Source organism: Manis javanica, chromosome 9 (assembly GCF_040802235.1).
Source record: "Manis javanica isolate MJ-LG chromosome 9, MJ_LKY, whole genome shotgun sequence".
Classification (NCBI taxonomy): domain Eukaryota; kingdom Metazoa; phylum Chordata; class Mammalia; order Pholidota; family Manidae; genus Manis; species Manis javanica.
The window spans coordinates 30,251,100-30,323,188 of record NC_133164.1 but is presented as its reverse complement, the minus strand read 5'-3'; positions in this window follow the sequence as shown (position 1 = coordinate 30,323,188).

The following is a 72,089-nucleotide window of genomic DNA, read 5'->3' as shown; positions in this document are numbered from 1 at the left end:
AGAAGAGTGCCTGGCACCTAGTGAACACTCAGTCAGTTTTGGCTTGAATTCTGAAGGCCCGCATTCTTCAGATAGGCACCTGGCTTCAGGAATCATCCAGACTTTTCTATCTGTTCCTTTCCTGGTGCCTCTTCTCTATGTCAATGAAAAGGACACATTACCCAGGGCTGGAAGCAAAGAATAAAAGTAAGAAGTTAAAGGGCAGTGAAGAGAAGAAGGAACAAGACTGATGTGTGTTGGTGACGGAACAGGGAAGTAAGAGGAAGCCTTCTATGAAAGTGTTTGGGGGAAATCAGGTAGAATAAACTATTGGATGATTTGAATTTAAAGCATATTTTTCTTGTCTTATCTTTGTCCTCTTAACATTTTAATGGGCAATATATAGACTTGGTAACACTTCTCATTTTTGCTACAAAATTATGGGTGTTCATATGTGTGTGCAAGGTCATAATTATTTCATTTTTAAGGTCAGTTATCTTTAGCCATAATGATTCAAACATCAAATACCCCCAGGGATATGGACTACAACAAAGATTTGGACTTGCAAGAGTAAGAAAATTAAGCCTCTGGGGAAAATTAGCATACTGAGTCACTGTTTTATCCTACTTTGCCTTATGAAAGTATTTTTCATCTCTGTTATATATCAAGTTACTGTTTAGAATTCTTAAATACTTTCAAATGGTTTCTGGTTAATATTGAGACATTAGCACTTCCAATAAATTCTTCCCTCTTAGTTTCTAAAACAAGTTTCTCTTTCACAGAAATACTTAATGCCTATTAGTCTGGCAAAATCTTTGTACCTCAAGGGAATCTGTAAAACAAAACTTTTTGAGCCACTACAAAATGATCTATTCTAAAACAAAAATGTTCCCATGTGCTTGAATGTTAGTCAACCGCCAAGAATTCTCAGAACTCTCAACTTAGCTGGGCACCATTAATGACTTCCTTTGCTTCTCCAGGGTCACTATCCTGCCTTCCATGTCTTTCTTGAACTGAGTATAATTGATCTGTTCTTCGCCCCTAACTAGAGGGAGAGTATATGAAGTTGTTATTAGGGAGACAAAGGAAATACACAGAAATGGATTCATAATACAGCATAAACATGTAAGTTCTAGAGCCAGAACTCATTAAACCCACTGCAGGTAAGTGAACATCTTTAGCAAAGGGAATGGAGAACTTAAAATGCATCTATACCTTTGAGACAGAGGAAGATCTTAAATCTCTTAATTGAAAAATAGAGCCTGAAATTTGAAGCTTTAGTGGCTGTATCTTAGCCCAATACTTTTGTTTAACTGTACTGGAGATGTGGCAACCTAGAGAAGTTACCCTTTATTCTCTTTATAATTTTCATAAAAATGACAGTGTGTCTATTAAAAATTAAATTTGTTATATTGATAGGTGTGTGATGTGTTTATAATCAAATAATAGGGATAAGTGTTAGCTCTGTATTTTTAGTAACAAGATACTGAAACTCCAAGGCAGCCTGAGCTGAGCAGCAGCTGCAGGTCAGAGGTCGCTGTATTTCAGGAGCTCCGACATACCCACAATGCACATATGCCGAAGAGGAAGAGGAAAACTTACTGTGGCCATGGTGTGACTTTTAGGGTAAACAATGCAAGAACATGGGATTTGGTGGCCCACTGAAGAGATGCCTTCGTCAGAGTTGTATAGTAAGGACTTGATGGGAGAATTTGATGCTGTTTTGTCCATCAGTCAAGGACCAAGTTCTTGCCTCTTAAGTAAATAATGTTTGCACCCATAAAAGAAATGAGCATATATTTATAAATGAGATTCCATAGGCAAAAACTGGTCAAAGTTCTATTTTTGTATATGGTATGCCTTTTAACATCAATCCAAAAAGTATAAATTTGAGATTTTAGTAGCCACAGTAAACACTGTGTAGCTGCATAGACAGGAAGCAGAAAGGTGAGCATCACCAAGTGGAAGGCTGGTAGACGGGGCTTTCTGTTCTTTCTCTGTGGCCTCTCTTCATGCTCATTAATACCTCTGCTCCACCTTAAAAAGAAAGACACAGGCCCCACATGGTGTCCCTCCTGCCAGGCCAGTCACCAAATTAGGAGGGGCTTAATGCCTCTCCTAATTGTAGTTTCAACTTCTACTAGAAATGCAGTCAGTCAGGAGTTTTCTGGTCAGCATGGATAAAATCACATATGCCCTCTCTGTGCTCAAAGGAAGATGAGGTCATCCATCTAACGATACCCTGATCCTTGCCTCCCCTCACACACACAGATAGCATCAGAATGTGCATAGCATGAAGTTTTATGACACTAACTAGATGCATCCATTCCATCCTGCTTGATGTATTGATAAATGGGACCTCTTTCCTGCACATGTCCCCAGCTGCAGAGAAAGTAATGTAAGATGTCTCCAAATGCAGGGCCTTCATCAGAGCACACAGATGGGCTGCTCTTGGGCCATGGTCCTCAGTGAGACTATGAATAAACTCTATCTTTCTTACATGTTAACAGTTGTGCTGATTTGAGTGGACATCTGGTGTCCAGGGAGATGTTAGCTCAAGGGTTTCTGTTGCAGTAAGTGAGAATTCTCCATAGTCATCTGTCTGTCTCTCCAGTACTGGGGCTGGTGATTTCTCCTGTTACCTCACATCTTTTACCAAACTAAGAGTTGTTGCTTCTCAGTGTGTTCAGCTTGTTACTTATTGTTAGGACAGAGTGGCAACTTTCAGGCTTCTCACATTGTGGGCTGGAAACTGCTCTTCATGCTAATAGGCAAGGGGACTTTTAACATAAGTCTGAGCTGTGGGCTCATGGCTCTATGTTAACAGGAGAAGCTTGGTTTGATTGGCAGAGTCACATTTGTGAGGAATCTGAAAGATGTTCATCTGTGAGTAAAGTGGCCTGCATAGGGATCTCCACCTCACCCTCCTGGGATTAAGGGCTCTCTGGGCCCTCCTCAAACATGAAGAGACACTTGGGGATATTGTCAGAGGTAGAAAAGGAAAGCGAATCTGAGAGAGGGCACTTTGGGGTCTGTGCTGTGTCGGGCATGCACTGAAAGGGCTCAGGGAACAAAAACAAGGAAAGGTGTGTCTGAGGGTTGTTCATTAATATTTTCTTTCTGGAAATTGTGTTGCATCTCTATACCCTTTGGCAAATTACACTAGAGAGGAGCACAAAATGAAGTCTGAAGTGTTTTTCAAATGTGAATTTACTTGGGTTTTATTTGTACTATTTCTCCTTGTCAAAACAAATTTCAAAAGGGGAAAGTCTATTTAAAAATCTTGTATCCCACTGTATTAAACTGTAAACAATTTTATTTAGATGCATAGACTCCATTCTACTCCCACTTTGCTAGAAATCTTGTTAAAGGAAGAGAATATTATGGACTTGGCCCGAACCCTGTGACTTGGGGTGGAGCCCAGAAACAGCTGCTCCCGTACTTGTTCCCCTGCCTGCTGCTTTTCCCTCATTCACACTCCTGGGGTTTTGCTAAATGCCACCCATGGAACAAAATTATCTCGGTGTTGGTTGCCAACTGAAGAAACGCAGTTAGCTGATTAAACAAAGCAGAAGATGTCTTCCTTCCTTCCTAAAGGTGCTAAATCAATAGCTTTTTTGAAAAGCATAACAAATGGTAGAGGACATATAGCAGGTGGCAAGTAGGAACCACAAATTCTAACTCAAAGGCTTTGGTGTAAAGCGGCCACGAATGTGGCCCATAGAGATGCCTGGGGTCCAGCTGTTCATCACCTTATGTGCTCCAATTCCTCTCTAATCAAACTTACCTGTTGCCCTTGTTTACTTACTACCATCCCCATCATAAATATATTTCTCTCTCCCTCTCCTGTTAAATATGGTCCAAATTGAACTTGTCATTTTTACTCTTGGAGTCCTACTTTACATTAAACAAAAATTTCTACTGGCAATAGGGGCCTTCCCCGGGGCTGCCCAGCTGCTACTGGGGTGAGTAGGGTGTTTCCTGCAGCTGAAATCTCTTGTAATTAGCAAGTCCTTCAGGCAGTCTGGACTCTGAATTCAGCTGCCATCTGGTATCATCTGTACATGACAATGGCGCTGTGTCTTCTCTGTTGACTCAGCCCTGCCTGGGCCTCCACCCCCACCCCAAGCTACCCTGGAAGAGATTTCATTTCTTAACTTCTACTCTCAACCCATAACTACCAAGGCACTGCAGGCCCTGGTTAACTTGCCAGGAGTTTCCAGAGCCATCGAGAGCCTAAAGCAAAGGGCTACAATGGGCCAAGTAACCTCTTCTGTTGCTCCATACCAGTGTTTCTCAAAGGACAGCTCCAGGAAGGGCGGCAATGATATTATCTAAGAACTTAACAGAAACATAAATTCTCAGGCCTCACCCTAAATTTGTGACCAGAAACTCTGGGGATGGGCCCAGCAACCTGTGCTTAAGCAAGCCTTCTAGGTCATTGTGATGCGTGTTGCAGGTTGTGAACCACGGCCTTTGGCTTCTCAGCAGTGCTCCACAGACATTTGGAGCCGGACAATTCTTTGTTGTGGCGACTGTCCTGTGAATTACCGGACGTTTAACAGTATCCTGGTCTCTACCCACCAGATGTCAGCAGCATCCCCTCAGCTGTGTCCGTCCAAAGAGTTTCCAGACACGGGGCAAAATCTGCCTCCCCTACTCCCCCAGTTAAGAACCGTTGCTGTCAATGTTCTCTATAAGTTCTACCTGACTGATTGTCGACTTGGAAAACTCTAGGCACGTTGTATACTGAGTGCTGTATATCCAGTACTTCTCGAGCTCTAATGTGCACACAAGTCACCTGGGGATTTGTTCAAAAGAGTTCTGATTCAGGATCGTAAATTGGTGCATTTTTACCAAGCTGCAAGTGATGCCCGTGTGCTGCCCTGCAGATACACTGTGATTAACAAGATTCTATGGGATATTGAAAGATTTACTGAATGAAAGAATAAACACTTAAAAGATGAGGATGCCTTTTTCAGAATGTGGAAGCATTGTTTCCCTTTGTCATTGAACTCTTCATTTCTGGAATTTCTTTCCTCCCATTACTTCTATGTTTTAATATTAAGAAAGATCAACTTTATTTTAGTAAATATTGTTCACATATACAAAAAAGTACCAAAGATCTTTGGATATGAATTATACTACATATAGAGATACATAGCAGTAAATGCCCCAGATCTATTTACTAGCCAGTGAAAGATAGACCATGCTGCTCGAAGTCCCAATTAGCTCAACTAATATCTCTTCAGCACTTTCCCTGGGCAAGGAATGCTAGTCACTTGCTCATCCAAAAATATATTATGCCACTTGCAACAAACACATACCAACAGCTAGCTGTATGTTTTCACCACATATATTTCCAAAATGATGTAAAAGTCATGTTTACTGGGAAAGGTTAATGCCTCATGGCCAAAAATGCACATAAAAAAGAGAATCAGCCAGCAGGAATAACTTGTTTCATTGTCATCTCCGTTAGTGAGAAACTGGTTTCAAATGATCTTCTATCACCATAGGAGAATGATGGTATTTGCAATTGCAGAAGTGGCAGGGTGATTTCCTCCTAGAGCTAATGAATACCTAGTGCTTTCTTTGTTTCGCAGTTAATCCTTTGACAGATGTGGCTCTGAGGTGTAAAGAAGTCTGAAACCTTGGGAATTCGAGAACAGTTTTTTAAAGAGGTTCAAGGGCTTTTTTTTGTTGGCTCGAAATTGAGAAACCCATGAAGAAAGGCATACTAAATATTCCTGTTATACACAGCAGTACTGTGTGATGGGTAGCAGGGAAAATATCCAGACTTGACATGTTGTTTTGTATCAAGGCTTGAAATAGAACTATGTGGGGTGCTACCATTTCAGGAAGATATGAATGGGTTCAATGGACTCATTTTCATTGTAGCATTCCACACACCACTATGCTTCAATTCAAATCATGCTTGTGTTGCAAATAAGTCACTGGCCACTGATGAACACATAATATTTCAAGTGCACTCCTTTTAGAAGTATATGCATTCTCACTTACAATGCATGTCAGAGACTTACTACTGTTCAGAAAGCCTGTTTCCTCTCCATCCTGGGAGACAGCAAACTATATTTCCCAGTCTTCCTTGCAGCTAGGTACTGCCATGTAACTGACATCTGGTCATTGAAATGTGGGTGGATCAGATGTGTTCCACTAACACACCTGGCCCATGAAATCTGCCCATGGCATGATCCTTCATGTTCTTATGTCTTCTGCTGGCTTTATGCTGGTGAGCACAATGAACTTGGAAGCCATGTTTTAAAGATAGAGAAACCAATGCATGAAGAAGCTGGGGTCCCTGTTCAGATGGAGCTGTCTGCTAGTCAGGAACAATTGCTTTTGTTCCCCAGCAGCTGTGTCTGGGAGGTCTATTCCTGTGCACTAGCTGAAAGCAGGGAAGGATTCTTGACTCTGAGAAAATTCTTGAGCAGGTTGAAAGAGTGTGGGTAAGAAAGGAAATCATTAAAGTGAGAGTAGAAATGAGTGGCAGTGGCCTTGCAGGCAGCTGAGAGCAGGAAAATGCAGAGGTGCAGAGGGAAAGTTTGCTAAACATTTTCTTGGTATAGAGCAGATTCCCTTGCTATCTCTTAAAGCCAGGGTCACTGGGCGTTATGTGTCTGCTTGGATCTGTGCTTTGTGGGAACTAGCCCCTACACCCCAGGATTAGGGGAGCCACAGAGCATGGATGGAGTGAGATTATGTGCTAAGAACTTCCAAAAGAAAGGAGATTTTCAGGCAGGCTCCTGCAGCTGCAGTTCTGTCTGGGTCACCCTGAGCTCTCAGCAGCTCCTCCTTATATATCAGGGGTAAAATGAAGAGTTGAAAGTAGAATGAAATAGTGAAAAGACAAAATGCAGTAAGTTGAGCAGTGAGAAAGCTTTATCTAAAGTTATGGACTTAAAGAGAGAAAAAGTGTGGGTGTCTTCAGAGAGGAGGTGACCTAAAGGCCTAGGGGTTCCCTCTTCTAAGGATTTTTCAAAGGGCCAGGCGGTGGTATAGACGTGTCAAGTGGTCTCAAAATGCTTATCTCTGGTGAGAGACATAAAGTGTTTTCTATTATCAGTCCTCCAGGTAATTCTGCAAAATTAACTTAACACAAGAAAATTGGTCAGTTCCTCTCCAGGATAGAATCTTCCCTTTGGGAACATATCAGTCAGGACTGCCTGCCCCCAAGGTGGGCAGAATTATTTTCTGTTTGCTAAAGAATATGTTAGGAATCTCACCTTCTCACTTCCTTGCTTTTAAAATGGAACCTTAGCTTTAATATGGAATCTTTCCTGTTCTTACTATACTGTTTATGTCTCAGCTTTTTTCATTGTAGACAGGAAAAGTAAACCAGGATGCTTGTCCCAGGTCCCTGCCCTCCATCATTTTGGTCATTACAAAAGTGAGAAACAAATTTCTTTTGTGCATGAGCCATCATACATTTTTCAGTCATTTGTTCCAACTGCTGGCATGGCGCTAATTAGCACACAGTGTATTTCTCATATATAATTGTTCACTCTGGCAGAGATTCCCTTTTTTCTGTCATAGATGCCGCTGCTGCAAGTTAATTTGGGCTCCTTCCTTTTTTGGAGAACCTAGACCACATCACCCTCCTTCAGGTCCTTATCACTGTTGTATACTTACCTAGCCTACCTATTTCTGGTCCCTGTCTTGAATTACCTTCTCATTTTAGAGTTCATTGGTGGCAAGGTGTGTGACATAGCAAGACGGAGGGGAGGGCAACAGAGAGCACTCTTCACTCCTGTTCCCATGTTCTCTGACAATCTTTCCTTCTCTGCCTTTAGCTCCTACCCTTTGTCCACCTTGGATAGGTCTTAGATAGCCTTCTATTGTCTTTGGTTCATAAAATTTTTATTATTATTTCCCACCCTGATAGGGCTTTATTACTGCTTTTGGCTTTCTAATTTTAACTCCCTCTGCTCAACCAGCCTCTGGCTATAGCATTTTCCCTCCTTCATGGGACACCTCATCACGTGAACACATAACTTTAGATGTAACAGAAGACACGGATGTGGGAAGATTACATAGAGAGAGAGGTAATGAGAAGAGAAGAATCCTGAGGCACTTCAGTCAGGGCAAAGTTGAATCATAGGAGCCAGGGGAAGAGATGGGGTCAAAGAAGGGAACGACAGATTATGCTGGATGTGACCAAGATGTCAGCCACCCTAGGAACTGGAAAATGTCCCTTACACTGACGACGGAGGTCACCAATGACTGCCATGTGAGCTATTCTGATGAGGTAACCAGAAAGAAGGTCGACTTGAAAGCTATTAGAGAGTTAGTGGGAGGAGCAGAAATAAACACATGCACAACTCTTTTGAGAATTTTTGTGAAGGATAAAACAATTAAGAACTTTAAAAAATGGAGCAGAGAATAAATACATTTTTTTGGAGAATATGGAATGATGAAGGGAAAGGTCAAGAAAAACATAGATATACAGAGTTATAGACCCACGTTGAAGGTGATGAATGGCCACAGGGAATGAGATGGTGTTGAACAAATGAATTAGAGGAAGCAACATAATGGAAAGTGAAAATTGAGAGAACAAAACAAACTTCTCTAGTAAACAGCTATGTCTATAGATGAGCCTAATAGCATTTCTTTCTCTAAGGAAATCATATTCCTGATGCCGGGGTTCTTGTTCATGGAGCCGAATATGAACTTCATGAACAGTCGAGGTAGGAAGCAGAGGCTTTTGTAGGAAGCAGAGGCTTTTATTTAGAGAGAAAGCAGGAGGACAGAGCTCCTGGCTCAGGCCAGGACTGGACGAGAGAGCCCCAGGGTGCTGCGTTGTCTAGGGGTTTTATAGGCAGTTAAGAGACAAAGAGCTAGGGATGCACACCTGCCAAGTGGTCTCAAAGGCTTTTGAAGAAACACTAAGTTTCTTATTAGTCTTCCTGGTTATTTACAAGAATTTTACTGCTCTGATTTCCTCCCAGAATAGCAGCTTTCTGGTCTGAGAGCCTATCACTCAAGACTGCCTGCTTTGCTCCCAAGGTGGGCTGAGTTATTGCCTTACTTTTTAACTAATTGGGTTTTAAGACGGAATCCTTCCCATTTTTACTATGTTGTTTTGGGCTTGCTTGCTACATTGCCTAAATTGCAACAAATCATTTGTTTAGGGTTGGAGGAAGAAAAGCAGCACTTGGGTGAAGTTAGAAAAATAAACTGCCCCACCCCGCTCAGTAAACCAAAGCAAATCTCACAATGGATTATATTGCTTTGTTTTTTTCAGAGGCCCTCACCCTATTCTGTCTAGGTCCATGGTCCCGGTCTCATTCCCATAGCTAAGAAAACATTATTAATGATCAGAGATAGGAGGAAGATGAGAATTATAACCAACACTTAAATTTACATGCATACATATTTACATATATTTATTTATAATGTAGAGAGATTTACTATTAAAAGCCAACCAAAATGTAGCTGAAATACTGAAAAGATGAGTTGGTCTCCCAGCTTCATCAGAATTCATAATGAGATAAAAAAAATCACTCATTTGTTCTTTGCCTAAGTGAGCATTCTGCTTCTAGTACAGACTGTCTGGTATGCTCTGATCTTGTTTGAAGATTATAGGACATTGACATAATCTATGCTTGAAAGCCCAGAAAGGCTATATAACTTGAATTCAACTGCACAAAAATGGAGAACACAAAATACCCAAGAACACTGACCTTCATTCTAATGAACAGGCTGCCTAAGATGTATCACTTCAATTTCATTCTCTAATGTAATGAATCACCAGAGAATAAAATAATAAATTTGTTTCTAACTGCTAGGATTCTAATAGAGTACAATGATGAAGTATTAGGACAGTTGATTATTTAATAATAACAGTGTGCCCAGGATAAAAACAGAATATTTTTTAAAGTTACAATTTTTATTCTATTTTACAGTTACCCTATACTAAATAAGTGAAACATAGTTTCACAATTCAGTTTGATTCTATTTGATTTGATTCAGTTCAATTCAGCTCTATTCAACTCAACTCAAGAAATATATATTATTTATATATTTAACCAATGTCATATTAAATCTTGGGTTTTGAAAAGAATTGATTTTTTGTCTCAGAGTATAAATATATATAAACTACATCATTATAGTATGAAAACATTATTTTGAATTTGGAAATTTCAGTGGGACAGAGAAAATAAAACAGATTTGAGTGCTGAATAATATAAATTGCAAGCTAAGTTTCTGTAACAAAGAAAACCCAATTGCACAGTCTTAAAATAAAACAGAAGTTCAGTTCTCTCTCATCTTACAATCATGTGTAGGTCACCAGTTCAAGTCAGGCAGGCAATTCTGCACAAAGCCAAGAAGGGACCCAAGTGAGTGAGCATTTATGGGTTGACTATTCCATTGCTATCATTTCTCACCCTCAAATTCTCTTATAGTTCCTCACAATCTCAATTAAAATCTCAGTAAGTCATTTATGAAAAATGATAACAGAAAGTAACAAAGAGAATGTACAGGCAAACAGCTTTCTCTTTGAAGGACGTGAGTCATATGTTGCAAACTTGTTTCTTCTTAAATATCACTAGGTGGAACTTAGTCAAATGGGCACATCAAGGTGCAAAAGAGGCTGGGAAATGTACTGTCTACCTAAAAGGAAAGGTATGCCTTGCTAAAACCTGATAGGAGGGAAATTCTACTTTAAATCATCACAGAGAAATTGAATCTTGGGGGACAATTGGCAATCTCTGCCAATGGTAACAATAACAGGATTAAGACTGAGAGTTTACTGAGAATAAGAAATTGTAGTTAGAAGTAACCAAGTTAAGCCCACATGTATATTGAGAGATTGCCAAAAGATAGCATGCCAATTTAAAGTGTATGGGGAAGGTAAGTGTGCTGTTTGGCAAAAGGCCTAAGTAACATATTTTACTTTCAAGGTATTCAGTGAACATAGCTGATAAATAGGTTTTATATAGAAGAAGAGGAAGCCTTGTGTTGGAATCTTAGCACTGAAAAAGTAAAACAGAGGGAAGTACTGTAAAACCATGCTAAAGAAGTGTCGCAAATTTATTTTTAAAAAGGGGAGGAAGAGGATTCAGAGTTGATTTTTAATCAGTTAACAAATTTTTATTGAAAAACAAACAACTAAAGAGCTTCAGAGAGAAAATATAGGAAATTAAGGGGTAAAAAATAACAAAGTCACCTTCATTTTGAGATTTAAAACAAGGCATTAGATTTATTAACAATAATGCTGTTATATTTGCTAATATATGTTATTATGTATCTCATATATATCTTATAAAGTTCTAGTAGCAAGCCCCAAGGTAAAGACCAAAATATTCTGAGTACTGACTTTAATGTATTGTTTCCTAAATCACTTAGAAAATAGACATTCCTTTGGAAGCATACTTGTTTTAAAAACATCAATTTAATAAAAAACTAAAACATTAACACTTATTGGTGAAATATCCAAAGCTTTTTCTCAGCTTGAGAATAGCCAAAGATAATCACTATTACGCTGTGTTGGAATTACTAGCCAATTCAATAAGGCAAACAAAGAAACAAACACACTTTTCCCAGTACGCGCAAACACAAAAGGCAAAATAATTGAGAAATGGGACAATATTGCTGTCTTTTTTCCTGACATACCACACAATTGAGTATGTAGAAAATGAAAAAGAATTTACATGCAAACTATTAAAACTTAGTAACATTGCTGAATAAAAGGTTAATATAAAAAATCAATTTTATTTTACATACATGTAACAAATAGAAAATAAAATTTAAAAATATGACACATAATAGCACCAAAAAGCATCAGGTTTTTAGGAATAAATCTGAGAAAAATATTCAAGACTTCTATGCTGAAAATAACATTATTAAGTTACTAAGGACTAAAATAAACAGTATATCATGCTTGCAGCTTGGAAGACAAAATTATTTAGATGTCAATCACCCTCAAATTCTCTTATAGTTCCTCACAATCTCAATTAAAATCTCAGTAAGTCATTTATGAAAAATGATAATCTTTAATACATTTATGTATGGAAATTGGAAGGCAAAGAATAGATGTGAAGTCATTTTGAATTTGAAAAAGAGAGCAGGGGGATTTATTCTACCAAATATTAAGACCTATTGAAAGCTAATTTAGACAACTGGTATTGGCTCATGGGTAGACAACTAGATCAATATAACAGAAGAAAGACCAACCATTTCCACCAAAAAACAATCCACACAAATAGAGATGCCAGATTTATGTCAAAGTGATACTGCTATAGAGAGGTCTTTTCAATAAGTGGTGCTGGGTTGATTGATAACCACTTGGAAAAAAATCTTTACCTCACACCATACACAAAAATCAATTCCAGATGTACTTCAGTTCTAAATTTAAAAGGTAAACAAAAGAGTTGTAGAAAAAATATCATAGGAAATTCCTGCTGTGGTGTGACTTGTGGGATGTAGAAACAATAATTACAAGAAAAATAATATGCCACAAATTAAATGAGGGGGCTAAATTTAAGGAAAAGAAAATGGGATTAAAAAATATCATAGGAGCTTGAAGTAGGTGTGGATTTATTAAATAGACTATAAAGGCACTAATTCTAAAAGAAAACATTTATAAATTTAACCATATTAACATCATGAATTTCACTTTATTATGACACACCTTAATGGAATGCAAAGGAAAGCCTTGCCATGGAATATGACATTTCCAGTTCACATATCTAAAAAGACTCTAGAATATATGAAAGATACCTACTAGTCAGTAAGAGCTAAACATGTCAAAAGAAATATGGGCAGAATTCTTGAAGGCATATAACAAAAGAGCACATCAAAATAGCCAATGAACATATATGAAATAATATATGAACATATATGAAATAATAACACATGAAAGAGCAATAAGCATATGAAAGGTTATTGAGGAAAACACAAATTCAAAGCACAATGCTACAGCACTATACATGCACATGAATGATTAAGATGGAAAAGACAGACAAATCCAAGTGTTGACAAGGATGTGGAGCAATCTGAACCCTTAAATACTTTTGTGGGGGTGTAAACTGGTTGCAACCACATAGGAAACTCTTTGGCAATATTTATTAAGCTGAAAACATACATAGCCTATGGCTCAGAAATTCCACTCCTAGATAATTATCCCACTGAAATGAGTATATATTTTTACTGAAAGACATGTACAATGATGTTCATGGCAGCACTATGTATAATAAATAGCCAAAAGCTGGAATTTGTCAAATACCAATCAAGAGCAGAAGGGATAAGTAAATTATATATTCCCTCAAAAGAATCTTATATAGAGAAGAATTAGTGATGAGAAACTATATACAGCACAATGGATGAATCTCACAAACATAATAAGAAACAACAACAAAAAAGCCAGACACAAGTGTTATTAGTATTCCAAATCAGGCAAATTAATCTGTGATGTTACGAAGTCAAGACAGTGGTTACCTTTGGCTGAGGAAAAGTGACAGGAATATGAAGAGAACTTCTGGGGATGCTGACAATGTTCTGTTTCTTGACTTGATAGGTGGTTACATGACTGTATTTAATTCATCAGAATTCAGAGCACTGTGTACTTATGATTTGTGTGCATTTCTGCACATAGGTTATGCTTTCATACAATTAAAACCATCAATTCTATTACCTTATCATTATATACCATAAAAAATAATTAGAAGGCACAGTTTCCGATTTTAAGGGACTTCACAAATCCTAGTGAGAAAAATGAAATTCCTGCTGTGGTGTGACTTGTGGGATGTAGAAACAATAATTACAAGAAAAATAATATGCCACAAATTAAATGAGGGGGCTAAATTTAAGGAAAAGAAAATGGGATTAAAAAAGATTTCAAGGATAAAACTTTTCTTCAGTTTTGTTTTGAATAGCATACAATGTTTGGAAAAGCCATGCAGTGTTGTATTTTATTTAAATGTGTACATTTTTAAATTTTTAAACTGTGATTTTTTTTCAAATTAAAACTTATAATAAAGGACTCTAGGAGATAAAACAGGAAATAGGAAATACTGAAGCCCAGTAACCAGCAGACAATAACACAGACTTAAAAAACGGAAGTATATGTGTCTGTCCAGCAAAGGGCTCATGAAGAAGAAAAACAAGCCCATGACTCTTCAGTACTTCTACAGCTGTTCATCTCCGATGCATGGTAAAATTTGTCATTCCTTTATGGCTTTTTCCAGTCTACTCTTTTACATTCTTTTCTTTTCTTAGCCCAGTTTGGTAGTCCTGTGTTTGAGGACTTGAAAGGACTATTTTGCAATCTCAAATACTGGTTAATTATTATAATTGTCTTGGCTTCCACAGAAATCTTTGGGGAAAATGATCCTAAAATACAAATAACATCATCCTTTTCAACAAGAACTTATAGCACTTCCGTGTGATCTGACATTTTAACTGCCCAGTAACATGAGGACTACAAAATGCAGACACCAACCATAACTTGTATGATATACTCTAATTTCAAGGCAGTTGTTTGCAACTCATAGTCTCTTTTAGGGGAGATATATTTCTCAAAACAGAAATCGAGTCTCTTCCTGTGAAGATCTGAAGCCTTGAAATTCTCTTCATATCCTATCTCTGTAAAAACTCACTTTTGTGGGGTGTAAGGCCATAATGATTCTCTTAGCAGGTCTCATTCAGGCCACTTGAGAAAATTCTAATGAACTGGAAGGATCTGTACAATAATTTCTCAGAATTAAGATTCCTTGCTTATTTTGTACATGTTCCCAGAGGCTCTGAGATGAGTTCATTTTTATAATTCTCATAGATTTCCAGAATACTGCCCATTCTTTCTTCTATGCTAATGGACAGAGGCTATTATGAAGGGAGCAATTTTAGAAAATTATGAATAAAAACAAACAAAACATCCCTGCCAATTTGTGAATCAGCCAAAATATCCAATTGTCTTCTTTATTTTATTTATTTATATTTTTTTGGCTTGTTTGGTCTGTCTGGTATATTGATAAATAACAGCAATGACCTTCAGTTTATTTCCTTTAGTTTGTACAGCCCATCTTTAACAGACAGTCAATACCTACTAAGATTCAGGTGTCACCATTATGGAAGTCATACTGTGAAAAAAATTAAGACGGAACCAGAAAAAACATAACTGAGACATTAGGAACATAGAACCGTCTTCAAAATGCAGTGGAAGAACATTATTTTGGGGTGTGGTTCTTTCTTTCTGCTGTCTCAGGCACTCAGTCTTATATTTGAGTGCCATTCCTTCCCAGTAGAGAACAGAAAAGCAGCAGTTATATTGCTAAGTGTGGGGAAAAAATACAGTGAGAGGAAATGAGCAAACTTCATGTCCTGTCTTCATCACTGTGTACTTGAGAAATTCCTCAAATCAATAATTGGTTTTAGAGAGAAAAGTCTCTTTTGTTTCATGGCCATTGCTAACTCATGTGAGATTCTTAAACCCATTCAACTCAAGTTGCTTGTTTTAAATCTCCTCTTACCCTTGTGTTTTCAGGGTGCATTACACATGCACGTAGACACAGTCCAGAATAATGCATGGTGTTTTCTTTTCCTCAGGTTTCAACCTTGGTAAATAAAATAATGGTGTTATTTTGTCCTGCAGAGAGTACAAAGACTGAAGCTTTATTTTGAATGGCCATTTTTAGTTCTTCTTATTAACACATCACCACCTCCACCCTCAATTTCCGTCTCCTACAAATTCTCCACGTTAACTTAATTTTTGTTCCTCATTTTTACCAGAGTTATTTGAGTTTCTTCTCTCATTTTATTCTGAAAATTGCAACACTTATTTTTTATTTAAAATCATTTGTTTCTTTTTTTCTGTCCTTTAGCTGAGTCTATTTGTATATGTTTTAATATATATACATATGTATTTATTTCACAATTAAACTACTTAAAGCTAAGTGAAAAAAGTATATTTTGGTCTGGTGAGAGCCAGTATTTCTGAATATGAATGTCAAATGAAGCTTTGTCAATTCTTAGAGCAGGAATTCTTTTTGGCTGTTTACTCTTTCTCCTTCCCTCTTGTTGCCTGCAATGTAGTATAACTGTTGAGACAACACAGACAACAACAGAGGTAGTCACAGCTTTTAAAAGAGAACTATTATCTAAGAGGCCTTAGATCTTTCTTTCATTATGGAAACTTCCGCCCAGAGAAGTGAAATGAGTTGCTCAAGGAAAGTAATTGGTGAAATAGACACTGAAACACACTGACTGAAGCCCCTGGGTTTTTCAGTACTCCACTACAGGGCCAGTCAGTTACAGATGACCACACTTACTGCCAGTGTCTATGATCCTCATCGCATGGGGGGAAGACCAAAGAGGTTTCTATAACAAAATATGTTGAGACAGCTGTAAGCTGGCTCCTCCTGTCATTTCTAGCTGGCTGTAAAGAGGGAGCTACGTGTTGGCGCTGAGGAGCACATGTCAGCCAGCATTCTCAGACCGGGCACCAAGGCCAGGGGAAAACGATGCACTAGAAGGTATAACATATGGACTGCAGTTTTGATGTCTGGGTAACCTCTGGTGAGAATAGGTAAAGAACTGGATAAGGTGGGAATGAAGTTAAGAGCAGTTTCTTACTGCTCGATACGGTAGTGAAAGTTATCTGGGAGTCTTATGCCAAAGAATCTTCACAATCTTGTCTCAAGCCTCATCCCTACAGATTCTGCATGAATCCCATTTCCTTCGTACAACCTTGCTTCCAGCTAGACTCCCAGTCATCTGGTATGCACTGTGCTCTTATTAATTAATTTTTTAAATTCTCCATGTTTTTATATATGGGCAGCCCTTGACTTTCCTCATTCCATCATGCATGAATTCAGTTACCATGGTTTAGTTAAGTAACACCAGTCCCTCCACAACACTGTTCAAATTTTAGTTACCACATTATATAAACTATGAGTGATTATATAAAGTATAAACTTTTCTGCTAGCTCTTCAATGCACAAACCACGAGTTAAATAACATCATGATCAGTGACCAATCATGTTGCTTCTTTTAAAATCTGCTGGGATTGATCATTACACATCTGTCATTCAGTCCATGCATACACTACAAAACATAGAGTTTCATGTCTCCCAGAGATTAATCCACACGGTATTTTACAAAGTGGATAATGAAAAAGGAGTTGGCCGTCAGTGATGAAAGTGTGGCAAAGAAATGAAAAGTGATAATGTTGGAAGTGAAACTGGAATTGCACATAAATAGAATTGTAGGAGAAATAGCTCAGGGAAGGCTGAACACTGCCACTGTTTGAGACACTCTGGATGTGATGCCAGGGAATCTAGTGAAGGTGAATTTATCAACATGAAAGAGGACTATGTTGTGTTGAAAGGATGAAGATGTCTTAGAAGAAGTGACAATGGAAAAAAAAAACCTTCACATTTAAGGAATTCTTGAAAAAATTTCATGACATTGAAAACATAAAGGATAAAGTTTTGGAAGCTGACTAGCACTTCCAAGGAAATATGGCAACTGACCAGGGCAGAAAAAGAAGCTCTCTCCATGCAGTGAGAAGAAGGAAAGCTTTGCTAAAAGTACTTGGACAAATTTTTGTTTTTTACAATGAGATGAAACACTTCAGTTCTCAAGGTTTCTAATACTTAAAAATTAGTGTGCTAAGTAAATATTGATTTTACTACTTTTTCATGTATCTGCATGTTTATAACCAACAGTAAGTAAGACAGCTGTAATGTTTTGAGAAAAAAAATTTAAAGGTCACAGAACAATTGTGATTTTTCCTGTTGATTATTAAGATTGCTTTGCACAATTTCACCTTGCACAGTCATTTTTACAGTATATGTGATTGTGCAAAGCAAGAACTGCCAATAGGTAGCATTTTGTACCCATTTCCATCATTACACCTGTCATGTTGGGTTGTCATTATTTATAAGTATCTGCTTCCCACATGGGACCATCAAGCTTTAGCAAAACAGGAACATCTTCTGTATATTTTCCCCAAGGCTGTCTATAGCAACTGCCACACAGCAGACCTTCATCAATTTCATTGATTAAATGGAAGAAGCACCTTCTATTTAATTTCAGACATTCTACATGGAAAGCATATATGAACAATATATACTTTCCACATTTGTGTGTTCTTCTACCTAAGATCATTGAAGAACATGAGAACTCAATGATTACTCTGAGAAATTTTCCTTTATAAGAACAAAGATATTTGGAACTTGTCTCTCAAAAGAAGTTGACAAACACTATAAATAGTTAATTCCTATCACTGCCTGAGTCAAGAATGTCTTGATAACAATTCTTAGACAAAACCTTTGGCTTCAAACCAAATGTAAGGGGAAATATATATAAATGATTACTATACATAAACATAAGCACATTCATAGACCTAGAGTGTTTTTAAAGCACACTGTATCTAAAGTAGATTTTTGGTTTTGGTTATTATTTTGTCAATTTTGTTAGAAAGTTGTAGAGGGCCAGAAGTGAAATTACCAGACCCAGGAAAGATATGACCGGGGCTGGGATCGCTGGATATCAGATCAGCCTGGAAGGTCCGGAGAAGAGATCAGCCCAAAAGTGGTACCATTGTGAGCCTGTATATAAGCTGTGTTCAAAAATAAAACTGCGCCACTGTTCCTCCACCAGTAATCAGTGAACTTCCTGACCCTAACTTTGGTTTCTGTGTCTTTCTTGTATCTATTTCTGTGTTTTCTTAATCTCCCATATACCCCTTTCAGGTTCAAGTTCAGCTAGATTGTGGAGCTGGCCTCTGCAGAAAGTTGTAATGATAATGGATCTAGAAGGCTATGCCAACTTGCCTGATATTGGCAAAAAGGCAAAAATCTTAAGTGTGTTGTCTTCTAGGTAGTGTGCTTAGTTTTTTCCAGATCTCTAAAGATCAGAACAGTTGTTAAAAGTCATTATGGAAAGTGGATGAATTGAGAGGACAAGAGATTTTGTAGTCTGGGGGTTTCATGTTTCTTATAGAACAGTGCTTTTCCACTTCTCCTCTGCAAGACCATTGAGGGCTTACATGCAGTCTTCCCATGTACACACTCATGCCACAGGTGACTAACCAAACGAATTCAACCATACCAAACTGCTCTATGCTTTGCTCAACAAGAAGAGTCCACTCATCCCATCTGAGCCATGTCAAATTACTATACGATTTCCTAAGAATTGCTTTCAAATTCTGTATCTATCTTATTTTGGACCACTTCTGTGGTCCCTGTTTTGAGTGACCAATTTGTAGCCCGGTCTGTGTTCCGTAAGTTCAACATTTTACACTTTTTGATACTAGTCCTGCATCAACCTCTACCCTCGTCAACCAAAGTGGATGTTCAAGAAATGTTCATTAGATGAATAAATAAGCTAACAAACTAGTAAATGATGGAGAAATCATAGAACAAAAGAAGATTTTCTATGAAGTAAATAGAAATTCAAAAGTAAGAAGTGAGATGCCATGAGGTGAATCTATGCTTAGATCAAGGCATTACTTGATTATTGCTGGAGGTGGGATTTAACATTTGGGTGGATTCTCAGGCCACAGTGCTATTCAAAATGGGTCAAGTTTAATATATGATTTGTGATCCAGCTAGAAAAATGGGGGCTGGGATTGACAGGGGTGGGGGTTCCTCAATGATTTCTCAAAATCTTTCCTCTAAAATAAGATTAAGAGACTGATTTCTCATATCTGGAAACCAGAAGGATTCTTCTGACTGCATTTCATGTCATATATAGTCTCTAGATCTCTGAGGATTAGAATGGTATACATTACATTGTATGCAAGACTTAAGCTTCTCATAATCGAACTCTGCTATTATAAAAAATACAAAATAGGAGAACTTCCTAAAGCAGAAATTAATAGCTCTCATGTTCAGAGAATAGTGATACTTAAAGCCTAATTTGGAATAGATTATTTTCTAACAGATACTTTTCTTTTTGACATGCCCCTGGTGTCAGTTTTTTCCATAGGCAATATAGAAAAATAAGAAACAAATATTTATTTTGTAATGGAAATATTTTCCTTTCAGGGGTAAAATTATAAATGCTGGAATTAAAAGCAAATAATCTTTCTCAAAAATATATTATGTATATATATGTATATAGACACACACACAGACAAAAGAGTGAAGGTGGATTAATAACAATAAAGAAGTAAATATTTTAACCAGCATTCAGTAATTTTCACATACAACTAGGACAATGAATTATAGGATAATGAACAAAGGAAACATAAAACGCTTAATGGCCCTGGTACTCAGTTCAGGCTGTAAAAACCTACTTTGAGTCACATTTAATTGAAACATATGCTTTCCAACAGTTTGCACATTTGTTTTGAAAAGTTAACCTGCCTCATTTTTTACCTAAAAAAAAAAGATCGATTGAGACACACAAAACATGTGTATAGAGTCTTTTAAAAATACAAAATACTGCAATAGAGGAATGTAAAATAGCCAGAATTCTGGTTTTAAAAAAACTCTTAATTTTTCATTTAAAGAATGCTTTGTTGGTAACATCTTTGCCAAACTCTCTTTTCAGTATTCAAGTCAAATTTATGTTACTCCTACTAGTCTTCCATCCCTTCCAAAAGTAATTGAAAAGCAGGCCCCCATTGATGGGCTAGTTTATATAATGGTGACTACATTCCCAGAGTGTTCCAGCTCCAAATGAACATGAATCAAGTTACACTTGGGGTAAAGAAAAGAGGTAAAGAGAAACAGTTTTATCTTTCTATAGGAATAGATTCTGATAATGTAGGACATCCACATGATTTCAACCTTGGCAGCCAATTTAAAATTAAGATGCTGTAGTGCATGATCATTTTTGATAAAGTGAAGATTCAGTGTTGAGATGAAAATAGGAAAGAAATAATATCAAGTACTTATAAACTCTTAAGTACCCAAACTACCAACATCCTTCATTTCATACAATAGAGTGTCCTGGAAAAGTTGGACATACATACAAAGTAGCTAAAATTCTGCTTTAAAGGAAGTAGGGGACTGTGATCTTTAAAGGAATCTTGCTCCAAAAGAATTCTTCCGTAAACTGAGTAACAATGCCCCAGTTCATCCACTCTATACTACAATTTACATGAATTTCTACTGGTTTATATGACAGCATGTCTTAAATATAGTTGGAATAACTTTGATTGTCTGACTCCACAAATATATATTAGGTGCTGACAAACAAAAATAATGAGAAACTAAAATAAGAAGAAAAAAAATCTATAATCAAAATGCCTAAAAATATAATATGTGCAAACTACTGTAAGTACGAATTTTCTTTTTCAAAAAAGGAAGAAGTTATTTCACTTTTTGGTTTCTTCATTCAACCACAGCAAAAATAGTTTGATAGGTAGTTGCAGCCATTTGATAAGTTTCAGAAGTCTTTATTATTTTGAAAAACAGTTAAGCATTTATCATGTAATTTTATAATTACAGCTTATACATTTTAAAAAAGATACAATTTAAAGTTTTGGAAGCTATCAGCTAATATTTGTCTTTTAGTGTCGCTGATTATGTACAATTGTGATTAAAATCTGATTTTGCACAAGTAGTTGATGGTCATATAATGAGGAGCTATTAATTCTTTAAGCCCATAAATACAACTTAAGAATAGTGTAATAATTAATGCCTTTTTGAAACACAAAGATAATTGAATCCTGTTATATGCCAATAAATGTGTAAAGCATGGAGAACCTCTGAACAGTGTCACGTATTTTGAGAATTAAAAATGACAGGGCTAATGTTGGAAGTTTCTGTACCTAATTAATCACTCAATTTAGCAGTGAGATATTAATCTTATGCTAGATCAGGATCACTGGTTACAATGAGAAAATCGATTGAGGGTTTCTAAATTCTAAGGATACTTTAAGAATTATAGAATTACTTTTAAATATCAAAGTGGCATCAATTCCAGGGGAATTATTCCCAACATTAATGGTCTTCTCTTTATAAAATCCTGCCTACTTACCCAGTCTCTGCTCATGCTCCTCAGGAGAGGGAACACTCTGTTCCTGAAGCTCAGATCAGTTTTGAGGCACTTGAGTGGTTAATTTTCTGATTAATTTGAAATCTCTTTTTCTAAGCTTCTTCCCAATGTGTCAGCACAGCCAAGCAACAGCCCTCATTCTTCAACTCTTCCACCCACCCTCAGCTTGCTCTGTCGCCCCAGCCCATTCTTTTCCCTCCTCTCTTTTTGAAGTTTGAAAAAAGGAATAAAAGGGACCCTGGGAGAACCTTTTCTAGACCAGTGGAACAAACATTAATAAAAGATGACTATTTACTTTTTCCCTGGAGAAGTTCATCTATTGCACATTTTTTTTGTTAAGTGAAAGAAGCACTTCATAAGGTTAATTTGCAAAAAGCAGTATAGCATAAATGGTTAAGTGCCCACACCCTGAGCAGAGGGCCTGGTTTCAAATTCTGGTTTTGCCATTTCTGAAGTGTGTGATCTTTGGGCAAGTCACTTACCCTCCTTGCACTTGGTGTCCTTTCTGCTGCTGAGATTTAAATTAGCTAATATGAAGCATTTGGAACAGTGCCTGACATATAGTAAATATTCAAAGTGAGTTATCAGTGTTTCAGAATGCACAGAGATGAAAAGAGGGAAGAATTACGGGAGGAGAGAGGAATGAGAAGGAAGACATGGTGTGGTAGAGTGCAGGCAGACCAATGTTCTGTCGATCATGGGCCTCACTTTCCTACTCAGCTTCATTCCTGAAACTGCTCATCCAAAGGTCTTATCCCAGAGGATTATGCTAAGCATGGAATGACCTAGAGTCCTGGGGACTGTGCACAAGGCTGGTCAATGCTCAATGCCCTGTTGAATGACATCAAATATGTCTTGGCTGGCTTTTATTACATTCATTTAAAAAAACATTTTTATGTTCATTTTTGTTTAGATAATATATTGACATAATTTCAGATTCTAATGGTATAAACAGGGAAAAGGCTGTCCACTCTGTCCCCTAACCACCTAATTCTCCATTTTTTGGTAGTCATCAATTTTATTAGATTTTCAAATAAGAACCTGTTATGAGGCCACCAGAAGACACTCACAGTTCTTTACTTCCAATTTCCTGATTTGGGACCTCTGGGACAGCAAAGAGGCAGTTTTGAGTTATGCTTTCCAAACATGTCTTTGTTACCCATTTTTTTCAGCCCTCGAAAGAGGGATAGTTATTCCCAGTGAATACATTTTGGAAATTAGATAAATCTTTCAAGCATGCTGCCTTGTTGAGTTAACTTGTCAAGGTTTTATGTATTTCATGCAGACTGTATACATTATCTACACCATAACAGAAAATGCTTTATGAAGAAAAATCAGATATGCTATATTTCATGTAAGCTCTGATCCATGAATTTGTCTTAGACTTGTGCTTCATCAACGAAAGAAAAAGCAGCCTGATACAGTTTTATCTATCAAACCTAGCTTCTTTAACGAAGTCTGAGGACACCAAATCACATTATGTTGGTCTGATTTGAGTTTTCCAGGCAGTATATAAAAGGGTAAAAGGTCTCTGATTCTATCAAACATGCCCTGAAAAATAAATCTTGTGATTTGTTCATCTATTCTCCATCTATCAAAACGAAACTAATAAACAGTCCCAGATGCAGCGGCAGAGAAATGGAAAAATAAAACCCACGATGTTTTTTTTCCCCCACACCAACCTAGTAGGAACTAATATTTAACAGATAGAGTGCTGACTGTCTGTCTCCCCTCACTCCCTACTCCACTGACTTGAAGAATTAACCCAGGTGAGAGAGCAAAAATGCTCGTCTTCTATTCGCAAAGCTTTGCTGGTACTTATTGGATTTAACTTGAAAGTTAAAATGGGGACATACACCGCCCTGGTAATAGTGGCTTCCACCTATGAATTACTCTCTTCATGCTACTTTAGGGGGAAATATTACTCTTTGTAGTTTTGGTAACCTTTGGCTTTGTAACCTCACCTCTTACATGTTGTTGGTTTGCAGTGGAAATGGTTCAGGAATGGACTGTATATGAAAGGCCATACCTTTTTAATGGGTGTGCAAAGCAATTAGTATTACTGCATAAGGCACCTAGCCATGATTCTGAATGGATGTGTGTGTGTGTCACCTTCATGACTGACTGAATTGAGCTTTTACTCTATTTCAGTGATATACTATTTTCATTGGCTCTCCATCCTTCATGATGTCATTGTGGTGTGGATGGCCAAGATGATTCTCAGTTTACCAGAGTATTAGCCCAGAATGAAAGTAGAAGTGAACATTAGGAAGGACATTAGTCCTGCTGTATGTCCAGAGTGGGTTGGGGGAGAGCTCTGTCCATATAAGCACCCAGGGATACAGACAATCAGAGGGTCCACCGTCTTGTGGCTGTACCACCTGGTAACACACAGGCCCCTTAGTCATCACAACAGGAGAAAATAACACATGGATATTTCACACCTGTTCTTGCGTGCTTTGGCCTGAGGCACATGTTTACCAGATTCTGTTGTCTAGCCACTAATAGTGTTGACTCTTCTTTCATATGCGGAACACACTCCTATTGCATGAGGACCTCCTCTAGGAGACCACTCTTTTCTACTTTGAAACAACTCAAACCTATTCAGGCACAGCATCGAACTTAAGCCCTCAGATTTCTGGGTGGTCCACAACAGTCTTTAAGTCAGGTGAAAATGTGGTTCATCTGAGTCTGGAATCATGAAATGAAAACATGAGTTATCTTCTCTTCTCCACTCTCTTTAATCCCCTTGATAACAGACACATAATATAGTGGAGGAAAAGGGAAAGAGTAACCACAATTAACACCCTTTTCTGGGAAGGAAGACTAGGAAAGACATAGCAATCACTGATGTATACAATGGAGGTGAAACAATGTCAGCTTTTGCTGTGAGAATGATGCACAAAAAACAAAACAAAACCTTCGAAAGCCTCTTTTGCTCAGAACAACGAATATGTATTCTTGCTCTGGGCAGTATCCAGGATTGGGAATGATCCATGACTGGCACTAATTCTACTCTCTAGGAAGCGCTCCTTTATCCTTTGAACTCTATAGTCCCTGGGTTGTCCTTCCTGGCAGTTTTTCTATTTGCCCGTGTTCTTGGCCACCACAGAAGTTGACTTTGGGTAATATGCCCAGCTTTGGGGCTGTGCAACATTTTCAGTCCATTTCCTGCTCAAGGGAGTTAGAGAACCCAAGTTGTTTTAATATTCAAGAAGTCAGAGGATTTTTTTTTTGTCCAAACCTTAACTTCTTTGGATTATAAACCCCATCAAATTTATTAGATAATCTATTTTCATTCCAGTCATTGACAAATTCTAGACACTACAGGTGTAGTTCTTTTTGAGATATATCTTACAGGTTTGTTATATATTTTTTCTTTGTCTCTCTTAATATTAGATATCTTAATATTAGATAGTGGCCTTCTGAGAAAAGGATATGTCCTTAATCTTGTGTTTCCCTCGAGCCTCTTTGCCCACTGTCAGGTTTCATTGGGTGCTCTACCCATAGTGGAATTTTTCACCTGTGGCTCTTTATGCATTAAGAGGTCTCAACATTGGGTGTGTGAAGGCCAAACTTAGTCTGATCTTTCCCAAATGTCTCAGTTCTAATGAACCTGTCTTAATTTTATCTCTTCCTATTTGGGATTTCAAGGCAGTTGGCTTCCCAATATTGTAAAATTCTAACTTCTGGAATCCCTTGGTCATATTTCCTTGCAAACTGGTCAAGTTTGTCCTCTTCATTTTGCAATATCTTAGTAATTAGAGGGAGTAGCAACCAATCTTTTATCCAATGTCTTCCTCAAGACCAGAGCTGCTCAACCACAGTACCAGTGATATTTGGGCTGGAAAATTCTTTGCTGTGCGGCCTACCCTATGCATTGTAGATTAGCAACATCCCTGGCCTCTACCCATTAGCACTCTGTTAGTGGCAATGATCAAAAGTGTTTCCAGACATTGCGAATGGTCCTTGAGGGCAAAAATCAGTTGTAAACTACTGTTCCAGAGCCACAGACTCATTCGATACATCATCTGCCCTGTGAGTGATACATATAGGCATCATTTCATTTAATGTTTTATCATTACAGCCTCTGATACTTTCTTTGCTACTGACACATGACTGCCAAGTCAGTGTGACATGTTTTAGGTTTTTGTTACAGAAGCACTCTATTTGCATTACTAATTAACATATCAGGCAGGGTGACTCCATGCATACAATAACAAGAGCTTATTCTACTTTTAGTTTAAATTTATAGCAGGTTGGCAGGGTGGGAAAAGGGTGTCTCTGGTCTATAGTCACTTAGGCTGATAAAGGCTGCACTATGTTAAAATCACACCATCTGGAACATTCAGCCTTTCTCAGAATATACAGAAGAACATCTGAAGAGATCTCCCCAAATAGTTTATGTTTTGCCTGGAAATAGCACATGTCACATCCACTCACAGCTTATTTTTCAAGTGTCACTCTCTAAGCACAATGGAGGAGAAGTATTATCATGCCCCAAAGGAGAGGAAACCAAGATATTGCTAAGTATTAGTGATACTACCGCAGCTTGTTAATGGTGGGATTATTTTGACCTTTATAGTTAACATAGAGTAAAACTGACTTATTTTGGGGCATGGGGTCTATGAGTTTTAACATACATATAGATTACTGGAACTACATCACAATCAGGATAAAGAACACTCCATCACCCCCAAATTCACCCCTACAATGCCCCTTTAGAGTCCCACCCAGTTACTAGCAATCACTAACCTGTTCTTTATCACTCTAGTTTTGACTTTTCCAGACCAAAAATTGGAGCTTCAGTGAACATTCATACTCAGGGTTTTTGTACTGATAGTTTTTTGTATGACATAACTTTTCATGTCTCTAGGATATAAATACCAAAGAATGGGATTGTCAGGCCACATGATAAGAGTATAATTAAAGAAATTGCCTAAACTGTTTTCAAAGTGGCTGTACCATTCTCTATTACCACCATGCATTAGTCAGCTAGGGCTGTCATAACCAAATATGGACTGGGTGGTTAAACAACAGAAATTGATTTCTCACAGTTATGGAGGCTAGGTTCTAGCAAGCCCAGTCTCTGGTGGGAGCTCCCTTTCCGGTTGCAGACATCTGCCTTCTCGCTGTGGTCCTACAAGGTCAGGGGCAGGGTGGGGGTAGACAGCATGTGCAAGTGAGCACGAGAGCTCTGTGGTCTCTTCTTATAAGGACACTAATCCTGTTGAATTAGGGCCCCACTCTAATGGCCTCATTTAACACTGATTATTTTATTAGAGGCCCCATCTCCAAATACAGCCACACTGGGGATCAGGGCTTCAGCAGCTGAATTTGGGGGGAATATATTCAGCCCAAACTCACCAGAAATGTATGATAGTTCCAAATGGTCCACATTCTCCCAGCACTTGTTATTGTCAGCTATATAAAAAATTAATCATTCTAATAGATGTGTAGTGGCATCTCAAAATAGTCCTAATTTGCTTTTCCCTAATGGCTGAGGATGTTGAACATCTCTTCATGTGTTTATTTGCAATCCTAATACCCTCTTTGGTAAAGTGTTAATTCAAACCTTCTACTTATTTTTTTTTTTTTGGTTCACTTTTTGTTGCCTCCTTACTTTTGAGGTGGGAAGGAAGTAAGGCTCCTAGTAAGAGATGGAAATCCTTTATATCATTGTATCTGCTTTATGTTCAAATATTTCTGGATATTTGAAAGAAATAATCAACTTTCTATTGCTTTATGTTAGTATTATCTTTGTCAAGGCTGTGCTCACATGTGATTTTTCAGGCCTGACCCTACGCAGTGACAAAGGCTTTACCTGGCAGGCTCCAGCAGGAAACTGACCTTCCCCACACCAGACGTGATGCACAGCCGGTGTTGCCATCACTGACGGGGGCTGCAGACAAGGACTCAGGATGTGCTGGCTGGTCAACATGTTTGTGTTCCTAGCCCTGCTGTCTTCATTCCCAGGTCTCTTCAACTGACAGTCTTCCTCAGGCACCTCTGCTAAGACCTCCTTATGGGGAAGGAGGGAGGAACCTTGAAGACAATTTTACCCACTCTGACTCAGTACCCACTCTTTCTCCACTCCTAGCCCTTCCCTTGAACCCAACCCATAACCCCAGAGTCCACGGACCCTCCAAAACCTTGTGCATGACTGCTTCAGGTGTGAGATGACCTCCCCCTCTGTTGTGGCCCACCTGACCCCAACTGATGTGCTGTTCCCTGGGGGAAACCAGAACAGGGACGCTCACTGTCCCTCCGGTATTAGACTCCTGCTTATGCTATGGCAGTAGTGACTGAAGGCTTAACTCTTTCATTTTTGACTCTAACTGGCTCTAACTGGCTACTCAGGCCGCTGAGAGCTCAGCTTTCTCTCTCCCTTCCAGTTCAGCTGAGCTCATGTCAAAAGGATCCCACCGGGACCTGAAATGAGACTGGAAGCTGTGGGTCCCACTGAATGTCCATGAAGTAGACTCACAGGCCAGTTTCAGGGGAAGAGGAAGGACAAGGGACTCCAGCAAACAATATTCTCACATTTTTATTTATTTCTCAAACTTGACTTATTTCTCCTAAATTCTAGCTTTCCTAGTTGCTGTCTTTGGCAAGCTTCAGGTAGGAAATGATTCTGTAGTGATGTCTGCTTAGATGTCTACCACATCATACAATAGTTGTCCTTTTATTTCATGAAATTATACAAATAATAGAGACATGAATACAAATATTCCACCTGGCATGCGTACGTGTGTGTTTGATAAACAACTGATTGATGATAAATGAATGAATGGCCAGATAATCAAAGAGGGATGTCGGTTTTGCATCTTGGAATATGAGCCTAGATTAGCAGTGAGCGCAGTGCGTGGGGTGATTGTGGAGTTTGACCCGGGAAGGAGACAAGGAACAGAACAGCGGGTAGTAGGCAGGAGAGGAAAAAAATCACAGAAAGTAAAAAAGGCAATACCTTCTGTTTTTACCTCAAAAAATCAATTCTCTGTCTCCTGATTGATGTTCCAGAAAGCTTACTATGCTTCTGAAGAATGAGTCCAGGAAATTGGAGAATGTCCCTAGCACTACCCTGCTGAGTGCCTCGAAGTCTAGTTTGAATGAAATGAAAAAAAATCAAAGTATTGATATGTTTCATTTCCAATGGAAGCTAAAAGGTTTTTTCCCTTCATTTTTTTTCTACATAAAATTTTTACCCTTTGAAAAAACTAATATGATACCGGATCCACCCTAGTCTTTCCTTTCAGTAAAAAGGAATTTTGACTAATGTTCTCCTGGATATTTTATTGTCCTGTCAACAGCAACATGGTAATTGGTAGGAATGTCTGAAAATCAAATCCTTTCAGAAATGATAGGCTTGATTTAGTCCCAGTGGCATGGCTCTCATTAAATCAGCAAGACTGTGTAGTACAAATATAAAGATTCCCTCATCACTGTAGCACCCTCAGTGAGCCCCACTGAAAATGTACATGACAGATCAGGTAGGTAATGCTGTTGCACAAATAAAGAGAAATTAGAAAATGAGAGCAAGATAATAGAAAATTTACCTTACAGAAATCATCAAGTGATCTTTACTTGAATATATTATACCTTTCACATAATTTGGAATTTCTGTAGTTAAGAGCCTTGGAAGAACAAACACATGTTTCACTCAATGGTTAGAGATTCTGAGTTAAAGCTGAAAGGAATCCTTCTTCATTATTATCTGTTAACATAGGTCCATTGGATTTCTTTGGGCAAGAATACTCAAATATCTCACTTCTAGAGACTGAAGTAGATTTCTGCCTCCATGCCCACCACCATCACTGTCTCCACTCCCCATCATGCCCATCTCCCCACACACTCCCATTGCACTACTACAGACCGAGTGTTTGCGTCTACCTCAAATTCATGTTCAAATCCTAGTGCTCATTGTAATGATGAGGAGGGATGGCCTCAGGAGGTGATTAGGGCAGGAGGGCAAATCGCTCGTGAATGGGATCCCAGTCCTTAGGAAGGAGACCCCGGAGAGCTCCCTGGTTCCTCTGTTGTACAAGGACACAGAAGACAGCTACCTATGAACCGGAAAGCAGATCCTCGGCAGACGTCAAATCTGCCTGTGCCTGCATCTTGAATTTCCTAGCCTGAAAAACAAATGTTTGTACTTTAAGCCACCCAGTCTATGGCATTTTTGTTATAGCAGCCTGAATGGACTAAGGCATGTGTGTAGCTGTATGTGTGCATATACACACAGACTTACATACCAAAAGTGAGAATATACTGTACAGAAATCTCTCCAGAAGCTGAACAGTATTGTGTCCCTGACAAGAGGACTGGAGCGAGAAGATCCATGATTAATAGAGGTAGAGGAGGAATAGAAAAGGAAACCGGTAAGCGGGGGGAAAAGAAAAACATGAGACAATGGGTAGAAGTGGTGACAGGATAGATGTACGGGGAAAGAGAATGATGGACAGAGGAAGGTCAGAGCGGAATCTAGAGATGGGTCCAATAGGACATGTACATAGGACCCCAAGTGTGCCTTACTTTGCTACAAAATAAGGTGTCCATTTTAAATTTCATCCAGTGGAATATAATTACTGGAGGAACAAAAGGCATTTTAATCTATAAAACCGTTTTAGAGATTAATGGCTGAGAAAGGTGAGTCAGGCACATGTTTAGCCCTTAGAGGTACAGTGAGGTTCAAGACATGAGGAACAAGTTTGCATAATAATATTGGAAAGTGAAGAATACCCACCCTCAGCCCTAAGTCCTATAAGCCTGGAGATCTGATGGATCTCTAGAATAAATGATGCGAAGCATTCTGACAGGGCTTGGTGTGGTACGGTACCCAGGAAAGGTAACTAGGACTGGAATGGATGCTTATAAAAATCCAAGAGTCAAACTAACCTGTTTGGAGCCCCTCAGAGGAACTAAAATGCCCTTAGGGAGATCCTCTGTATCTGACTTTCTAGTGGAAACAGCATGGATATGAAAGTGTGTGAGCATTTCTCAGCGAAGGCAAAGTCAAACGTCACCCTAAAATGACAGGCCAGATCCAGCACAGAAGAGCACAGGAAGGAGGTGGACGGAGCTCAGGCCTTGTGTCTACAGCAAGACATTTGGCTTGTTTCGAGAGTTCTCTTGAAGGGTGGTGCAAACTCAGAACTATTTCTTCTTTTATTATTATCATGACTTGTTCCTTTGATCGACCTGATGTAATTCAAAGCAGCCTAGAATTCAGAGATTCCCAGCACAGACGATACTTGTAACAACACAAGCCAGGAGTTAAATCAACTCATGTAACAGGAAACTTGTTTAGTGCTCAGAGTAAAGTGCTTCACAGTTTAAAATAAACCAGCATGAAAGAGAAAATCATCATTGGTTCAGAGACAATAAATAATTCAGCTCTCTTCCAGAAAGAAGCCAGTTTTTACTTAAGACCATGTTTGCTAGTTGAGCTATGGAAAACTATATCATTGTGCTCAGAAAGCTGGTAATCTTATTTTAAAAATTGAAATTCATATGTCACTGCATTTCCACGCAGATAAGAACAGTTGATTTTGGCCCAGCACTTGATGCTTTATAGCTTTTCAGCTCTGTGATGTGGAAGTGTCCACTCCCATTTATGTGACTGGGACTTAGAAGTACCCTACTTAGTTATTTGGTTAAGTTCTGTTCTTCCCTCTAACAAATCGCTGCTTATAACATTTGGTTGGCAAAGCTTTTAGCAACCAACGTTCTCAGATATTGGAAATTCACCCTTGCTGGGCTCAGACACGTTAGGACTATGACTGATGGACGCATAAAGTACACTGAAAAGTAGATTGGGTTAAGCTACTGGATGTTGGAGGAACATGAGCAGCAGAGGGTGCCTCTGAGGGATTCACTGACTCACAGCCTGAAGCATGTGACATCATAGTGGAGAGCTGAGGAATAGCTAGAGCAGAGAGAATGTGCTAGTATGTGGCAGTCAAGGACAGGGTGACAGTCTGAGCAAATTGCTGCCTACAGCGTAAGAGCGCCATTCTTCAAACAGTAACAAGGGCCATAGCATAGTCATAAGCAAAAGATATTAGGAAAATGCTTCAAGTCTTATCAGTATGACATGGTTTTATGTTAGATATTATCTAGTTAGCTATTCCTGTGTCCAGGTAGAAAAATCATTAGTGCATTGTCTTCCTATTCAACAGAAGGGGTTTTAGGTATAGAGCAGGACACACACAAATATTACAACCGTCATGTGGTCATAATTCTTATTTGAGGGGAAACAAAATTGGGATTGTTAAAATAAGAGATATCCAAGAAATGGATTAAACAAAACAACTGTTAAATTATGAGGGAGCTTTACAGGTTGTTTTTGTGCTACGGATTCCAAAGAAAGTTTATAATTAGGGACCTCAGTAGACTGTAAAAATGTCCACCAGTTATTTCGCAGCCTCTCTCCAGGCCCTTGACAGTGCTGTCCTGCTGACTCTAGACCCTGTGGTCTGTCTGGTAATTTGCTTTGGTCAGTGTGACCCTAGCACACAGGACTGTGAACAGAGACGTGGGATGTGTTTGCATGTTGGGTCTCGCTCTAACTGGAACCCTGAGACCGTGAAGAAGTGTAGAACTAGGGCACTACAGGAGGACACTATACAAAGCAGAAATGAATCATCCAATGGGGGCCTCCCAGACCAATAAGATGCCAACTGCCAGGCATGTGAGTGAGGCTGTCAGACTCACTCAGCTGGGCTGGCCCCAAAGAACTAGCTGATCCACAGAATTGTGAAAAAAATAATTGTTATTTTAAGCAACTAAGTTCAGGTGTGTTTTATTATGCAGCAAAAGCTTACCATTACATGCTTAATGTAATAACAATAACAATATTAATAATAGTTACTAGCAATTGAGGGGTTATCATGTAATGTGTCAGGCACTATAGTAGCTGATTTATATATATTATTTCTAACCTTTAAATAAGGTAGATGTTCCCAACATTATTTTACAAGGGATATGATTTATGTTGTAAGATATGAAACTAGAAATGCAGATAGTAAATAACAATGCCAAGATTCATCTCCACATCTGCCAGGCTGTGAGTCCCATGCCCTTTGCCTTTTGCAGGATGCTGATGAGGACTCCTGTTGAGTGGGGGGACGGAGCACAGATATAGTGGGGCTGTTCAGATTTACTCAAAGTGGTGAAGTGTTTCACATTCAGCTGGATTATACTCAGTAATTTCTTCATTTGTTAGGGCCTGGCTATGCAAAACATTTTCAATGAACAAGTCTTGAATTGATGAGGAAAGAGCTGAAATGCATTTCAGAGCAAGCTGGTCTGTTCAACTCATTTGAAAATAATAATGATAATAGAACAGGATATTGTGTGACAAAACATGAATTTAAATCCTAATTTAAGCTACTCATTAGAATATGTGACCTTGTCAAATTCCCTACCATCTTAATTACCTTAGTAGAAAATGGAGGTGATAATGATTTCCTCACAAAATTTTAACACAACGTAATGGAGTAATGTTAAAAATGAAAAAGGAATTAACATACTTGACCCATAAAGGTCTTCTATAAATCCTAGATTTTATGAATTATTGACTGAAATTGAAATATTTTTAATATAAAATATGCAATTCATTATTGACCATATGAGCACATTTCACATTGCATCCAACTATTTTTTTTTCAACCAGGGTACAAACTGTCATATATAACAATATTTTCCTTCTAAGTTTGTGTATCAGATATAACTTCTTCCAACATTTTTTAATGACTTAAATACTAGATTTGCTATAGACACAGTTTTTAAGAATTTCTATTTCTGAATTTATTGTTCATTACAGGAAATATTTTTAAACATTGCATTTTTCTAATTTAGCACTTTGGCATAATATTTTGGAAAAAAGTTCTAAGAATAATAACAAATGAAAACATCTTAGCATCTCAAATTTGGGAGTTTAAGCTTAATTGGAAATTTTGTTTCATCACCTAGCACTAGCTGGGGCCCCTAAGAAAATTCTTCTTTGTTCAAAACACTTGCAAATTGGTCAGGGACAAGGGAATCCCTCTCATATCTCTGCTCCCCACACTGGCTGCCTTGCTACCCTACCTTCTATTCCACGGGGCTAAGAATGTTCAGAACTATTAGGCAGCATTAATTCAAAAGTGATGAGTGCAGGATCAGGCCACAGTCACATCTCCCATGTTGGAAAACACACAAGATTTCTGCAAAAGATTTGAGAGCATTCCTTATCTGTCATCTACAGCCTATGAACGGGCATTTGAAACAAGAGCAACCCAACAAATTGAATTCTCATTAAGGAAAAAGACTTTTTGCCTTCTCCCCATAGTTTTTCTCACTGCTAACAAGGCAGAGCTAGGGCGTAAGAGGAGTGTCATACTCCCCTCCCTCAGGAAGTTTCCTCCAGCAAGGCCAATGCTTGAGTCGAGGAGGTCAGAGGAGATGAAACAGAGGTACTGTACTACCTTAGTTTTTAATACTAGACCTAACTGGAGAGCTGTTATACCTACATGGTGGAGGAAGGGGGGCAGCCATTACACTAAAATTATTTCATATCTTTCTATCAAGATATCAGACCTTTTACTCAACTGATGATATTTGATAATTAGAAATTAGAGCTCTATTAAGTCATGAGGCCATTTTTCTCCTCTTTTATAACATAGTTTAGCAATATTTTCCACCTTCTGTGCTTCACTCTATAGTGAGAATTAATTAAACTTCTTTTGGAGAAAGTGCTTCATGGAATCTAAAAGTAAGTTATTTTTCTTACAAAGGTCCAGGGCTTTGGATTATTTAGGAGAGGAGAGAATAAGCAGGAATAAAAGTTATTACTCACTAGACTTATTTCTTTAAAATAAATAGCTTTATTTTAAGGAAATAAAATGATTTTTTGATAACAAATTTAAGAAGGAAATCACAGTAACCCAACAAGCCAATCCATTTATGACTATTTTAGAAAGTGAGGTCTCCATTTTTAAGTCTAAATCTCATTATGAAAGTCTGTAAGAACGTGCCCTTTACCCTGTAGGTAATAATGAAATAAAAAAGCCCACTTTGGTTGCTTCCATATCTTGGATATTGTAAATAGTGTGGCAGTAAACACAGGGGTGCATATATCTTTTTGAATTCGTGATTTTGTTTTCTTCAGGTAAATTCCCAGAAGTGGAACTCCTGGGTCATATCGTATTTCTATTTCTAGTTCTTTGAGGAAACTCCATATTGTTTTCCACAGTGGCTGCACCAATTTGCCTTCCCACTAACAGTGCAGGAGTGTTCCCTTTACTCCACACCTTTATCAACACTTGTTGTAAATTGCTTGTTGTCTGTAAATTGCTTTGGGCAGGATGGCCATTTTGATAATATTGATTCTTCCTAGCCATGAGATGGGATAGATTTTCATTTATTTGTGTCTTTAATTTCTTTTATCAATGTCTTACAGTTTTCAGAGTACGGGTCTTTCATCTCTTTGGCTAGGTTTATTCCTAGGTATTTTAATCTTTTTGATGCAATTACAAATGGAATTGTTTTCTTCATTTCTCCTTATGGTAGTTTGTTGTTAGCATATAGGGATGCAACAGGTTTTGATATATTGATTTTCTATCTTGCAACTTTGCTGAATCCATTTATTAGTTCTAGCAGTTTTTTGATAGTATGTTTAGAGTTTTCTACATATAGAAATCTGCCAATAGTGACAGTTTTACTTTCATCATTTCTGTTCTCCTGCTAAGCCTGCCCAGTGACTTTTTAAAATTCCAGATACCTTTTTCAGTTTCAGAATTTCCACAGATTCTTTTTTGTAGTATCTATTTCTCCACTGAGATTTCCTATACTTACTACATTTTTTTCCTTTACATCTGTGAACTTCGCTAAACAGCTTTAAAATTCTTGTTTGCTGAGTTCAACATGTGGGTCATCTCAGAGTCATTCAGTCTCTATTGTCAGTTACTCCCTTTTCTCTTAAAAATGAGTTGTATTTCCTTACCTCCTGGTATTTTGAGTATTTTGGGTTTATATCCTGGATATTTTGCATGGTTTGAGTGGAGATTGGATACTATCATATTGCTTTGCTAAATCTTGATTTTTTTGATTGTAACTATTTTGTTAGATTCAAACTAAAAACTCCATCTCTTGGGTAGGAGTTAAAATAACATTTTAGTTTTTTAAACATTAATTATCCTGCTTGGCATCTTCCCCCTACATATGTACAGTTCAGAAGTTCGCCAGAGATTCGGGCAGAATGTATACATAGGATTTGAGGTTCTGTGTCTCAGCATCTCTTCTCCCCGGATTCTTCCTCACTTTGTGCAGTTGCGGTCGCCCAGTCGATCCACTCATTCTTCATCCTGGGAACACTGTGAGTTTTTATCAGACTTCTAGTCACTCAACTGAAGCTTAGTCTTAGGCTAAAAGCCATAAACATGGGAAATACTTCTTGAGGCCTTTGTCTGCTTCCAAGTGGTGACTCCTTTCCAGACTCTACCTGCTTTTGTTCACTGTCTAATGCATTCGCAAGACAGTATTTTGGTTTTTCATTATTATCTGAGGAAGGGGTCAACATAGTTAGGCCATCCGGGAAGCAAAAGCATCTCCACCAAATGCTCTACCCCTGCATAACACGGGTCTCCATTTTCCAAACCTCTGATAACAGTTTCCTACCAACATATGTTCACTGAGATGCTATGGAAGCATCTCACTTTAGGGTAGAAATTTCTGTATTAATTAAAATTATACCAGACTCTGATAGATAAGGCCCACCACTTTGGTAGGTTAACACAATTTTAAAGTTTTTTTTTTTTTTCCCATGTAGCAGTCCAATGTGTCTCCTTGTTGGGTGGTTTCCCTTGAGGTGAAAAACCGTGGACCCAGACTGCTGCCTGCATGTGGATCTATCATACTGAACATGTCCCTGGAAGTTCATCTCTATTCCAGCCAGCTGGTGAGGCAAAGCCATGGAGAATTTACACGGAGACACTTGGAAGTGGTATACACTTTTTCTGACAACATTCTGGTGCTTAAGACTTAGTCTCATGATAAAATTTAACTATAAGGAAAGGTGAGAAATGCAGTCTATGTCACCAGGAGCAAAGGAGCATGGATTTGGTGAACAGATAGCCCATCTTTTCCAAAACAAATGGATACTCTTTTATTGCTTAAATTCTAGTGTATGCTTTAGCTTTTCAGTGGGGATTCCTCAGCTGTTGTTCATTCCAGCCACGGTTCACCAGCAGAGGTCATTGTCCCCCAAGAGGGTATCTCAGGAGAATAATCAGTGAAGGCCAGGCTGGAGTGGAAGGGTACCTGAGCACACCTCTGCATGGTGTGAAGTTAAGTACACATTTAGTAAAGCCACAACTAACTACTGTGAATTACATTGTTTGAGGAAGGGGTAAAGAAAGGGAGGAAAGTGTGCGTAAGAAGACTAAAGTATGTGGCTTTGGTTAAATGCTGAGATTTGAATGAATGAATCAGTGACTTAAAAAAAAAAGACACACCTCTAGAGGGAGAATGAGCATCCTGGGAAGCTGTGTCCAAGTGATGAACTTGACTCAGTATACTCTCCTTCAAAGCCCAGGGCTGGCGTGCCATTTTGGGAGCCAGTTTTGTACTTGGAAAAGGACCAAACCACCAGTCTAAGCATAGATGAAGTAGTTCATACTGTTAGTTTTTATATATATGTGAATATATATCCTACTCACAACTTCACATGGGTTGCTTTTAGAGTGCCTGATTATGTCTCAGACTTTCTACAATTTGACTCTACCTTGCAACTAAACTATAAAATTACAAAATGGGAAAACAGACTCAGTTCACTTTAACTGAATGAAAGGGGAAAAAATAACTCCATAGTTTTTTATTATGTTATTTAGAAATCATGTCAAATTTCAACTGAGTATCTTTTATGACATCAATATAGTGGCAATGGAAAGGGAAATCCAGACATTGACTAGTTTATTTTCTTTTGCAATTTGTAAAATGACAAATACCCTTATTTTCCTTAAGAACATATTGGATAGTATATTCTAATGGAATGCATGCTAAATTTTTAAAGAGAACTACACCCCATGACTGCATATATTTTTCCTATTGTTCTTAAGAGATTTGGAAAAATCTTGATGTACCTACAAATCTTGTTAATTTGAGTGTTCTTTGTTAACTGAATTTTGGCTTAATGCAGAAAGAAAACTTACAGTTTTATGCTGAGTTGCTCTACTGTCATCAAAATTGAGGTACTTGCTGAGGGCAAATGTTTTGGAAATTGTGAGAAGTTGAAGAAATAGTAGCTTTTGCTATTTGAAAAGTTCATAGTTAAAAGAGGAAATGAGAGAGATAAAAGGGCATAAAAATATTAATGTAAACCATTGAGCTATCAACTAATCATTATCCTGTAATAGAGTTAAACAAAATGCTGACGGAATTGTGTGACTAACTGTAAAGGAGCAGAGAAAAGATTCAAGTAGTGAAGAGTTTACAAGGAAGGAGAATTTTCAGTCTGCAAATACCAGAGTGAGCCTAATTAACAGATGCACATATACACAAGATGTTCTGGAGAGGAATGGAGGGCATTGTCCTGGATGGGAAGAGTCCTTTAGGGCCAGAAGCCTTGAACAAAAGCTCTGTGTGGGCTCCTTGATTCGTCTGGGACAGGTCTGAGTGAGGGGCAGGTGGGTGGAGGCAGAGTACAGTAAGGGTCCTCACAGGGTGGAACGGGAGGAGCAGAATGAGCTAGGGAGACTGAGAGGACTAAAATGAAGCCTGAGGAAGGAAAAAAGGGAAAACTGGAAGTAATTATGAACATAACATCAAATTCACCACATGTGATACAATGGTTTTGGTGTGGTTGCATGGCATTAAGTTTGAATCTTGCCCCTGTTCATTACCCAGTGTATAATTTGGAGCAAATTACCTCAGTCTTACTGAGCCTCACTTCCTCATCTCTATAATGGGGATAATAAAATATCTTGTGCAGGGTTATGAGAGTTTCAACTATGACAATTAAGTAAATCACCTAGTATGGTGTTTGATGTGTAAAAAAAGCCTCAGGAAGTGGTAGCACATTCTTTTTATAAATGGTAGGGGTTCTATGCTCAGGGATAGAGTAACTGTATTGGTGTCACGCTGGAGTTAGTCTCTGTGCAGTGGGCCTTTCTGAGCTCTGCATCATGCACATAATTTGAATAAAGAAATATACTCTTACCAATAATTTAACATCTTAGGGGCCCTAACCCTCTATGGGGTGAAAAAATAAAAGTATAAATAAGTAAATAAATAGTATAACTTCTCCTGTGGATTTTAGAGCAGGAGGAGATGCCAGAGGAAGAGCCTAATTAAGGTCACTGGAGTCTCAACAATCAATCAGCTACAGACAGGGAAGGAAGCAGGAGAATAAAAAGAGGTACAGGAGAGAAAAGAGGGGAGAATTCAGCTTCTAAGGGTAATGAGTGAACTCCGAGGTCATGGTTCAGTGGGCTGTGGTGCAGCTTGTAATTTCTACCTCAATTTCTCACAAGGGCAATAGTTTTACAGTCCCACCTCACCCCTATCTCTGTAACTGAACATTAAGGCCATAATGGATTGTTTCAGTCAACTTCTGGTAATGAAAATAACTTATCAGTTTATAATGTGCTAATGGTTTACAAAATGCCTTCAGAACTATTATCTCATTTGATTCCTACAGCAAACTAGGTAATATGTACAATTGGTATCTTCATAATTGTAAAATTATCATCTATGGAGAAAAAAGGTGAATGAGAATGTTTAAAAGCAGCAATGCTGTAATATCCTGAATATTTACCCTATCTTGGTCTATTTGCATAGTATATAAGAACTACCAAATCCAATTTACAATTTTGAAAGATATAGTACTTATGTTGAGTCTTCTATCTTTAAAAATACTTCAGAGTATATTTCTCCTTTGCCTTCACCTCATTAAGCAAAAAAAGATCAAGAGCAAAACACAATGATCTGAAGCTATGCAGCTGAGCTAGAATTTGCCTCAGATTCTTCACTGCCGTCTTATCCTCATGATAGCAAGTCTTCTCCTTATGTTTGCATTATTTTTATTTTTTTCTTATGTTTGCTTTAAAATATACCACTCAACATACTTTGGTGTGGGACCTAACCGACACATGTACAAGTGAAGTTAGAAAAACGCACCGTGAAAGGTGATGAAAGTGTGGCTGACGCTTGGGGTGGGGGAGGAAGAAGAGACGTGCCTCCACCCTCCTTGCTTCAGATACCTCAGTTCTGTGTATCTCCTTCAGATCATCAAGAGTTAGGCTATAGCAAAGAGATGAGAAATGTAGGAAATATAGTTTAAAAACCCAAAGTATTACAACTTTGGGAAACTTGTTTAACCTCTGAGGTCTCATTTTCCTAACCTGCATAACAGTGATAATCACAGCGTCTATTACAATAGATGACTACAGTGTTTACTGCAGAGGGTTAAGGGCAAGATTCAATAAATAGTATATGACAAACATCTAGAATACTAGCACAAAATAAGGGTTAAACAGATGTTGCTTCTTTTTATGGTTATTATTTTTGCTATTACTACCATTATTTATCATTCTTTAATAAAAACTACAATTAGGCACATGATAAGCTTGACTATTTGCTGCCTAACAATCCAAGGACTGACATGGTCCCCTGGATTTATAATTTCTTGACAGCCATCCTCTTTCTTAGGATTGGGTTCTTTTAAAAGAACAAAACAGTAATATTCAGTAGCCATTTCTCAAGTATTTGAATCAAAAGAAGCCAAGATTTCCATAAGCTGTTTAGACATCCTGTGAAATGTTTAGGAATATCATTTTAGCTCTTTTTTATAATTGACATGTTCACAGTCCCTGTAATTCAATAAGCACTGTCAACAAGATACTATTCAACTATATAGCTTCCTTGTTACTTTAGCTGATAAGATAACCATGTTTGTATTTAACTTCTTTGTGTTCATGGTAAGAGCGACACTAGTAAGTGCTTTTTTATTTGATGCTACAGGCATAGGGTTATTCTGCAAGCACTTCTGTTATCGGGTTGTCTTCCACCATTGACCAGTTTGTTTGTTTTTTTAAAAAGAATGCTTTTTGAGATTTTAATTGGAGATTCTGAATTCAAATGCCTAGTGTTAGCAAGCAAGTAATTTCCAAACATTATATGAAGACAGTTCGAAGTTCTGTATGCACAACATAGTGACTGATTATAGCAACTGTAAATTTAGGGGTTATCTGTAAAATTAGGGCAGGAATGAGAAATCCATGTAGTGGCTGCAGGTCACTGAATCGATACCTTTGTAGACAACTTCCTGCCAGAGAGGAACTTAAAGCACAGGTACTGTCCTACCACAAACACCATTGGCACCGTCCATTAATGAAGATATCTGGAAGCCTTGCTAACCTGGACAGGGCTCACGACCACTGTGCTGGTCCCTAGAGCAACTTTGACTTGAAAGCGTTAATTTCCTAATAGGTTCTAAAGCTGGCTGAATGACTGAACCTGCCTTCTACTTTATCTCCCAGAGAGAGATCCAGAGGGCAAACCCAATTTAGATAAAGCCATTTTTTATGATGCCTGTGTAATGTTATCATTAAAAGAAGAACAACTAAGACAGCCTGTGGCAGGGTTGAGGCTTAACGCATATCAGATAATATAAGGCTGACCTAGTAGCTGCCACACTCTGTGGCCTTTTCTAGTCTTTTCCATATTTACCTTTTCTGAAGCATTTGGCCCAAGTTAACTACCTTCTCTTACGTAGTGCTCTCCTTTCCTTTGATACTTTCCACACCTCACTCCTCTTGCACGCTTGGGTTCAGTTTCTCGTTCCCTGACTGATTTTTTTCAGTCTCCCTCAGCTTCTTATCTCTTCTGCCTGCCACCTCCACCCCACACACGTGGATACTTTTTCATCCCCCCTTCCTTATTCCAGGGGAAGTGTGTGGCCTGAATGTTTGGGTCTCCCCCAGGTTCACATGGTGAAGCCCTAACACCCAAAGTGATGGTGTTTGGAGATGGGCCTATGGGTGATGATTAGAGGAGGGCATGAGGGAGCCCCCATCGTGGGATTGATGTTCTTATAAGAAGAGGAAGACAAGGAGCCCTTTCTCTGCATATCCAAAACAAAGAGGTCATGAGCCAACTGTAAGCCAAGAAATAGGTCATCACCAGGAACTGAATCTGCTGGCACCTGGTTCTTGGACTTCAGACGCCAAAACAGTGAGAAATAAATGTTGTTCAAGCCACCCAGTCTAAGGTATTTTCTTATAGTTGCCTAAGCTGACTAAGACAGGAAGGAAATTGTATTTACCTCCAGCTTCAGTTGTCAATTTGATGGGATGACTCCCCATTGGAAACCACCCAGATTCCTAGTTCCAGCTGCCTGCCAGGCCACACTGGCACTTCAGAGTCAACAGTCCTTAGCAGATCCTATTAGTCCCACATCTCTGGTTCCCTAACTTGACTGCCTCTACCCCAGATGCAAAAGTCTAGATGCTGCTCTAACTTTTATTCTTCTGACTCATTATTCTTTCCTCCTACCTCATCCAATCAGTTAGCAAATATTGTTGAGTATATAGGGGACTGATTTCATGCAATGAACATGTAACTTTCTCTATAGAGTTCTAATATCACTTTTGAGCTCACAACTTACTTATTCTGGTGATGGTAGTGGGTGAGAGGGGGTAGGAAGGCTACTTAAAATTGTCCATTTACAGTATATAATCTCTCCCAGTTTAAAGCAGTTCCTTCAAGTTCACAGCAGTCACTTTTGCAGACCTGATCAGCCTTTCCAGCTTTCATTCTTTCTCTTTCCTAAGAAGTGGTCTTGGTGTAACAGAGAAAAACTTTTAAGAATATTGGCAAAATACTCTTTTAATGGTTAAGGGCCCAATATTGCCTTTTTACTTTTCTCTTTCACTCTTACTATTGAAGCCCTAATAATTCCAGTCAAATGTCTGCCTCTGAATGAACTGGAGGAGAGTCATGTAAAAGCAAATCTAATAACAGAAAGCATGGTAATGCATCTCATAACGTAACCCTGTTAAAATGATTTGTCCATAATGCCTCTTGAAAACAATTCCTCTTTTCATTCCCACTGCTTTTCTTTTGGACTGTGACATTCTTCAGGTGGGTTACCGTGGCTCCATTCTGTCCCCTGAAATCCATCCTTCACACTGTTACCCAAGTAATAGTCACAGGCTGTATCTACCCTGCTCTAATAGGCACCAGAACCTGAGTATCATCCACACAGTAAACTGAGGCTCCGTTGCATCAAAGCCAAGCCTCCCACAGCCCGTCCTTACACTCTCACAGCCTAAGAAATGCACTCATTCCAAATTCTGGTAACAGAATATTCACCATTTCCCAAATGTGCTATGCATATTCCTTACCCTGTACATACTGATATTGCTTCCCAGAATGAGTCTGCACTCCTATATCTGCCTAGTGAATCTCCATATATCCTTAAATGCTCCTCTCCTGTGTCACTTTCTCTATGGAGTATTTCCGGCTTCCCTTCTCAGAAAGGAGTTTCTCCCTCTTCTCCCCTGCTCATGTTACTTTAGATTTCTTTTGTGTTATTTTTCACATTACACATTGCACTCCAATTAGTACTGTATGTATCAACCTCTTTAAGCTTTGATATTCAAGTTCCTTCAGGGTATAAGTCAGGGAATATTTGTATTTTGTATCACATTGAGTACCCAGAAATACCAGGTCCTCAATGACTGTGTGCTGAATTGAACAATAAAAATGTTGGAGATAATAAAAGTCAAATAGTTGCATTTTATTATCCAGTGTACATTGAATCTATACCCTGGAGATTACATTGCTGGCGCATTTTCTATTCCTTAAAGTTATGCTTCTAATTCCCAGGAGGTTCTTAGAAAAACAGAAAAATATTCATTTTTTTCCTTAATGGAATAAATATAATGCTTTTATCAGTGAGATTAATAATGTCAGTTCAGGTTCCAAAGAAGCAACTTTGGAAACCTTGCCAAAATCTATCATGCTTTCTTTTTTCCCATTGAGCTTAAAAATTGGGTTCTTACTAAAGAGCCAAAAACAAACAATTTTTCGATCCAAATAGATTTTAGGAGTAAAACAAATTCAGATAGTCAGCCAAAACAAACTAGCTGAAAGCAGTTGAAGAAGTCCCAGATAGAGAGGTTATTTCATTTTGGAGTTCAAGTGGCAAAGCAGTTATTGTGTTATGTGAATCCTAAATTGGCATTTGGCAGCAAACAAGAGTCATTTGCAGGAAATAATATCCTTCATTTCCCTAAATGCCAGTCACCTCTAGGATTTAGTCTGAAGTCTCTACTTTCATTTCACCAGGGGGAGATCCCTCCCCCCTTCTTTTTCTAGGGCATAGTAATGATGCTATGTATTATTCATTATGCCTTAAGGAAACTCAGACTAGTAACACAGGCTATTATTAGCTCTCTGCATTTCAGGATCATCCCCAATAAAGTCAATAATCACCTGGGTTGCAGTTGAACCAGGTAAGGTAGGAAAAATGGCTACAATAAAGCTGAAAGTTATGATGCTCTTTGAGGAGATACATAAAGCACCCACCTATTGTATCAATTTATTTTTCAAAGCCTCTCTTTAGATGATCAGTGACTTTCTTAAAAGAGTGATTTGCTCTCCTCGAAAAAAAATAAAGTTTCCAACACTTCTGGTTGCAAAGATAGGCCCTTTGACTGTAAATCAATGTGTGGCTGTCTTGCTTGCTTTGCTGGAAGAAAGATGGACACAGCACAGAACCAATGGTGCTGCTTCCTCACCTCATTTATCTTGTGGACCTGTTACCAGAGCAGCCCAGTCTTAACCATTTCACCTCCCCTTTGCTGCCATTGTTACAGGGGCTCTGAGCACATCTACTTAAAGATAAAGAATGAGGTTATCTTTTTCTCTGGACATCAGGTGCAAAAAATTGGATTCCTTATAGTTCTCAGTTTATGGCACTCTACCTTTATTTATCTGTGTCAAACTCCTTTCTTGTTATTATTTTAGTTTCATTTTAATCTATTTATTTTCATTTGGCCCCATTCCTCACACTCACCCCTTCCCCACCCCTAGACACAGCAATAGACAACCACTCTAACATGTTGGCTACAAAGCTTTCTGTGTTTTTATGTGTTCTTGTAAAACATTTATTATTTTGTATGAATGAAATTTAAGTTTACATCGATGCTTTACAGTAAAGATCTCGTGCTATGTCTCATCTTTTCACTTGGAACTATGCTTTTAAGATCTTCCGATGTTGCTGTGTGCACATTTACTGTTACTTCCAATGTTGCTTTGTGTTCTACTGGTTGAAGGATACTTTGACTCCAATTTCCTCCCAACACAAGATATGCTGCAGTAAACATGCTATAAGAGCTTGTTATACATGAGGATATATTTAGTATAAATTCCTTAGTAATGAGATTGCTGGATTACAAGGTATGTATCAATATCAGTAATTTAATTTATGAAAGATTCTGTGCATTTTTATTTTTAATTATTTGATGTTTTATAGTTTTGTTGCTATTGTGAATGATGTACTTTTAACTATCTTTTCTAGGTTATTTCTGATACAGAGAAATGCTATTGGTTTTTGATAGTTTATATTGTATTCAGTTACTTTGCTAAACTCTTATTATTTCTAATAGTTTGCAGATTATGTTTCTTTCGTTGAAAAATAATGATAGTTTCAGCAGTTTTTGTCATTTCTTACATCTCATTTATTTCCCTTTCCTTTTAGTACTGGATAGAATCTCTAATACTATGTCAAACAGTAGTACTGAAAGGGATATTCTTGTCTTTTCCCAGTATTAAGTGTTTCTGTATTAAATATATTTGTAATAGGTTTTGTTATATAATCTTTACTAACATAGGAAAACTGTATTTTATTCCTTATTTTCCATGGATTTGTGTTTTCTTAAATAATTACAGATTAGTGTTGAATTTTATCATACACATTTCCTGCATCTATTGTGATAAATATGTATTTTCTACCTTTGGTTATTATTATGGTAAATCAGGAAACTCAGCTGTTGAACTATCCTTGTATTTTTAGATTAATTAATCTTGATCATAACATATTTTAAATTTTTCTTAATAAAATCACTTTTATTTAAAATGTTCATACTTGCATTTGTAAGTTAAATAGGCTATAATTTGATTTGATTTGATTTGCCTTATCTGTTTTTGAAATTAGGATTTCATCAGATTCATAAAATTAATGAAGCCACTCTAGTACCACAGTTACCACTATTGGAGAGTCTGTTTGCTAATTTTTGGTCAGGTAATGCCTCTTTAAAATAAGTAGTATACGGAAGAGGCAGTGCTGTAGGTTGTACTCTACCAAACCTGGATCACAGGTAGTAGACGAAGCAGGGTCGGGGTTGATATGGAGCTGGCAGTGAAGGTCTGAAGATTGCTGCTCAGCCTGCACCAGTTTTAATCAACTCTACATCACAGTGGGCTTCTAAGCTGCCCAGATATGACACCTCTGGTGATTCTCCCCAGGTCAACAAGGTAGATATAAGGGCAGAAAAATAAATAAAGGTTAAAATTTCATGTAATGATATGAGCCTCAGAGAAATCTTTAAATTGTTTAAAAACTTTAGAAATAATGATCATGTAAAGCTTTTCTGTGAAGGTGGCATTTGAAATGAAGTTACAATTTAAAAAAAAAGCCAAAATGCAAATTTCTTGAAGGCACAGGTTCCAGGCTTAAGGAAGAACAAGTGTGAAGTCCCTGAGTTGAGAAGAAACTTCTCACATCCAAGGGGTATAGAGCACAGTCAGTGAGGAGGAGATTTATAGGTGAGTTTTCAAGCTATTTGGGAGCAAGACCTGGAAGGGTTTTAAACATCAGGGCATTAAGTTTCTGTTGTGTTCACAGAGCAAATGGGTGGCACTGAAGGGGTTCAGGAGGCCTTGGCAAACCATGATTATATCTGAAGTAAGTGGTTACAGTGAGAATGGAAAAAAAGGCAGCAGTTTAAAATATAATTGGCAAATACAGTTTCTAACATAAAATTTTCATTTGCAACATCTTTCATGATATCCCTTTTTTTTTTTTCAACTTCATTTTGGTCTGGAAAATTAAATGACTGTCTTCAGCATGCTATTGTTTAATCTAGATGTTCTTTCAGTATGGTCTGCCTGTCAATCTTTATCTTTCTAAAATGCTTACATATTGCATCAACTTGATGATAAATGATTTACACTGAATTCTCAATTTTTCTCAACATAATGTACACAGTCAGGCACAGAATATAAATGTTTTAAGCAGGAAAGGGACCGAATTTCAAGTTTAGAAGGCTCTTCCTCTATTCATTGTAGAACTCCTTACAGTTCATGTTGTGACATGGTTCTAATCACTTCTCTCAATCCTATACACACCACCTTTCTTGACTCTACTTCACATAAAAAATGGACATAATGCTTCCTTTTGCAGACCAAGGCATGAGACAAATTTTATATTATAAAAGAATTATAATCCCAAAGTGGGTCATTACATGTGCACCAGACACCATTGCTTCTAAATCAGTTACCACACTCTATCATCAAGAATCCCCTAAGGGTAGCATCTTAAGTTCTGTGGGGTAGTCAATAATGAGAAGTCATTCTCCATAATGAGTAAAATTAGATGGCCATTTTGGTGTCCTTTCCAAAACAGACTCATGTTCCATAGTGGTGGTATGCTGGTTCTCCTAATAATAGCTAGCAACTTTTTTTTTAATTAAAAAAATTTTTTTTTAAATATTATTTTGTTATCATTAATCTACAATTACATGAAGGACATTATGTTTACTAGGCTCTCCCCTACCCCAAGTCCCCCCCACAAACCCCATTACAGTCACTGTCCATCATCATAGCAAGATGCTGTAGAATCACTACTTGTCTTCTCTGTGTTACAAAGCCCTCCCCTTTCCCTTACCCCCCACACTGTACATGCTAATCATAATACCCCCTTTCTTCTTCCCTGCCCTTATCCCTCCCTACCCTCCCATTCTCCCCAGTCTCTTTCCCTTTGGTAACTGTTAGTCCATTCTTGGGTTCTGTGATTCTGCTGCTGTTTGGTTCCTTCAGTTTTTCTTTTGTTCTTATACTCCACAGATGAGTGAAATCATTTGGTATTTGTCTTTCTCCACTTGGCTTATTTCACTGAGCATAAAACCCTCTAGCTCCATCCATGTTGTTGCAAATGGTAGGATTTGTTTTCTTCTTATGACTGAATAATATTCCATTGTGTATATGTACCACATGTTCTTTATCCATTCATCTACTGATGGACCCTTAGGTTGCTTCCATTTCTTGGCTATTGTAAATAGTGCTGCAATAAACGTAGGGGTGCATCTTTCTTTTTCAAACTGGAGTGCTGCATCCTTAGGGTAACTTCCTAGAAGTGGAATTCCTGGGTCAAATGGTAAATCTATTTTGAGCATTTTGAGGAACCTCCATACTGATTTCCACAATGGTTGAACTTATTTACATTCCCACCAACAGTGTAGGAGGGTTCCCCTTTCTCCACAACCTCGCCAACATTTGTTGTTATTTGTCTTCTGGATGGTGGCCATCCTTACTGGTGTGAGGTGATATTTCATTGTGGTTTTAATTTGCATTTCTCTGATAACTAATGATGTGGAGCATCTTTCCATGTGTCTGTCGGCCATCTGAATTTCTTCTTTGGAGAACTGTCTGTTCAGCTCCTATGCCCATTTTTTAATTGGATTATTTGCTTTTTGTTTGTTGAGGAGCATGAGCTCTTTATATATTTTGGATGTCAAGCCTTTATCAGATCTGTCATTTACGAAAATATTCTCCCATACTGTAGGGTACCTTTTTGTTCTATTGATGGTGTCCTTTGCTGTACAGAAGCTTTTCAGCTTGATAGAGTCCCACTTGTTCATTTTTGCTTTTGTTTTCCTTGCCTGGGGAGATATATTCATGAAGAAGTCACTCATGTTTATGTCTAAGATTTTTGCCTATGTTTTTTTCTAAGTTTTATGGTTTCATGACTTACATTCAGGTCTTTGATCCATTTTGAATTTACTTTTGTGTATGGGGTTAGACAGTGATCCAGTTTCATTCTCTTACATGTAGCTGTCCAGTTTTGCCAGCACCATCTGTTGAAGAGACTGTCATTTCCCCATGGCTCCTTTATCAAATATTAATTGACCATATATGTTTGGGTTAATGTATGGAGTCTCTAATCTGTTCCACTGGTCTGTGGCTCTGTTCTTGTGCCAGTACCAAATTGTCTTGATTACTGTGGCTTTGTAGTAGAGCTTGAAGTTGGGCAATGAGATTCCCACCACTTTATTCTTCTTTCTCAGGATTGCTTTGGCTATTCGGGGTCTTTGGTGTTTCCATATGAATTTTTGAACTATTTGTTCCAGTTTGTTGAAGAATGCTGCTGGTAATTTGATAGGGATTGCATCAAATCTGTATATTGCTTTGGGCTGGATGGCCATTTTGACGATATTAATTCTTCGTAGCCAGGAGCATGGGATGAGTTTCCATTTGTTAGTGTCCTCTTTAATTTCGCTTAAGAGTGTCTTATAGTTTTCAGGGTATAGGTCTTTCACTTCTTTGGTTAGGTTTATTCCTAGGTATTTTATTCTTTTTGATGCAATTGTGAATGGAATTGTTTTCTGGATTTCTCTTTCTATTGGCTCATTATTAGTGTATAGGAAAGCCACAGATTTCTGTGTGTTAATTTTGTATCCTGCAACTTTACTGTACTCCAATATCAGTTCTAGTAGTTTTGGAGTGGAGTCTTTAGGATTTTTTATGTACAATATCATGTCATCTGCAAATAGTGACAGTTTAACTTCTTCTTTACCAATCTGGATTCCTTGTATTTCTTTGTTTTGTCTAATTGCTGTGGCTAGGACCTCCAGTACTCTGTTAAATAACAGTGGGGAGAGTGAGTGGGCATCCCTGTCTTGTTTCTGATCTCAGAGGAAAAGCTTTCAGCTTCTCGCTGTTCAGTATGATGTTGGCTGTGGGTTTATCGTATATGGCCTTTATTATGTTGAGGTACTTGCCCTCTATACCCATTTTGCTGAGAGTTTTTATCATCAATGGATGTTGAATTTTGTTGAATGCTTTTTCAGCATCTATGGAGATGATCATGTGGTTTTTGTGTTTCTTTTTGTTGATGTGGTGGATGATGTTGATGGATTTTCGAATGTTGTACCATCCTTGCATCCCTCAGATGAATCCTACTTGGCCGTGGTGTATGATCCCTTTGATATATTTTTGAATTTGGTTTGCTAATATTTTATTGAGTATTTTTGCATCTACATTCATCAGGGATATTGGTCTGTTATTTTCTTTTTTGGTGGGGTCTTTGCCTGGTTTTGGTATTAGGGTGATGTTGGCTTCATAGAATGAGTTTGGGAGTATTTCCTCCTCTTCTATTTTTTGGAAAACTTTAAGGAGAATGGGTATTATATCTTCTCTGTATGTCTGATAAAATTCTGAGGTAAATCCAGCTGGCCCGGGTGTTTTTTTCTTGCATAGGTTTTTTATTACTGCTTCAATTTCTTTGCTGGTTATTGGTTTGTTTAGATTTTGTGTTTCTTCCTTGGTCAGTCTTGGAAGGTTGTATTTTTCTAGGAAGTTGTCCATTTCTTCTAGGTTTTCCAGCTTCTTAGAATATAGGTTTTCATAGTAGTCTCTAATAATTCTTTGTATTTCTCTTGGGTCCGTCATGATGTTTCCTTTCTCTTTTCTGATTCTGTTGATGTGTGTTGATTCTCTTTTTCTCTTAATAAGTCTGGCTAGAGTTCTATCTATTTTGTTTATTTTCTCAAAGAACCAGCTTTTGGTTTCATTGATCTTTTCTATTGTCTTATTCTTCTCAATTTTGTTTATTTCTTCTCTGATCTTTATTATGTCCCTCCTTCTGCTGACTTTAGGCCTCATTTGTTCTTCTTTTTTCCAATTTTGATAATTGTGACATTAGACTATTCATTTGGGTTTGTTCTTCATTCTTCAAATATGCCTGGATTGCTATATACTTTCCTCTTAAGACTGCCTTCGCTGTGTCCCACAGAAGTTGGGGCTTTGTGGTGTTTTTGTCATTTATTTCCATATATTGCTGGATCTCTATTTTAATTTGGTCGTTGATCCATTGACTATTTAGAAGCGTGTTGTTAAGCCTCCATGTGCTTGTTAGCCTTTTTGCTTTCTTGGTACAATTTATTTCTAGTTTTATACCTTTGTGGTCTGAAAAGTTGGTAGGATTTCAGTCTTTTTGAATTTACTGAGGCTCTTTTTGTGGCCTAGTATGTGGTCTATTCTGGAGAATGTTTCATGTGCACTTGAGAAGAATGTGTATCCTGTTGCTTTTGGGTATAGAGTTCTGTAGATATCTATTAGGTCCATCTGTTCTAGTGTGCTGTTCAGTGCCTCTGTGTCCTTACTTATTTTCTGTCTGGTGGATCTTTCCTTTGGAGTGAATGGTGTGTTGAAGTCTCCTAAAATGAATGCATTGCATTCTATTTCCTCCTTTAGTTCTGTTAGTATTTGTTTCACATATGCTGGTGCTCCTGTGTTGGGTGCATATATATTTATAGTGGTTATATCCTCTTGTTGGACTGAGTCCTTTATCATTATGTAATGTCCTTCTTTATCTCTTGTTACTTTCTTTGTTTTGAAGTCTATTTTGTCTGATACTAGTACTACAACTCCTGCTTTTTTCTCCCTATTGTTTGCATGAAATATCTTTTTCATCCCTTGACTTTTAGTCTGTGCATGTCTTTGGGTTTGAGGTGAGTCTCTTGTAAGCAGCATATAGATGGGTCTTGTTTTTTATCCATTCAGTGACTCTTTTGATTGGTGCATTCACTCCATTTACATTTAGGGTGATTATCGATAGGTATGTACTTATTGCCATTTCAGGCTTTAGATTCGTGGTTACCAAAGGTTCCAGATTACTTTCCTTACTATCTAAGAGTCTAACTTAACTCACTTAGTATGCTGTTACAAACACAATCTAAAGGTTCTTTTCTATTTCTCCTCCTTTTTCTTCCTCCTTCATTCTTTATATATTAGGTGTCAAATTCTGTACCTTTTGCCTATCCCTTGATTGGCTTTGGGGATAGTCAATTTAATTTTGCATTTGCTTTGCAATCAGCTGCTCCACCCTCCCTACCATTATTTTACTACCTCTGGTGACAGCTATCCCACCCTAGGAACACTTCCATTTATAGCAGTCCCTCCAAAATAAACTGCAGAGATGATTTGTGGGAGGTAAACTCTCTCAGCTTTTGCGTATCTGAAAATTGTTTAATCCCTCCTTCAAATCTAAATGATAATCTTGCCAGATACTGTAATCTTGGTTCCAGGCCCTTCTGCTTCATGGCATTTAATACATCATGCCTCTCCCTTCTGGCCTGTAAGGTTTCTGCTGAGAAGTCTGATGTTAGTCTGATGGGCTTTCCTTTGTATGTGATCTTATTTCTGCCTCTGGCTGCTTTTAGCAGCCTGTCCTTATCCTTGATCTTTCCCATTTTAATTACTATGTGTCTTGCTGTTGTCTTCCTTGGGTTCCTTGTGTTGGGAATATCTGTGGATCTCCATGGCCTGACAGACTATGTCCTTCCCCAGCTTGGAGAGGTTTTCAGCAACTACCTCCTGAAAGACACTTTTTATCCCTTTCTCTCTCTCTTCTTCTTCTTCTTCTGGTATCCCTATAATGCGAATATTGTTCCACTTGGATTGGTCACACAGTTCTCTCAATATTCTTTCATTTTTAGAGATCCTTTTTTCTCTCTGTGCCTCAGCTTCTTTGTATTCCTTTTCTCTAGTTTCTATTTCATTTATTGTCTCCTCCACCATATCCAACCTGCTTTTAATACCCTCCATCGTGTTCTTTAATGGTTGGATCTCTGACCTGAATTCATTCCTGAGTTCTTGGATGTCTTTTTGTACCTCCATTAGGATGTTGATGATTTTTATTTTGAACTCCTTTTCAGGGAGAGTCACAAGGTCCATATCATTTAAGTCTTTCTTGGGAGTTGTATTAACAATTTTACTCTGGACAAGGTTCCTTTGGCATTTCATGTTTGTATATGGCTCCTTCTAGTGTCCAGAAGCTCTATTCTGGAGCTGCTCAGCCCCTGAAGCAATGTCGGGGGTTGTAGGGGATTGATACTAGTGCCTGGGGGGAGGAAAGAGCTGTTCCCCGCCTCCTGGCTGCTGTGCCTGTCTCCACTGCCTGATCCAGTGGGCCGGGCACACAGTTATAAGTTTTTGTCCCAGAGCAGCCAGATATGGATCCCTGCTTTCCACAATCAGCCGGAATCCCAGTCTCCCCAGGAACTCTGCTTGTATTAACTTTCCAACCCAGTAGTCATGCGAGTCTCATGAAAGCACCATGAAATGTAGGTTTGTGCTCCCAGAGCAGATCTCTGGAGCTAGGCCTTCAGCAGTCCAAAGCCTTCCACTCCCTCCCTGTTCCGTTTCTCTTCCTCCCACTGGTGAGCTGGGGTTGGGGAGGGGCTCGGGTCCCACGGAGCCACAGCTCTGGTACGTTACCCCATTCGCTGAGGTCTGCTCTCTTTTCCAGGTGTGTGCATTCTGATGCCGTCCTCCTTCCTGTTGCTTTCTCAGGATTAGTTGCACCAATTAAATTTTCTAATTGTATGCAGTTTTAGGAGGAAGCCTCTGTCTCTCCTCTCAAGCCGCCATCTTTAATCCCATCTCAATAGCTAGCAACTTTTAAATGCAATTGTTTTGCTAAAATAAAGTTTTTCACCAAGCACCATGATACATACGATTTCCACAAAAATGGGACCATACTGTAATACTGTTTTGTTTACCAGTTTTTAAAATATAAGAATATATTGTGAACCTTTAAAAAATTCCAGTAATATATTCTTAAAGTATTATTTTAAATAACAGTAGTAATAATAATAACAATAATAATGTTAACAACAATAACTTTTGGCCTTTTTTTCTAAGTGCTTAACATTTATTTATTCACTTAATTCTCACAATTTTATGTTATAGGAATTATTACTATATCCAAAGCTGCATGGTTAAAATACTCAAGTTTGTAATTAATAATAATAGCTAACATTTGCAAAGTACTTACAATGTATTTGACTCTGTGATGATTGCTTAATATAAATCATTTTATTTATGATTTTCCTGATAATTTTATGAATTTGTCCCATTTGTTAATTAGGAAAATTGTTCATAAAGGTTAAGTAAATTGACCAAGCCAGTTCATAGAACCATAATTCAAACCCAGGTAAAAAAGATGAGTATTTAAAAATGTGTTATAATAAATACTACTGGATTCCTCCCATTGTTTCAGTGCCCAGGGCCAGGAGATCTGATCCTAACCAGAAGCTAAGGTGCAATTTGCTCTCTGGTACTTGGAGTTTGTTAGAATGTGAAAAAGCAGAGTTGTCAACCCAAAAAGTAAGCAAAGTGGTTTTCTGGTTATTCTGCTTTTGCCTACCTCCCAACAGAGGCATTTTTCTCCCTTCCCTGCTCTGGATCTAGAGGTTGGCCACCTGATTTTTCCTTGGGGATGGCCAGTGGAGGAAATGGAAGAAATGGAAGAAGATGGGGAAGGCGAGAGAAGAAAGTCAAACCTTATCTTCCTCTCCCTTCCATGGCAGTAGCTGTGCCCTTCCACGTTTACAGCCCCTGACCAGGAAGCCCCTCCACGCTGCCTTTCTCCTGGGTCTCAGCAAATGTCCTTCCTTGTCCTTTGGGCCCTTTTCAGCTGGTGCGATGGCTTCCTACTGTTGCTAGTCTCTGGACGCTTCATCACGCCTTTTTGTACTTCTAATCCTGCTCGTCTCTTCTGTAAGTAGACCCCTCAGTAGAGTGTTTTAACATGAACATTTAAGGATGAGTTGTTTCCTGCCAGGGTCTTGACTAATCCTTTCCCCCACAAAAAAATGCAAATTACATTGATCAATAGATTACATTTTCTAGTAGCAGAGATGATGAAGGCAGGATATTTTGACAATGGTGACTGGAAGTTATGATGAAAACCAAATAAGCATCTAATTATGCAGAAAGAACAAATGAGAAACATTTAGACAGATATTCCAAGGATTCACTTACTAGCAATGTTATCCATTTTGCTTGGAAGTTTCAATTTCACTGGGAACTGCCAATCAGGGTCTAGCTACCATGAACATGTGGGATCAGGAAAATGGAAATGTTGAGTAATAAAGATGCTGTGAGATACTCCACAGAGACATTCCTTTCTTTTGAGCCAGAGGATATGATGAATTTTGCAATATAGTTGGGAGAGATGAACTGTAGAATTACAGATCCTACTTTACCCCCCAGGCCAGCAGCCTGGTAGAAAGCCCCTATTGCATGCTAATGATCCACTCTAGCGTTGCTGTAGTAGGTGAAAACAAAATTGCCATTTTTATTTAAACTCTCAGGAGAATTCAAACGAAGATTTATTGGAGCTTGCTCTCTAAGCAACAAGTTTGGGAATTCATGTCATTTTGTTTCAAAAAAGATTTCTTTGATTATTGACTATATTGCACAAAGTGGTTTCCTTTTCACTTGATTTTAATTTTTTTATGTTCCCTCATAGCTTTTTGCATAAAAGAAAATAGTTCGGTTGAATCCTGTACTACCGTGAATACTCGGTGATTTCTAAGTGATTTTGCTTAAATTTACAGAAATGTCCTATTTTCTCCCTATCAACCCAATGAATCTATCTAATAAATGCCTACTTCCTTTCAAGATATTGCTCAAGGACTATCTCTGGCATGAAGTCACTCCTGACACTACCTTTTCCAATCTCATCAGCTAAAATTCATCACTGAAAATTCTGTTGTTTTTACTGTTCCCTGTAGGGGTGCTGAAACTACCTGTGCCCATCTTAGGTTTGCAAATGCGATGCTAACAGAACGATTAACAAGAATAAAAACAGCTTTTTACCATGTGTAGCACACATCACATGGGTGGAGTCTAAACCAAAAGTGACTCAAAATGGCAGCTTAGAATTCCAGCTTATATAACATCTTCAACAAGAAACAATAAATTTAAAGGGAAATGACAGGACAAAGGAAAGCAGTTTTAAGCTTCCTGGGGCCACAATGTGTGGGAAGGAAACTAATGGAGTAAGGTTTGTTTGCAGATTCCTCTGCTCTGGCTCCAGTTCAAGAATTGGTATCCTGCCGTTAGGCAGAAATGGAGGAAATTTTTCTGTGTTTGCTGCTTTTTAATTGCCTTCAGCTCAAGAAAATGTTTATGTCTAAAGGCATATTTTGGGGCAACATATTCTGGTTTTCTTCACCATTTTCACCTTAAAAAAATACTCCCTCCCATCTACAGATTGTAAGCTCCTCTATGGCAGGTTTGTGTCTCATTTATCTCCTTATCATCTAATACAAGAACTAGTCATAGTTTGCATATAATAATGACCCTTAAGTGAGTAAGTATCTTTTAGTTCAATATATAATGTGAAGAGGAAATAGGTTTTTGTCTTTTCAAGAAATTATACAGTGATGCCTTCTTTAATAGTATAGAAAAATCTTCTAAGAATAATCAAGCCAGATACCTCTTATCATCAATCTAATATCAATTTTTCCTTACTTTTTAAGAAAACCCTTATTTTTGGAGGGAAGCAGTGAACTCCATTTAAAATACTCCTCTCCTAAGACTCCCTTAAAGTCAAGGGTGGGTATTTTTCCAGATCAAGCTAGATGATGTAAGTAGGGATGTTCATGAAAATATGGAGCTGTCAGGTCCTAAGGTGGTAAGTATGAGTAAGCTGATGTCAATTTTTGGCACTCCATCTTCATCCTTCTTCTGTCATGAAACATAGCTGTGATGCCTGGAACTCTACCAGCCTGTCTACTGTGTCTGCAGATAGTAGTCTGGTTCTTTGTACATCAGTCCTATGTAGCTTTCAAGTTTATGCTTTATGTGAGATTGAAACAAAACAAATCCTAACTTGTCTGAGCCATTGTTTGACAGATTTCTGTTATAATGCAGCTGAATGCAACCCTGAACAAGTCAACAATGTACATCTCCTGGTAACTTTCATTAACTTTTCACAGGTCATTGATTCTGTGGACAGGAAAATGGTTATGGGCCAAGATGGAGGTGAACAGATTCCCAGTTGTTCCCCTTTCTTTTAAAAATTATACCTTTATGATCTGATTGTTTTAGATAAACTTTATGTATGGACCCCTCTAGTAAGTGAGGAGACCTTTAACAGTATGAAACAAGTGTGGCCTTAAGGGATAGATGATTCTAGTATCCAAGGGCTGTCAGAAAAGAAGTGCTCTGTATAACTGTAAGAAAACTGAAAATATAGTCTTGGACAGACATTTCCTAATGTAGAATGGATCATTTTCAATAATCCTACATATTTAGAAAATTTATTTGGTTTTCTAGACGGCAGATATAATGGGCCAATAACCCATCTTGGCATCACTTGGTGGTTATGATGCTTGGCTTTAATTCCCCTCAGATGTGACTGAGATTAACCTATGGTTGTGGCACTATGATGATAATACATTCTTTGAAAATGATTCAGGAAAAGACACAGTTCCTGTTCCCTAGTGTGGAAGTTTGGAGTGTTGGTCAAGTATGTTGCCTAGAACCTTTCAAAGAAGGATTCTTAGGTAAAAATTGGTTTTCCTTGTAGGAGCTCCTGCAGCCTACTTCTGTGATTAGTTTTCATGCTTATACTTAATGGATCTACCTTTTCAGAATACTAGCATCCCAGTTCCTTGTCATAGAACTAACCTGAAAGAATTTGCTAGGATAAATAACTCTAGTGCCTAGAATAAGTGCTTACTAATATAGTTAGAAAGTGCTGTTGGGCAGGCTGGTTTACAAGATTGCCTGGAAGCTCACCCTCTTTCCTGTTTTCTGTGTTGATGGATTCTGCAGAGTAGTGGCTCCCTCAGCCTCTCCCATCTATGCTTCCTAACTTCTTGAATCTATATTCAACAGTTGACTGGCCTGAAGGTTTAATTTGGGTGAGAAAACTTCAGTCAAAGGGAAGTGCTTTCAATTCATTCAGTTAGGAATGTTGAGTTCAGTCTCACTTGAATAAAGTTGAATAATGAGGTGACACATTTGAATCTCATTAGCCTTGGCTGAGATGTCCTTTCAAATGAGCCCTTGACTTCTAACAATGATGAACAAGAAATGGTTACATAAAATCTATCTTGGTGATTGTGATGAAGCTGAAGACAAGGAAATTTTCCATTAAATCATTGAAGTAGTCATTGTGGACTGTCTATAACAGTATCCATCCTCCTACCCCCTTTCTAACAGTAGTCAGTTTTGTTACACTATTCAGCCCTACTCCATAAAGGACACAAAAATTGGGTTACTGATTCCCCTTCCTTTTCTAGGGTCTTATGAGGAAAAAGTACCCTAATTTGAGCCAATGAGACATGAAGAGAGGTTTTTTAGGGGATTCTGGAAATGGTCTTCCTCTTTTATAAAAAATGTTAGTCTTACTGTTTAAGCTAGTTTGAGTTGGGTTTTCCATTACTTGCAGCTGAAGAGATGCTAACTGATAAAGTCACTGCTTATTTTCTGATAAATTTCTTTCTAAATATAGTAGCAGGAAGCACTTTGTATCATCTGTTATTTTTCCCCTTTCCTTCTGAAAATAGAGCTATGTAATTTATCTAGTTTATTTGACCTCTAGGAAGACTAGAGCCAATTTTATGAGCAATGACACTATGTTGATATTTGGTACAAGCATATATTGTTTTCTTCTTGGTCTTGGAAATCTTTAGTTTTTCCTTTTTTATTTGAATGATCATCTCTGTGTTTTTTGCAATCCACATTTGTGGAGTAATAAAAAATACATAATTTTATGTAGATTTAATGTATGAGAGGTAGTTCTAATGAAAACATTTCATTTCTTTAAGTTTTCAAACTGTTCTATGGGTGTAGATCCTGTTGTGTAAAGAAAATCTTTCACTGAATGACAACATATACAATGAAGTGGGATTATTCTGACGCTTGGAAAACAGGCTTTGAATCTTACCCTGTTAGCTACACACCACACCTCCCTACTTACACACAACTTTCCCAGACCTTCTGGAAATTCTTTAGGATTTCTGGAAAATCCTTACATTTTCTGTTTCTTTCTTCAGTGCTGATGCACCATTTCCCAAAGATACTAGACCATTATCAGATTCCATGAATGAGCTTTGACTGTTCATCCTAAAATCATTACAGAAGACATTATCCAAGTATACCTTTAAATTGCCTTACTATTCATGTTACCACATAAAGAGAATTGATTGTCCTGAATGTTGCAGTACAAAAGGGTGTAGAGTGTCTGTGTCAAGGCAGTAAAACAACAGTTATAAATAAATTTACATTAATCATAGATACAGATGTTCCAGTAGAGATCATGAACAAAGTATATGCCCAGAAATCTGGCTTTTATTCCTAACCTCTTTACTCTGTTCCAACACTCCACCATGTAGATATCAACTTTTTAAAATTTTATGGGTTTTTTTATTCTTTGCTTTTATTAAAGTGTAGGTATAAACACACACAACTGTGTGTGTTTATGTTTGTGTGTGTATATATACACACAGACACACAGACACACAGACACACACACACACACACACACACACACACACACAATGTTGTCCCTTGAACAACGCAGGGTTTAGGAGAACTGACCCTCCCCCACACTGTCAAAAATCTGTCTAAAACTTTCAACTCCTCCAAAACTTAACTACTAATGGCCTACTGCTGACCACAAGTCTTATTAACATAAAGTGTCAATTAATGCATATTTTCAATCTCATTTGTATTTACTACATACTGTAGTTTTACAATAAAGCAAGCTAGAGAAAAGAAAATGTTTTTCAATTGTTGCAAATCTCCAAAAACTTTTCCAACATATTTAATGAAAAAAAGAAATCCATATATAAATGGATCTATACAGTTCAAACTTTTATGGTTCAAGGGTCAACTGTGTATCTTCCTTTATTAGGTAAGTGTTTAAACCTGGCATAACTTAGATACTTTTCTCTATCTTGTTTTTCACTTAATATATCCTAGAGCTTATTCATAGAAGAAAATATGCTCCTCATTCTTTTTCACAGCTATACAGACTGCATGATTCCCCATTATATGGATGTTTGTTTAATCTTTCCTCTTACGATGGACAATTAGTTTGCTTCAAGTTTTGCAAATAGTCTGGCAGTGATGATATGTGTATATGGTGCCTATGTACTTGGTGTATATTTTTTTACAGTGTATTTTTCAGGTAAAAGTAAAATTTCTGGGTCAAAGGGTAAATGCATATGCAATTTTGATAGATACTGCCTAATTTCCGTTCATGTGTTTTATATATCTTTCTTCATTCATATAATCACATTAGCAATATATGAAAGTGTATTTCCTCCAAGTCTTTCCAAGAGAATATGTTGTCAAAGTTTTGTGTATTTCCCAATAAGATATGTGAAAAAGAGTAATGTGGTATAGTTTTACCCTATATTTTTCTTCTTATGAGCAACTTTGAGCAAATTTCATAGGGTTTAAGACAAGTTGCAGTTCTTCACTGTAAACTGTTTAATTTCTCTAGCTCAGTTTTCTATAGAGTTGTTAGTGTTTTTCTGGTATATTTTTAGAAGATCTTTATGTACTAGCAATATTAACCCTTTGTATGTGATATGTTACAAATATTTTCCCAGGAATATCATCGCTTTTTATTTTGCTCATTTTTTTGTTTGTCATGTATTTTTAAAACTGTGTAATAAAATGTAGTTTCCTTATCTCTGGATTTTGTGCCAAAGCATGAAGCACTTCCTCACAAAACACGTACAGAGGAATCCACCCAGGTTTTCTTGTATTACTGGCATGGCTGTGAAACCTGTGATGCATTTGAAATTTATCCAGGTACTTTTTCCACACCACTTTTTAAAAAATCTTATTTTTTTCCAACTAAAAATACTCCCTTTATTTAGATCACGTTTAGATATATAATTGGGCTTATTTATAAGTTTTCTCTTGGATTCCCTTGGAGTCTTCACTAATGCCAGACTTATTTTTTTAATACAGACTTAATAATATGCTTAATTATTTAATGACATTAGTCCATCTAATTGCTTTTTTTGTTTGCTATGTTTCTATTTCTCCTTGTATCTTCTACAACTTCTGCTTTATAGAAGATGTTGCTATGGCATTAGATGCATAAATAGTGATTCAAATTATGATGATGAATAGTCTGATGTGATAAAGTAACTTCTTTGTATTTTTAGTACACTTATTATATTCTGAATTTTATCTTTTCAAGATTGTGACCCTGTTATCTTTTTATTTTCATTTATCTGGTGTGTTTTATGTCAATCCTTAAAACTAAAAACAAAAGCATTTTTCTGAATCACATTCTTTAAGGTGTGATTTTGCTTTGTTGGCTTATCTAAAAATTCACTTTCATGCATTTTATGTATGTATGTATATATATATACATATATATATATACACACACACATACTCTATCTTACATGATTTATGTGTATGTAAATATTATAAAAATGGAAATTTCCAGATTGTGTATATATTTGTGTGTTTATGTGTGTGTTTATATAAATATATGTGTGTGTATATATATGTATATATATATATATATATACACTGTTGTATCATTTTAAATGTTATATTAATATTCAAAAAGGGGTTTTAAATAAATTGTCTACTATTAAATGGTCTTTATTTTCTTATTCTTTCTTTTAAATAGATATTTTCATATTCAGGAAGTTTTATATTTTTGTCAATATTATTATATTACACTCATAGTTACCCTTTGACCCAACACCCTTTTTCTTTTTGGTTATTGCTTATTGGTTGCCTAGGATGAGCACTATTAACTATTAATTTTAGTTTTTCCCTCTGCTACCTACCTTCCAGTATGTAATTTGAGGTAATATCCTTTTATGCTCTGTAATCTTTTTTAATGCTTTTTATTTGCCTCCTTCCTCATTTTTGATAATTTTCCTATATCTACATTGTCAGAATATACAGCCATTGTATGTTGTAATTTCTTCCTTATAATCATAATGAATCATAGTTCTACAAGGAAACATTTTTTATGCTCTTAATAAGTTCTTAAGTTGATATTTCTCTAGTGCTTTTGGTTGTGGGGAGCTGATTTTCTAGTAGAATCCTCCATATTAATAGCCATATTTTATGGCCTTTGTACTTGACAGTCAGTTTGGCTAGGTATAAAATAGATCCTCAAGCTTAATCTCTTTTCCAAAATAATTAAATATATTACAGTATTGTAATTTTGCATAATAAAGTGTTAGTATTAGAAATATGATGAAAATCTGCTTTTGTTCCTTTTATAAGTGACTTAATCTTTTATGGATATTCTCACATTTAAAAAATTTAAAACTTCTTAAATTTTTTTTTAAGACCACTAATTTTACTAGAATGTGTACAGTGTTTGTCATTTTGGATATCAATTTTCCTATCTATGTGGTATGCCTTTTTAGCACATAGTCTGAAGTATACTTATTTCAGGAAAGTTTTTTGACTCTTTAAAAATTTTAACATTGTAGCTCTTTCACTGCTTTGGTTTTCTTCTCTGGGGACTTCTATTATGCATATATTGGATACTTTCTCTTTATGAAGTCCTTTATTGTCATCATTTCTTTCGATTTTAACATTTTCTTTCCTTTTTTATCTTTCAATTGCTTTGAAGCCATTATTTATTATGTTAATTTGTTCAGTGTCTCTTCTAGTTTAGTTGTCATTTCTGACATGATTTCTCTTCTAATGCTCTGTTGAATTCTATCACATCATTTCTGTCTTTTCCTAATTCTAAGTTATGTTGTTCTTTTAAATCCTTATCATTTTATTAATTACTTTCAGTTGATTTAAATTATTTTCTGGGTATATTTTCTCTGTGGCCCAAATGCAGTCAATTTATGGGAATGTCCTCTGTGCCCTTAAAATGAAGGTATATTTTATTTGCAGGGATAAGTTTGAACAGATCTGTAAAATCTACTTGATTGGCTGTGTTGGTAAGGATGTCTCTTCATTCGGTAGGAATATAATTTGTCTTCTCTATTATCTTATTTTTATAACTTCATATGGGATTTGAACATGACTATTTTCTTTTAATCAATTTTCTAAGACATTATTTTTCTAATACATTTATGAGTAAGAGATAAATCCTTACAGCTGTGTTAGCCTGTTCAGACTGCTATAAGGAAATGCTACAGATTGGATAGCTATAAATAGCAGAAATCTATTTCTCACAGTTCTGGCAGCTAGATGTCCAAAATCAGGCTCCTGTACTGTTGAATACAGGTTCCCTTCTGGGTCACAGACTTCTCATTGTATGTGTACATTGCAGGAGGGGCTAGGAAAGTCTTTGGGATCCCTTTTATAAGAATACTGATCCCATTTCCAAGGGTTCCACCCTCATAACCTAATCACCTCCCAAAGGTCCCACTTCATAACACTATCACTTGGGGTTAGAATTCAATATACGAATTTGGGAGGAATGCAAATATTCAGACCATAGCGATAGCTTTTTTAGCTTTGTAGTTTTCTCTTTAGTAGTTTACATGAAGTGTTCAAAAGTATGTTTTCTTATTTTGAGTTTTCTTGGCTATGTTCCTTTCTCTTGCATTTATCTGGAACTGTAAATTTATTTATCTTATTTTATTGCCCTCTGATCCCTGCCTTGGTCAATTTGAATTCCCCTCCCAATACCTTCTTCTGATTGGGGAGCATTTTTAGATGGAAGTTTGGCTGATTATTTTGAGATTTCATAGACCAGAATCCTCCAAATTCTTCAGAATCTAGAGTGAACAGTTGTTCTCACTTACAAATTGGACATTTTATAAACTCATATACCTCACTTTTTAAATTCCTCCTAGTTTCAGCTTCTGTTCTTAAGCTGTCTTGCCACACTTCCCCAACTATTTGTTGCCAATTTTGGGTTTCCTATTAGGGACTATGAGACATTGTGTTGCTTCTATTTGATGTAAGGTATATATTTTAGCTGATTTGTCTCTATTACACTTTTATTTTGGAGTTCACAGTGGTATCATGTTATGTAGTTTTGATGTAACTGGTGACTATTAGTTTTTGTTCATTTGTTTTATTCTTATTGTTACTCTGTATGTTTCTATGGGGGTAGATTTACAGAGATTATAAACTGGTATTATCACTATATTCTAAGAATTCCTCAAGTATTTTTTTTTCAACCCTGTTAGTCCTCAAATTTCCAGAATCTCAGTCAACACAAATTTCTGGTCTCAAGCACAGAGAACTTCCCTTATCAGAGCAAACTGGGTGGATCTAGCCTAAATACACATTTCATGTCAGACCACTAAAAGCCACAAGAACAATCGATTCATATCAGAATTGAACATTTTCTACCCACTTTCTATAAACTCTTGATTAGTATATAATCTGCTTCAAAAACTCACTAATAAATGGTTTACAATTTTTTTTCTATGGAATAAGCTGTGTGTCCTCATTGTTTGCTATCAGATCACAGGATTGAAACTCCATACTGTGGCTTCTCTTAGATACAGTCCCAATCTCTGTACTAAGTTAGTGTTAGTTAAAAAGAAGTTTTAAGGCTTTAGTATTAAGCAAAGTGGTAGGAAATTTAAGATTTATCCACACATGAGATAAAGACAAACTAGATTAAAAATCCACTATGTTGAAAGAAGTACTTTATGAGTTTATCATATAGCTAATTGAGTTTAAGATGACATCTCTAATGATCTGTTTATTCATAAACTCACAAACTTCATTTGTACTTTATAATCTCACAAAGACTTTAAGTGTTCTCATATTATTTTATTTGCAGATTTAGGCAATGCTCTTTGCCAAAAGAATTATTGTCATATATTGACCTTTACTGCTCATTAGCATGTTTACATAGCAAACATACATTATTAACAGAAGAATCTCTATAAACAATGAACAGTAATGAACATTCCATAGCTCTTATATTAATGGCTGGATGAATGCTTTCTGAATATAAAAAAAAGATTTAGGTCTTTGCAAAGGCAATTGCACTGTAAGCACTTTTGGTAAAAACTTAGCTAATAATGTAATGTTGATTTTCTACTTTGGGCTAAATAAAGAATATGGTTAGTGTACTTTTATTAAAACTCAGAGATTTTCCAAGTTTCTTCTGCAAATTGAAATAAACAAATCAGGAAGTATTGCTAAGTAATTAATATATACCAAAATTTGTGCTAAAATATATATTTTAAAAATAATTAAAATATTCCATTTTTAGTTTGGTTTATTTTGAAATGTTTGTTATTTTCAAATGTGTGGTCATTTATTTATTGACTAGCAAGTCATGTTTTTCTAACATAGTTCAAAATGTAAATTAATCGGAAACTTTGGCTATAATGTGTTGTGCCCATTTTCAGTGTGAAAAATTTCTAGAACAAACAAATGATTTCTATAGTTATCTGCAAGTTTCATTGATTAGATATATACACTGAGGACATCTGTCATGCTCAGGACAAAATTTGTGAAATGGCTAAACAGTAAAATTCTCTGCTTGCTCTTCTCATACTTCTGCTCAGGAAGTATCTAAGAATCCATGTTTCAGGGAATTGGGAGATACAATTTCAGCTTATAACTGCTATGTAAACAGCAGTTAGTCTTGCTATCAAAAGCTGGGATGGTATAAAATTCCCTTAACTGCTAAGGTGCAAAACAGACTGTAGAGGTGACCATACTGAGAGCCAAAATAGCAGAATGAAATGGCGTCCTCAAGACAGACTGAGCAAAGAACCACTGGAGTCTCACAAATAATTAAATAAAGCCCTTCCTAGAAGTAGGAATAGGAATAGGAGGAAACACTTTTAATTGTTGATTATCAGCACACATTCCACATGACATCCACTCACTCTCTTAATCCTCATAAGACCCCTTCAAGTAGATCCTGTTTTTGGTCCTTATTTTACTGATTAGGAAACTAAGGGGCTAGAATTAAAGTGATTTCTCCAGGGTCCCAAGCTAGTGTGTAAGTAGCAGACTTGAGATTTGAATAAAGGTCTTTCTATATTGGGTACAAATACAAAAAGTGATGTGCATCAATTCAATTATTATTGAAAGTCCTGGGAAAAAGGCACATTTTCTCTGAACCATGCCAGGGTACCAAATGATGATTTTTATTTGTAAATTTAGTTTTTGCTTTAGTTAGAGATCTGTAGATAAGTGATATATATATTTAAACAAAATTTCTTTGTGACAAAACATGAGATATTAATTTAAAAAAGAATATTTCATTAACTAGGCCAAAATAATCCCTTCACCCAAAAACAAAAATTGAGATCACATCAATGACCATAACAGAATAAGTAATAACAAAATTTATGAAATTAACAAGGAAAACTATAGAAATTTGAGAGTTCCAATATAATTACTACATCCAGGAAATAGTTAAAATAATATCAGATTATATAGAATATAAAGAGAATACTACTACCTATTAACAGTCCTATTTATGCCTTAATTTTTCAAAACAAATAATAGAGGAAAAATACATTAAAAAAAATTAGAGAAGGAAAGTTTAAAAAACAAAACAGTGAATAAAGATAGCATAAGTTAGTAAATCAGAATATGAAAAAGCAGAAAAATGATAAATTAAATTTCATAGCTTAGAAAAATAAAAGGAAGACAAAATTCTGAAAAATATGATTGAGGAGTACTAGAAGTCACCCAGATACATAAAATAAGGAATAATCAGGTGAACTAACAGATAATACAATGTAACAAAACTTTGTCATTATTAAAAAAAGTATCAGTGTAATGTTCATTTTACTAGTAAGTACAAATCATAAGGAAGACAAAGAGTAATTCAGAAAATATTTTAGTACGAATAAAAGATGGTGGAGTAGGAAGGGAAGGTGGAAATGTCTTCCAACAAACACACCAAAGAAGCAACCCCGCAAATACAACTAAACCTGAAACAACCTGAAGCTGCAGAACAGACCACCAACAGGTGGGGAAGAAGAGAAGACCACAGAGAAAAGGGTAAAGTGGCAGGGCTGTGATTGAGTGGAACTCAATCCCTTCCCCCATCCCAGTCCACAGGCAAGAGAAAGAGGAGCAGAGAGGGGATAGGAGCCCAGGATCACTGTACACCTGGCCCTGGAGATCTGCTCTGGGAACATGAGTCCAGATTGCATTGGGTTCTAGTGATTAGTGGGCTGCACATCAGAGACAGTTGGAACACTGGGGGAAGCTGAGACTCTGGTCATTTCTGGAGGACAGACATGCTCTACTGTTCCCACTGAGACCCAAAGCAGAGATGGCAGTTTGAAAGACTTTCCAGTGGTGGGAGGAGTGCCTGAGGGATGAGGGTTGGATGAAGTTCTGTCCACAGGAGAAAATACAGATGGATGATACCTCCCCAACCCTTCCTCAGCCCAACAGTTCGGGCATTCTGGGGAGCCCCAGATGCTCCATTCCCCTCCCTAGCAGCTCAACCTGAAGGCACTTCACTGCACTTCACCAATGTGCCAGCCCGCTCAGCCCAGCAGTGTCAGAATTTTCTGCCTGACAGGCAGAGGAAGACTCTCCCAGCTTTCTCTTCCATGTTTCAGCCCAGTGGGGAGGTGGCTGCAGGAGCCAGCTCTGAGAGCTTCTTCCTGCTCACAGGCAGATAAGCCCAATGATGTGCCTGACACCACTGCCAGGAGGTGCTCAAATGACTTGCTGCACTGCACCCTGCCCCAGTCAGCAACTGCCCCACCCACCCTGTTATCTGCAGCCCCACCATCGCTGCAGCATAGGCAGAGGGTGGTCCTGCCCACAGTGATCCCAGCAGAAGCTACTGCTCTGATCACAAAGGGCTGGCTGAGGGAAACTGCAGGCAGCAGCAGACTGAGAACACTGCTGCAGACAGACAGAAAGGTGGCCCCACTCATTGCCCATCACCAACTGGGGCTTCACTGCAAAGGAGAACAAGGAACTGGAGAGTAAAGATCTTGAGTTTCAGGGCACCACAGGATGCCTTCTTCATAAAGTTATTACTATCTAGGTAAGGAAGCATAGCAGGTCCATCTAATACAAAGGAAGAAACATAGAAAACCTGACAAAATGAAGAGGCAGAGGAATATGTTCCAAACTAAACTACACAGTTAAGACACCAGAGAGAGCGCTAAGTGAAATGAAGATTACCAATTTTCTTGAAAAAGATTTAAAAGTAAAAGTCATAAATATGTTCACCAATCTGGGGAAAAGTATTAAGGATCTTGGGAGGACTTCAACAAAGAGATACAAGAGCTGAAAAAGAGACACTCAGAGTTGAAGAATACAGTAACTAAAATGAAATATACAGTGGAGGGAATGAATAATAGATTGCTGCAAGTAGAGGAAACAATCAATGAGATGGAAATTAGAGAACAGAAACTCAACAAAGCCGAGGAACAGAGAGAAAGAAGAATTTCTAGGAATGAAAGGATAAGAAAGCTGTGTGACCACTCCAGATGAAACAATATATTTGTGATAGGGGTACCAGAGGGAGAAGAGAGAGGCAAAGGGATAGAAAGTCTCTTTGAGGAAATAATTATTGAAAACTTCTGTAGTCTGGAGAAATAAATAGACTCTCAGGTCATGGAAGCACAGCAAGCCCCTAACAAAAGGAACTCCAGGAAGACAACACCAACACATATAATTAAAATGACAAAGATTAAGGATAAGGAGAGAGTATTGAAAGCAGCTACAGAGAGAAAAAAGATTACTTATAAGGGAAAATCCATCAGGCTATTGGTATACTTCATCAGAAACTTTACAGGTCAGAAAGGAGTGGCATGAGCTATTTAATGTATTGAACCAAAAGGACCTTCAACCAAGAATCCTTAACCCCCAGCAAGATTATCATTCAAATTTGAAACAGAGATTATATAATTCCCAGATAAACAAAGTCTCAAGGAATTTATAACCACTAAACCAGCATTATAGGATATGTTAAAGGGACTGCTGTAGATGGACTGTTCCTAAGGCTAAATAGTTTTCACCAGTGAAAACTAACCCACAGTAAATGTAGAACATCAAATAGTTACCAACCAACAATGAAATTAAAACAAAACAAAAGTACTAAAACTGACTATACACAAAATCAGTTAAGGAATACACAGAAAGTATAGATTATGATATCTGACACATAAAGTATGGAGGAGGAAGGGGAAGAAAAAAGTAGTTTTAGATTGTGTTTGAAATGGAACAATCATCAACTTAATATGGACTGTTACATAGTCAGGAAGTTATCCTTGAATGTTATAGTAGTCACAAACCTAAAGCCTATAATAGATACACAAAAATTTTAAAAAGAGAAATCCAATCACAATCCTAAGGAAAACCATCAAATAATGAGAGAATAGTATAAGAGAGGAAGAAAGGACCAGAGAGGAGCTATAAAAACAACCAGAAAACAACTAATAAAATGACAATAATTACATACCTATCAATAATGACCTTAAGTGCAAATGGACTGAGTGTACCAATCAAAAGACATAGGGTGGCAGAATGAATACAGGAACAAGACCCATCTATATGCTGCCTATAAGAGACTCATTTCAGACTCAAAGACATACACAGACTAAAAGTGAAGGGATTGAAAAGGTACTTCATGAAAATAACTGGGAGAAAAAAGCAGGTGTAACAAACAGTACTTATATCAGAGAAAATAAATTTCAAAACAAAGAAAATAACAAGAGACAAAGAAAGACATTATATTATGACAAAAGGGTCAGTCCAACAAGAGTATATAACCACTATAAATATCTATGTGCATAATACAGAAGCACTTAGATAAATGAAACAAATACTAACAGAATTAAAGGGGGAAAGAGATCACAATGCCTTCATTTTAGGAGACTTTAACATACCACTCACATCAATAGGAAGAACAACCAAACAGAAAATAAATAAGGAAACAGAGGCACTGAACAATATATTAGGTCAGATGGACATAACAGATATCTATAGAACATTCCACCAAAAAGGAAGATACACATTTTTCTCAAGTGCACATGGAATATTCTCCAGAACAGGTCACATACTAGGCCACAAAAAGCTTCAATAAATTCAAAAAGACTGGAATTGTATGGAAAGCTTCTCAGACCACAATGGTATGAAACCACAATGGTAGAAATAAATTACACAAAGAAAGCAAAAAGCTCATAAAAACATGAAACTAAACAATGTGCTTCTAAATAATCAATGGATCAATGAAGAGATTAAAACAGAAATCAGGCAAATACATGGAGACAAATGGAAATAAATGGAGACAACAGCCCAAAATCTGTCGGATGCCACAAAAGCGGTTCTAAGAGGGAAGTACATAGGCCTACCTCAAGCAACAAGTACAATCCCAAATAAACAGTCTAAACTCACAATTAAATAAACTAGAAAAATAAAAACAAATGAAACCCAAAGTTAGTAGAAGAAAGGACATAATGAAGATCAGAGCAGAAATAAATAAAATGCAGAATAAAACAATACAAAAAAACCAATGAAATCAAGATATGGTTCTTTGAGAAAATAAACATAATGAATAAACCCTTAGCCAGACTTACCAAGAAAAAAAGAGAGAGTACATACATAAACAGAATCAGAAATAATGAAGGAAAAATCACAAAGGATACCACAGGAAAACAAAGAATTACTAGAGAATATTATGAAAAATCATATGCCAATAAATTGGACGACCTAGAAGAAATGGACAACTTTCTAGAAAAATATAGCCTTCCAAGACTGACCAAGGATGAAACAGAAAATTTGAACAGAACAGTTACCAGCAATGAACTTGAATAGGTACTAAATAAAACTCCAAAGAAATAAATTTCCAGGTCCAGATGACTTTACAACTGTATTCTACCAAATACTTAAAAAGCTAATACCCATTCTTCTTAAAGTATTCCAAAAAGTGGAAGAGGAGAGAATACTTCCAAATTCATTCTACAAGGCCAACATCCCTAACACCAAAACCAGGGAAAGACTACAAAAAGAAAATTACACAACAATATTCCTGATGAACATAGATGCAAAAATCCTCAACAAAATATCAGCAAACTGAATTAAAAAATACATCAAAAGGATCATCCATCATGACCAAGTGGGACTTATTCCAGTGATGTAAGGATGGAATAATATTTATAAGTAAATCAATATCATACACTGCAAAAAGAAGTATTAAAAACCACATGATCAACTCAATAGATGCTGAAAAAGGACTTGACCAAATACAACATCCATTCATGATAAAAACTCTCAACAATATGGTTATAGAGGGTATGTACCTCAATATAATAAAGGCCATATATGATAAACCTACAGGTAATTTCATATTTAATGGCAAAAAGCTAAAAACTTTTCCTCTAAGATCAAGAACAAGACAAGGATGCCCACTTTCACCACTTTTTTCAACATAGTGCTGGAGGTCCTAGCCATGGCAATCAGACAACACAAAAAGATATATTCATTCAAATGGGTAAGGGAGAAGTTAAACTGTCACTATTTGCAGATGATATGTATACAGGATACCCTAAAGACTCCACCAAAAAACTATTAGAACAAATAACTATATTCAGCAAAGTTACAGGATACAAAATTAATACACAGAAATCTATTGCATTCCTATATACCTATAATGAAATAGCAGAAAGATAAATCAGGGAAACAATTCCATTTACAATTGCATCAAAAAGAATAAAATACTTAGGAATAAACCTAATCAAGGTGCAGAAAGACCTAAACTCTGAAAACTATAAGACGCTAATGAGAGAAATTAAAGAAGACACAAATAAATGGAAATCTATCTTGTGCTTATTGATAGGAAGAATTAATATTGTCAAAATGGTCATCCTGCCTAAAGCAATATACAGATTCAATACAATCACTATCAAAATCAATAAACTAGAACAAATAGTTCTAAAATTCATATGGAATCACAAAAGAGCACAAATAGCCAAAGCAATCCTGAGAAAGAAGAGCAAAGCAGCGGGGATTATGCTCACTGACTTCAAATTATACTACAAAGCTACAATAATCAAAACAGTATGGTACTGGCACAAGAACAGTCCCACAGACCAATGGAACAGAATAGATATCCCAGATATAAACCCATGCACATATGGTCAATAAATACATTA